Below are 70,842 nucleotides of genomic sequence, written 5' to 3'. Positions count from 1 at the left end.
GCCCAAGGGGAACGGTAGGGGACGGAGGGCGGGGTTTTGTGAGGCCGAAATGGTTTAGTCTTTTCTGTATTATCGGGACTCTGGGACTTCCGTATTATCAGTACTTGGCCGTGTTCCTTGGGATTTATCCCCCACTAACCACCTATTTAGACACGAGTTGTTCACCTATAACGTAAAGTCAGGTGCAAACGTAACTTTCAGAAACCCCCTTCCACCTACATTGTACCCTCACCGCAAACAGCTCCCATAGAAACTAGTAGCCACATCCCGTGTGTCCTAAAACTTTGGTCCGAAAACGAACTTGGTCGTAAAACGAACTTTGTCCTGTTCGTTTCCCACGGAAGTATTAAATGGGAAGATGTAATAGCTTGGAAGTTTTGGCGGACCCCAAAATCACAGACTATGGAGTTGGATCAGGGACTAAGAGACTGGGAAATACACATACTATGTACATTTCTCCCTCTGGACTTTTCCGCACTATACTGCCTGCACCAGCCACATCTGTAAGATGTGTTTGTTAAGAGACAGTTAAATAGAGCAGGAAACGTAGGCACTCAACTCATTCTCCTTCCCAGCTCCACTGTCTACAAGACTCCCCACCAGTCCTGAGGAATTCATTGGATAAAGGAGAAATGCTTAGGAAATATCACAGCAAAGGACTGTTTGTAAATTTTATTATATGATTCTCCCCAGTTGGTGCTCATAGCGGAACCGAGTTGAGGCTGGAACTTCAGACTAGCTGCACCCTCAACATAGACCTGAAGGCAATAAACCTCAGTGCCATCCTCACAATTTTTGCCATACCAAAGTATCACTTGAACTATTATTACTTAAAATGTACCAAAGTTAAATAAAAGTTACAAATCAAACTTCATATAATCCTTTAGTAAATTTAAAATCAGTATCACCTGACTACAAACAGAAAGTAACTTTAAAAGTCAATACAATGGGGGCGCCTGGGTGGCTCAGTCGTTAAGCGTCTGCCTTCCGCTCAGGTCATGATCCAAGGGTCCTGGGATCAGCCCCGCATCAGGCTCCCTGCTCTGTGGGAGGCCTGCTTCTCCCTCTCCCCCTCCCCCTGCTTGTGTTCCCTCTCTCGCTGTGTCTCTCTCTGTCAAATGAATAAATAAAAATCTTTAAAAAAAAATTTTTTTTTAAAATAAAAGTCAATACAATGAAAATGAAATATATTATCAAATTCTACCGAAGTAATATCATTGTCAAAGATGCTGAACCTGGGGCCTGCCCTCTCTTTCTTAAAAAAGATAAATTAACAAGTTTTATTTTATTATTTTTTTAAGATTTTATTTATTTATTTTACAGAGAAAGACACAGCGAGAGAGGGAACACAAACGGGGAGTGGGAGAGGGAGAAGCAGACTCCCTGCCGAGCAGGGAGCCCGATGCAGGACTCGATCCCGGGACTCCAGGATCATAACCTGAGCCAAAGGCAGTCGCTTAACCAACTGAGCCACCCAGGCGCCCTAAATTAACAAGTTTTAGAGAGGTAATAAGGCATAAGTCTTTGAAACTGAAGCCTTCTCTTGATACAGAGGATTAAAAATAATTTTTATATTTTCAATGTTATTTAATGCTATGTCTCTCTACTACCTAAAGTTGTTTCTCATACCACAGGTAGCATATGTCCCACCCTTTGGTACATATTAAATGTACTAGATCAACACTGGTGGCATACATAACGTACAAATCCTCACTCTGGCAACTTACTGGATTTGATTTTAGACACTTACTTTCTCCATGTTTCAATTCCTTTATATGAAAAATGGGAATAATCTCTACCCCTTAGTGTTGTGGAAGAGATTAATACAGATACAAAGGGCTTGGCCCATGGGGTGCCTGGGTGGCTCAGTCATTAAGCATCTGCCTTACAGCTCGGGTCATGATCCCAGGTTCCTGGGATTGAGCCCCGCATTGGGCTCCCTGCTTGGCGGGAGGCCTGCTTTTCCCTCTCTCACTCCCCCTGCTTGTGTTCCCTCTCTCGCTGTGTCTCTCTCTGTCAAATAAATAAATAAAATCTTAAAAAAAAAAAAAAAGTGTGGGGCCTTGGCCCATAATAGGCATTCAGTTAATGTCTCCTCCATCTCCTTCCAAGTCCTAAAACTTTCTTTTCCTTCTCTAAATTCCTCTAACCCTTCTGAGGTAGCCAGTCTCTAAAATGGCCACCAGTGATTTGTCCCTCCTGGTCTTTATATGCTTGTGAAGTCCTCTGCCACACTGAATCAAGGTTGGTCTGTGTGACCGATAGAATATGGCAGAAGTGATGATACATCACTTCTTTTTTTTTTTTTTTTAAGATTTTATTTATTTCACAGAGAGAGCACAAGCTGGGGGAGGAGCAGAGTGAGAGGGAGAAGCAGGCTCCCCAATGAGCAGGGAGCCCGATGTGGGATTCGATCCCAGAACCCCAGCATCATGACCTGAGCCAAAGGCAGACACTTAACCAGCTGAGCCACCCAGGCACCCCTGATATGTTGCTTCTGATGCTAAATCATAAAAGATACTGTGGCTTCTGCTTTCCTCTCTCTCCTGGATCACTGGCTCTGGGGGAAGCCAGCTGCCATTTCATGAGAGGCCCATGTGGTAAAGAACTGAAGCTGCTGGCCAGTAGCCAAGGGGGAGGGAAAATACCTCCATTTAAACTCATCACAAAATTGAGAGGGGATAAATTATAGAGGACGAGGACCTAAGGCTCTGAAACCGAGAAGGAGGTAAGGCAGGATTTAAGGACCCCAGATACAAAGTGGCAAGATGAGGAAACTGACTTAAAGGGTGGGGACATCACCTGCAGACCTACAGCAGCAGTTTGACCGCAGTTCATAAGCAGAATTTGGGCTATCTGGCTTACCAGCCTCAGGTTCCCAATGGAGCCAAGCCACTTGGATCCCCTTGCATGTAAAGAGACCACAGAACCAGCCCCATGGGGAAAACCAAGCCACACTGTGAGTGAAATATTATAGGATGAGTAAGCAAGTTCTCTTTGGCACCTTTTACCTCCTTATCAACTCCAGCATCTCAGGTGGGTAAGAGAGTAGAACAGCCTTATAACTAGTCTCCTCTTATCAACTCACCCCACGTTACCCCATGACCAAGACTCTGTTTCCAATCTTGTCAGAACCTGGACTGGTTGCCACACCCATCCAGTCTAAAATTTTTCCAGGAGTTGCCCAAAAAATTCACTCATTCTTTCAACACATACTGTGTTGTGCACCAACTATGTGCCAACTATTGTTTAGACATTAGGTATACAATGACGATAAAAGAAAAAAAAAAAATATATATATAGAACATATAGTGTAGACAGGAAACAGCTTGTGCATATATGCAAATTGACTGTGAAAGAAGATAACAGATTCTACGCAAAGATGATATTAAAAATATTTAACAGGGTACACAGCATAAGCACCTACCCATCAAAACAGGTCTCAATATAATCTGAATGAAGACTGTCTGTGAACAGTTCTTCTGCCTGTCCTGGTAAGAAATCATAGTACTGCTAGTTCTGTGAAGGAAGTATACCTGTAGACCTTAACTTTGATTAGGGAAGTGAAGCAAGTGACATTTGAGCTGAGGCAAAAAGATGAGGAGTCAGCCAGGCCAAAGAAAGAGAGGCAGGGAGAACATTTCAGGAGAGGGGATAGTAAGGGGATAGTACGTATGAAGGCCCTAAGGCCCTGCTCCCTCAGGCTAGCCCATCAAGAACCACAAGGTAACAGGGAATGCCTCCATGTCTCTTATCTTTGTTTCATCTTCTCCCTCCCAGATCCCTTGACAGGAAATGGGCACCTATGGTACCTGCCTTCACATCTCATAGCTTGCCCAAGAGAGAGGGGCTGAATCTCTTCCTTTAGTTTTAGTTTTTAAAATTCCAGGATAGGACTCTGATAGGTTGGGTATCTACCCTTGTGGTAGGGAGATAAGTGTTGGGCAGGATATAAATAGCCCCACTAGAAACACATGATTAGTATGGGGAAGGAACAGGTTTATCAAAGAAAGGGAGTTTGTTCCCCAAGAAAGGAAAATGTAGACAGATAAAACAAAAGAGGTCCACTACATAAAGGAGAGAAGATGGCTGCTTGAGCTGAAATGGTGGCAGCAGAAATGGCAGTGTGCAGGTTCAAAATATATTTTGGAGACTCGGTGAGAAAGGAAGATACTATTTATTCCTGAGTTCATTCATTTCTTCATCAAATATTAACTGTACGTCTATTATGTGCGAGACACTTCTAGGCACTGAGTATTCAGTGATGAAACAGTGATAGATGTGGTCTCTGACCTCAGGAAGTTAACATTTTAGTGGAGGAGACTGACAATTCATAAGTAAACTGAACAATATAAAATTACAGCTTGCACTAAGTGCTAAGAGAAACAAAGGTTCAAGGATAAAGATTAATGGGAGAGAGCCAATTCTGTAGTGACATTTAAACTGAGGCCTGGAGCCAGTTGCAGGAAAAGTAGAAGAGGGTTCCAGCAGTATGGTTGAATCCCTATCATTCTTTACATCCCTTCCTATCAAGGAAAAGCAGTGCAGCTTTAGGAAATTCTCCCCCTTCACCCTGTATTCTAAGGGTGGTCCAGAATGGCTAAGTCAATCAAAGTAAACTCATCCCTCTTAATATTGATTGGCTCAGGAGCCCAGACCTAAGCCATTGTTTGCATAGTATTCACCTAGTGATTGTTATTGATTCAGGAGTTAGCATGTGACCTAACTTGGCCTGACCAGACCAAAGGGAAGGGGTTTTGTTCCATTGTGAGGGGATGCACAGTGTTGTCTCACTGACTTGAACAAAGAGGTAAAGAACCCCTACCGCTCCTGGCATCTATGACCTAGGAGGGCCAGCTTTAGGTTGAAGCAAAATGAGTGGTAGAAGGAATCTTGGTTCTTGATGATGCTCTTGAGCCACTGGATATATCAACTGTAACATCTGTTCTACCTCTGAGCTTCCTGCTATGAGAACCATATTTTTTTGTGTAAGCTGTCTTGAGTCAGATTTCTTTTTTTTTTTTTTTTTTTAAGATTTTTTTTTATTATTTATTTATCTCAGAGAGAATGGGAGACAGAGAGCACGAGAGGGGAAGGGTCAGAGGGAGAAGCAGACCCCCCGCTGACCGGGGAGCCGATGTGGGACTCGATCCCGGGACTCCAGGATCATGACCTGAGCCGAAGGCAGTTGCTTAACCAACTGAGCCACCCAGGCGCCCTTGAGTCAGATTTCTGTTACTTCAGCCAAATACATTTTAATCAATACACAAGCAACAGAAACAGCATATGCTAAGGCCCTGAGGTGGGGAAAGCTTGAATAATTAGATGCATATAAGGGGTCACATAAGGAAACGATCCAATCAGATTATCTTAAAGTGCAACCAGCCTTCCCCATGCATACCAAGCTTCTAGTCAGCTTTTCAGTGCCTTCCTTGTAGAGATGAGTGGATACCCAAGGATCATCAAGCATTGGAGAAAGCACTCAATATAAAATTAGGACAAAACAAAACAGAAAATAAGGTCTCCAAGGATACAGAAACAATTATAGGAACAAAAGAAAATAGGAGGGACTATAATTAGTATCCTTAAAGATGAAGCGGATATTGAATAAAAACAGGGGAGCTATAAAAAACAAACATTCAGAGAATAATAAAGAGCTTTTAGAAATTAAAACTATGATAGCTGAAAGAAAAAAATCAATAGAAGAGTTGGCAGGTAAAAGTTGAAAAAATATTACAGAGATAGTGGTGGATAGTAGAAGAGGAAAAAATATGAAAATTAAAGAATCCATTCAGGAGGTCCAACATCTGAATTATATGAATTTCAGAATGAGAGGAAAGTAAAAGAAAAATGAAGGGGACCCACTGAGTGCCCAGCACAGGGAATGAGAACAGATCTACACCACCACATATCAGAGCGCTGGAGTCAAAAAGAAGATCCTAAAGGCTTCCAAGACACAACATAGAACACATAGAAAGGATGAAGAATCAGAATGTCTTCAGACTTGTCAGCAGCAATACAGGAAGTCAGAAGACTATGGAGCAATGTCACCAAATATTTGAAGAAAAATAACCTAGATTTTTTCACCCAAGCAAGCTATCAATTAAGTATGAGAATAGAACAAAGACATACAGAGTCTAAAAAGACAACCTACCATGCACCTTCTTCTACAAGATATTGAAGGTGTACTACCAAAATGAGGAGTAAACCAAGAAAAAAAAAAATCATAGGATCCAGGAAAAAGAGTATCCAACACAGGAGATAAGTAAAAGGAATCCTCAGACTTCTGGTGAAGGGAGATCCCAGGATAATAGCTTTGCAGCAGCCTTAGAGAGCAACCATTTCAGATTAGAACAGGAGGATGAAAGGCTCTGGAGGCATATATCTTAGGGAAAAAAAATGGAAACTGAAAAAACTGATAAATTATCTGATTGTATTTGAATATATTGAGAGATTTCTACTTCTAGAAGACAGTATGAAAATAAATTGATAATAAGTACATAAGCAACTAAGTAAAAAAACCGAACAGATAATTTGGGGAGAAGCATACAAGAAAGGAAATGTAAACAGTACACTAACTGTCACAGCTGGTAAATAACATTTACACACTCAAAATATAAACATTCAATATTGATCTTACTAAAATAACACTACATTAGGAGGATGGAGAGAGAAAGTATGTGCACATTTATGAGAAGGATGAGAGAGCTAAGTCCTCCTTTTGAAAATAGAGGTCAGGGGCGCCTGGGTGGCTCAGTCGTTAAGCGTCTGCCTTCGGCTCAGGTCATGATCCCAGGGTCCTGGGATCGAGCCCCGCATCGGGCTCCCTGCTCAGTGGGAAGCCTGTTTCTCCCTCTCCCTCCCCCCCTGCTTGTGATCCTGCTCTCACTGTGTCTCTCTCTGTCAAATAAATAAATAAAACCTTAAAAAAATTAAAAAAAAAAAGAAAATAGAAGTCAGTGGCTAATATCAGAAAGTTAAAAATCCAGAAACAACATGATATTTAAAAAAGGCAACAAATGCCAGAAGAAGCGGCTAAAGGAGTTGTAGTCTGCTTTAAGCAGTGGGAAACCAAGTGGGATAATAGTTCTATTTTTCATTATGTTTTGTATAGAACTTGTATGTTCATGTATAACTTCCATAAAAACAAATAAATACTAAGTTAAAAATCCAACCACGGTTTCAAATGAAATAGTTTAGAAGGAGAGAGTAGAATGAGAGGGAGTCTAGGTACTGATTTCTTAGGAACTCTTCATTTACATGTCACTAGCTTTCAGAGAAGCATCTCCCTCACCTCTAGTCCCTACTCCCAGTGGGAAATACATCTGGGTTGAGAGAAGAAAGTGTTGACAGGGAAAAAATAAAAAAGAAGAAGAAGAAGAGGAAGAACTGGGAGCATATCCATAGACTAGGATACACAGGAAAGGGGATGAATCCATAAAAAGCATGGCTAAGTTTATCCCCATAGCGGGAGGTGGCTTTGCATTGGAAGCATGTTCTAACTTCTGGGAGACCCAGGGCTAGCTGAGGTCTCCATTCTTGAAAAGCTACTAAATATGGACCAGAAAATGGCTGAGGAGGGGAACTAAGGTACTTTTCACTTTCACCTTGAGCTTGTGATTTGGGTGATAATGTCTCAGTCCTGAATACTGGTATTCCTGAATGGCTTCTTGCCTCCACTGAATACCTCCTTTCCGTCTGACCTACCTTTATTAACATCTTATAAGCACCTCCTCCAGATACCTCTACTTCTCCCTTGGTTCAGCTGAATTGCATTTGCCCTATTCATACATAAATTCTATTTCTTCTTCTCTGCTTTGAGAGACACCAGGGGGATAAGCAAGTTTCCCTGATAGTCTACAGCCCCTTCGCAATTCAATTTTCTACTCTGCTTCCCATTCCCTCTAGCCTACTCCTTGCTTACTAAAACTCTCAACTACTGCATAGTTCTGTCAACCATCCCTACTGTAGCAGTCAATTTATCTATTCCCTTCAAGTGTCCCCTTTGTAGTTCTCCCTCAGCACTTTGGGCAGAAGTTCAAAGGCAAGGAGCTAATATATAACAGAGTCTAGGCTACTCTCTGCTACCCTGCTGGAAAATATGTTGGCCCTCCTCCTGCTAGACTAAGACAGGGTTTCAAGGTCTTGTGATGGGGTCATCTATTAAAGTATACCCTCAATACAGCAAAACCAGTACCCTGGGAGAACATATGATTCTCAGTAAACTGAGCCCTCTTAGTGCAGAGTGACACCTCAGAGCCAGAGGGCTATAGGGCCAGCAGACTTTGGTAAGAAGGAGAGAAACACACCTGTGTCCACTGGACAGGATTCCCAAGTCCAAAGCATGTGGTGGTGAGAAGAGTGGGGGATGGGAAGGATGGAAGGATGAGAAGACCTAAAACAATAATTGTAGAAACAGGAGCACATGAACATTTAGAAAATGTCTTCTCACCCCTCTTCCATATACCTTGATGCAGAACCTGTCCTGATGTAGAAGAATATAGTCTGCTGAGGTGACATGACTTTATAAGTATGGAAAAAAACACAGGCTCTAGAGACAGCTGACCTGAGTTCAAATCCCAGCCAGACCACTCACTGGGATTCTTAAGTGCCATGGACTCCTTTGGCAGTTTAGTAAAGACCATAGATGGCTTCTCAGAATAATGTTTTTAAGTACATTTTTAAAAATACACCCATGATATTGTATACCCATTTTCATGGCAGCATTAATTCACAACAGCCAAAAGGTGGAAGTAACCAAAGTGTCATTGACAGATGAATGGACAAGGAAAATGTGGTATATACATAAAATAGAATCTTATTCTGCCTTAAAAAAGAAAGAAATTCTGATACATGCTACAACATGGATAAACCCTAAGGACATTATTCTAAGTGAAGTAAGTCAGTCACAAAAAGATACATACTGTCTGATTCCACTTGTGAGGTATCTAGAGTAGTCAAATCCATAGAATCAGAAAAGGGTTGTTGCCAGTGATTAGGAGGAGGGGAAAATGGGGAGTTGTTGTTCAGTAGGTTTAGAGTTTCAGTTTTGCAAGATGAAAAGAGTTCTAGAGATTGGTTGTATGTACTAAACACTACTAAATTGTACACTAAAAAATGATGATGTTAATTTAGCTATGTGTATTTTACCACAATTAAAACATTTTTTTCATTTAAAAAAAGTACATGGGATCACCCTTGCACACCCAATGCAGCTGTGCATCCTGGCCAGGCCAGGTGCCAACCCTGCCTACCCCTGTGGGCAGAGGGGATTATGCTTCTGGGCTCCACATGACATCTCCTACAAAAGTTCACTCCCTCAAGACTGGGAGAGGTAGCTGATTTGCCTAATATACAGAAAAAGTCAGTCAAAATGAGACAGGAATATGTTCCAAATGAAAGAACAAGACAAAACATCAGAAAAAGACACTGTGACACAGAGATAAGCAATCTACCTGATAGAGTTCACAGTGGTGACCATAAAGATGCTCACTGAACTTGGGAAAAGAATGGATGAACACAGTGAGATCCTCAACAAAGAGATAGAAAATATAAGAAATTTCCAAACAGGGACACCTAGCTGGCTCAGTAGTAGAAAATGTGAGTTGATCTCAAAGTCATGAGTGTGAGCCCAACATTGGGCATAGAGCTTACTTAAAAAGAAAAAAAAAAAAGGTTATGTCAATTATATCTCAATAAAACTGAAAAAAATATTTAAAAGTTTCAAACAAGTTACAGAGCTGAAGAAAACAATAATTGAACTAAAAAGTATACTAGAGGAGTTCAAAGCAGACTGGATAAAGCTGAAGACTGGTCAGTGAGCTAGAATACAAAGCAATAGAACTCACCCAGACAGATTAGCAAAAAGAAAAAAGCATTTTTATTTTTTATTTTTTAAAAAAGATTTTACTTATTTATTTGACAGCGAGAAAGGGAACACAAGCAACGGGAGTGGGAGAGGGAGAAGCAGGCTCCCCGCTGAGCAGGGAACCTGAGGTGGGGCTCGATCCCAGGATCCTGGGATCATGACCTGAGCCGAAGGAAGACGTGCAATGACTGAGCCACCCAGGTGCTCCGAAAAAAGAATTTTTAAAAATTAAGGTAACTTAGACCAAGTGGGATTTATTCCTGGGCTGCAAGTTTGGTTCAACATCTGCAAATCAATCAGTGTGATACAATACATTAATAAAAGAAAGAACAAGAACCATATGACCCTCTCAATAGATGCAGAAAAAGCATTTGACAAAGTACAGCATTCTTTCTTTTTTTTTTTTTAAGATTTTTATTTATTTATTTGACAGAGAGAGAGACAGCGAGAGAGGGAACACAAGCAAGGGGAGTGGGAGAGGGAGAAGCAGGCTTCCCGCCGAGCAGGGAGCCCAATGTGGGGCTCGAACCCAGGACCCTGGGATCATGACCTGAGCCGAAGGCAGACGCTTAACAACTGAGCCACCCAGGCGCCCCAGTACAGCATTCTTTCTTGATTAAAACTCTTCAGAGTGTAGGGATAGAGGGTACATACATCAATATTATAAAAGCCATCTATGAAAAACCCACAGTGAATATCATTCTCAATAGGGAAAAACAGAGCTTTCCCCCTAAGGTCAGGAACACAGCAGGGATGTCCACTATCACCACTGCTATTCAACATTGTACTAGAAGTCCTAGCCACAGCAATCAGACAACAAAAAGAAATAAAAGGCATCCAAATCGGCAAGGAAGAAGTCAAACTCTCACTCTTTGCAGATGCTATGATACTTTATATGGAAAACCCAAAAAACTCCACCCCAAAACTGCTAGAATTCATACAGGAATTCGGTAAAGTTACATTTCTATACACCAACAACAAGACAGAAGAAAGAGAAATTAAGGAGTCGATCCCATTTACAGTTGCACCCAAAACCATAACATACCTAGGAATAAATCTAACCAAAGAGGCAAAGAATCTGTACTCAGAAAACTAAAAAATACTCATGAAAGAAATTGAGGAAGACACAAAGAAATGGAAAAACGTTCCATGCTCATGGATTGGAAGACCAAATATTGTGAAGATGTCAATGCTACCTAGAGCAATCTACACATTCAATGCAATCCCCATCAAAATACCATCCACTTTTTTCAAAGAAATGGAACAAATAATCCTAAAATTTGTATGGAACCAGAAAAGACCCCGCATAGCCAGAGGAATGTTGAAAAAGAAAAGCAAAGCTGGCGGCATCACAATTCCGGACTTCCAGCTCTATTACAAAGCTGTCATCATCAAGACAGCATGGTACTGGCACAAAAACAGACACATAGATCAATGGAATAGAATAAAGAGCCCAGAAATGGACCCTCAACTCTATGGTCAACTCATCTTTGACAAAGCAGGAAAGAATGTCCAATGGAACAAAGACAGTCTCTTCAACAAATGGTGTTGGGAAAATTGGATAGCCACATGCAGAAGAATGAAACTGGACCATTTCCTTACACCACACACAAAAATAGACTCCAAATGGTTGAAAGACCTAAATGTGAGACAGGAGTCCATCCAAATCCTAAAGGAGAACACAGGCAGCAACCTCTTTGACCTCAGCCGAAGCAACTTCTTCCTAGAAACATCGCCAAAGGCAAGGGAAGCAAGGGCAAAAATGAACTATTGGGACTTCATCAAGATAAAAAGCTTTTGCACAGCAAAAGAAACAGTCAACAAAACCAAAAGACAGCTGACAGAATGGGAGAAGATATTTGCAAATGACATATCAGATTAAGGGGTAGTATCCAAAATCTATAAAGAACTTATCAAACTCAACACCCAAAGAACAAATGATCCAATCAAGAAATGGGCAGAAGACATGAACAGACATTTTTCCAAAGAAGACATCCAAATGGCCAACAGACACATGAAAAAGTGCTCAACATCGCTCAGCATCAGGGAAATCCAAATCAAAACCTCAGTGAGATACCACCTCACACTAGTCAGAATGGCTAAAATTAACAAGTCAGGAAATGACAGATGTTGGCGAGGATGTGGAGAAAGGGGAACCCTCCTACACTATTGGTGGGAATGCAAGCTGGTGCAGCCACTCTGGAAAACAATATGGAGGTTCCTCAAAAAGTTGACAATAGAGCTACCATATGACCCAGCGATTGCACTACTGGGTATTTACCCCAAAAATTCAAATGTAGTGATCCAAAGGGGTACATGCATGCCAATGTTTATAGCAGCAATGTCCACAATAGCCAAACTATGGAAAGAGCCAAGATGTCCATCAACAGATGAGTGGATAAAGAAGATATATATATATTATGCAGCCATCAAAAAGAACAAAATCTTGCCATTTGCAATGACGTGGATGGAACTAGAGGGTATTATGCTAAGCAAAATAAGTCAATCAGAGAAAGACATGTATCATATGATCTCACTGATATGAGGAATTCTTAATCTCAGGAAACAAACTGAGGGTTGCTGGAGGGGTAGGGGTGGGAGGGATGGGGTGGCTGGGTGATAGACATTGGGGAGAGTATGTGCTATGGTGAGCACTGTGAATTGTGTAAGACTGATGAATCACAGACCTGTACCTCTGAAACAAATAATACATTATATGTTAAAAAAAAAAAAAAAAGATAGTAGGAAGGGAAAAATGAAGGGGGGGAACCATGAGAGACTATGGACTCTGAGAAACAAACTGAGGGTTCTAGAGAGGACGGGGAGTGGGGGGAATGGGTTAGCCTGGTGATGGCTATTAAAGAGGGCATGTATTGAATGGAGCATTGGGTGTTATACGCAAACTATGAATCATGGAACACTACATCAAAAACTAATGATGTGGGTCACCTGAGTGGCTCAGTCGTTAAGCATCTGCCTTCAGCTCAGGTCATGATCCCAGGATCCTGGGATCAAGCCCCGCATCGGGCTCCCTGCTCCACGGGAAGCCTGCTTCTCCCTCTCCCACTGCCCCTGCTTGTGTTCCCTCTCTCGCTGTCTCTCTCTCTTTCAAATAAATAAATAAAATCTTTTTAAAAAAACTAATGATGTATGGTGATTAACATAATAAAATAAAATTTTTTTAAAAATTAAGGTAATTTAAAGAACCTTTCAGGCAACATCAAGCAGAATAACATTTGCATAATATGGGTCCCAGAAGAAAAAGAGAAAGTTAAAGAGCCAATAAGCTTATATGAAAAGGTAATGGCTGAAAATTTACCTAATCTGGTGGAGGAAACAGAGATACGGATCCAGGAAACCAGAGAGTCCCAGAGACAAACCCAAAGATACCCACACCAAGATATATTATAATTAAATGGCAAAAGTTAGAATCCTAAAAGCAGCAAGAGAAAAACAACTTATTACATACAAAGGAAACTCCATACAGCTATCAGCAGATTTTTCAGTAGAAACTTGGCAAGCCAGAAGAGAATAACATGAGATACTCAAAACACAGCAAGGATAAAACTTCCAACCAAGAATTCTCTACCTTGCAAGGTTATCATTCAGAACTGAAGGAGAAATTAAGAGTTCACCAATAAGCAAAAGCTAAAGGAATTCATCACCACTAAACTAGTCTTACAAAGAATGTTAAAGGGACTTCTTTAAACTGGAAAGAAATGGCACTAATCAATAACAAAGACAATATGCATAAGTAAAAATCCCTGGAAAAAGTAGATATATAGTAAATATAGTGTATCAATCACTTATTTAGCAAGCATGATGTTTAAAAGACAAAAACAGTGCCTGGGTGGTGCAGTTGGTTAAGGGTCCAACTCTTGGTTTTGGCTCAGGTTGTGGTCTCAAACTTGTGAGATTGAGCCCCATGTTGGGCTCCACACTCAGTGGAGAGTCTGCTTAAGACTCTCTCCTGGGGCACCTGGGTGGCTCAGTTGGTTAAGCATCTGCCTTCACCTCAGGTCATGATCCTAAGTCATGGGATCAAGCCCCGCATCAGGTTCCCTGCTCAGCAGGGAGCCTGCTTCTCCCTCTCCCTCTCTCTGTTGCTCCCCTGGCTTATGCATTCTCTCTGTCAAGTAAATAAATAAAATCTTAAAAAAAATTTAAGTGGCTGAGGGCCACCTGGGTGGAATAGTCAGTTAGGTGTCTGACTTTTGATTTCAGCTCAGGTTGTGATCTTGGAGTCATGAGATTGAGCCCATGTCAGGCTCCACACTCTGGTGCAGAGTCTGCACTGGATTCTCTCTCTGCTCCTCCCCCCTTCTCCAAAATAAATAAATCTTAAAAAATATTAAAGTGACTGAATGGATAAAAAACAAAACCCAACTGCACACTGTATAAAAGAGACTCACTTCAGAAGTAAGGACACAGACTGAAAGTGAAGAGATGGAGAAAGATATCCCATGTAAATGGAAGTTAAAAAAAAATAAAAGGGTAGCAACACTCACAGCAGACAAAATAGACTTTATTTTTATTTATTTTTATTTTTTTAAGGTTTTATTTATTTATTTGAGAGAGAGAGAAGGAGAGAGAGCATGAGAGGGAGGAGGGTCGGAGGGAGAAGCAGACTCCCTGCTGTGCAGGGAGCCCAATGCGGGACTCGATCCGGGACTCCAGGATCATGACCTGAACCAAAGGCAGTTGCCTAACCAACTGAGCCACCCAGGCGCCCCCAAAATAGACTTTATTTTTTTTTAAAGATTTTATTTATTTATTTTGACAGAGAGAGACAGCAAGAGAGGGAACACAAGCAGGGGGAGTGGAGAGAGAGAAGCAGGCTTCCCGCCGAGCAGGGAGCCTGATGTGGGGCTCGATCCCAGGACGCTGGGATCATGACCTGAGCTGAAGGCAGACGCTTAACAACTGAGCCACCCAGGTGCCCCCCAAATAGACTTTAAAACAAAGACTGCAATCATAGACAAAGAAGTACATTACATAATGATAAAGGGGTCAATCCAACAAGAAGACATAACATTTATAAATGTATATGCACCCAACATAGAAGCATCAAGATATAGAGAGTAAATATTTAATGGATCTAAAGGGAGAAATTGACAACAATACAATAATGGTAAGGGACTTTATCACCCCACTTACATCAATGGATAGATTATCCAAGCATAAAATTAATAAGAAAACATTGGCCTTGGGTGCCTGGGTGGCTCACTTGTTACGCATCTGCCTTCAGCTCAGGTCATGGTCCCAAAGTCCTGGGATTGAGCCCCGCATCAGGCTTCCTGCTTAGCAGGAAGCCTGCTTCTCCCTCTCCCACTCCCCCTGTTTTTGTTCCCTCTCTCGCTGTCTCTGTCAAATAAATAAAATCTTTAAAAAAAGAAATAGTTATTTTAAAAAAAGAAAGAAAACATTGGCATTAAGCAACACACTAGACCAGATGGATTTAATAGATATATACACAATATTCCATCCAAAAGCAACAGAATAAGCATTCTTCTCACATGGAACATTCTCTAGGATGTTAGGGCCACAAAATTCATGTTAGGCCACAAAATTCAAGAAGACTGAAATCATATCAACCATCTTCTCCGACTACAATGGTATGAAACTAGAAATCAATTACCAGAAGAAAACTGGAAAAACCATTAAAGTGTGGATATTAAACAACAGGCTAATGGGGGTGCTTCGTTGGCTCAGTTAGTTGGTAATGCATGCGACTCTTGATCTCGAGGTTGTGGGTTCAAGCCCCACATTGGGTGTAGAGATTACTTAAAAGTAAAATCTTTAACAAACAATAAACACCATGCTAATGAACAACCAATGGGTCATCAGAAAATCAAAGAAGAAATTTAAAAATACCTAGAGACAAATGAAAATAGAAATACAACACACCAAAATTTTTGGGAGATGCAGCAAAATAGTTCTAAGAGGGAAGATCATAGCAATATAGCCTTACTTCGAGAAACAAGAAAAATATCACCTTTAACTTTACACCTAAAGGAGACAGAAAAAGAACAAAAGAAGCCCAAAGTCAGTAGAAAGAAGGAAATACTGAAGATCAGAGTGGAAATAAATGGAGAATAAAAAAAAGGAAAAGAGGGGCATCTGGGTGGCTCAGCCAGTTGAGCATCTGACTCTTGATTTCGGCTTGGGTCATGATCTCGGGGTCATGGGATTGAGCCCCATGTCAGGATCTGAGCTGAGCATGGAGCCTGCTTGGTATTCTCTCTCTCCCTCTCCTTTTGCCCCTTCCCCACTTCTCCCTCTCTCTCTCAAAGAAAAAAAACAAAAAAACCAAAAAATTTAAAAATAAAAATACCACTGGGCGCCTGGGTGGCCCAGTTGGTTGAGCGACTGCCTTCGGCTCAGGTCATGATCCTGGAGTCCCTGGATTGAATCCCGCATCGGGCTCCTGTTCGGCGGGGAGCCTGCTTCTCCCTCTGACCCTCCCCCCTCTCATGTGCTCTCTCTCTCTCTCATACTCTCTGTCTCAAATAAATAAATAAAATCTTTAAAAAAATAAATAAATAAAAATACCACTAAAGGTAACTATAAAAAAGAAAAAAGAAAAGATCAATGAAACTAAGAGCTGGAAAGATGAACAAAATTGACAGATCTCTAGCTAGACTAATGAAGAAAAAAAAAGAGAGCTCTAATAAAATTAGAAATTAAAGAGAGGTTACAACTGACAGAAATACAAAGGATCATATGAACAATTATATGCCAACAAATTGAACAATATAGAAGAAATGAATAAATTCCTAGAAACATATACTTTTCCAAAAGTAAGTGTTCGAATAAGTGACTTCAGTAAATAGAAATAGAAATAGAAAGTCTGAATAGACTAGTAAGGAGAATGAATCCGTAATCAAAAACCTCCCAACAAATGAAAGTCCAGGACCAGATGGCTTCACTGGTGAATTCTACCAAACATTTAAGAAAAAGTTAATACTTATCCTTTTCCAACTCCTCCAAAAAAATCAAAGAGGAAGGAACATTTCCAAACTCATTTTATGAGGGCAGCATCACCCCAGTAACAAAACCAGACAAGCCACCCCACACAATGTGCACACGCATACACACACATATTACAGGCTATTATCACTGATGAACATAGATGCAAAAATTCTCAACAAAATTTAGCAAACTGAATTCAACAATGGATTAAAATAATAATATACTGTGTTCAAGTGGAATTTATTCCAGGGATGCAAAGATAGTTCAGCATCCACAAATCAACATAATATACCACATTAATAAAATGAAGGATAAAAATCATATGACCATCTCTATAGATGCAGAAAAGGCATTTGAAAAACTTCAACATCCATTTTTAATGGTTTAGAGGGAAACCATCAACAAAGATGGTTTAGAGGGAACATACCTAAACATAATAAAGGCAATATATGACAAGCCCACAGTAAACATCATACTCAACGGTGGAAAGCTGAAAGCTTTTGCTCTAAGAACAGGAATAAGACAAGGATGTCCACTCTTGCCACTTTTATCCAACAGAGTATTGGAAGTCCTAGACACAGGAATTAGGCAAGAAAAAGAAATAAAAGGCATTCAAATTAGAAAGGAAGAAGTAAAACTATGACTACTTGCAGATTACATGATACTTTATATAAAAAACTCAAAAGATTCTACCAAGAAAGTGTTAGAATATTCTAAGTGACTTCAGTAAACAGGATACAAAATTAACATACAGTAATCCATAGTGTTTCTATATACTAATAGTGAATTATCAGAAAGAAATTAAGAAAACAATCTGATTTATAATTGCATTCAAAAAAATAAAATACGGATATAAATTTAACCAAAGAGATGAAAGACCTATACACTGAAAACTTTAAGACACTGATGAAAGAAATGGAAGAAGATACAAATAAATGGAAAGATACTCTGTGCTCATGGATTGGAAGAATTATATTGTTAGAATGTCCACACTACCCAAACTATAGATTCAATGCAATCCCATCAAAATTCCAGTGGTGTTTTTCACAGAACAAATTTAGAAATAATTCTAAAATGTGCATGGAACCACAAAAGATCCCAAATAGCCAAAGCAATCTTAAGAAAGAATAACAAAGCTGGGGGTATCAGCTCTCTGATTTTAAACTACAAAGCTATGGTTATCAAAACAGTATGATACTGACACAAAAACAGACACACAGATCAAGGCAACAGAATTGAGAGCGCTGTATTAAACCCACATATAGGGGCACCTGGCTGGCTCAGTAGGTGGAGCGTCTGCCTTCGGCTCAGGCCATGATCCCAGGGTCCTGGGATCGAGCCCCGCATTGGGCTCCCTGCTCCACGGGAAGCCTGCTTCTCCCTCTCCCACTCCCTCTGCTTGTGTTCCCTCTCTCAGTGTCTCTCTCTCTGTCAAATAAATAAAATCTTAAAAAAAAATAAACCCACGTATACATGGACAATTAAGTCATGACAAGGGAGCCAAAAACATACTATGATGAAAGGTATTGGAAAAACTGGATCACTATCTTACACCATACACAAAAACTAACAAAATGGATTAAAAACTTGAATGTTATACCTGAACATAAAATTCCTAAAAAAAAACACATAGGCAGTAAGCAACTTGACTTTGGTTCCAGCGGTAATTTTGTGGATCAGATTTAAAAGGCAGGGGAAACCAACACAAAAATAAAGATTACTTCAAACTAAAATGCTTCTGCACATTGAAAGAAACATCATCGAAATGGAAAGGCAACCGACTGAATGGGAGATTTCTGCAAGTCATGTATCAGACCAGGGATTAATATCCAAGATATATAAAGAACTCAAACAACTCAAAAGCACAACAACAATAAAAAACAAACAACCTGATTTAAAAATGAGCAGAGGATCTGAATAGACATTTAGTATATCCACAGATACGTGCAACCATCATCACTGTCAATTTTAGAACATTTTCATTACAGTGGTCAATTCTTTTTTTTTTTTAAGATTTATTTATTTATTCGAGAGAGAGAGAGAGTACATGAGAGGGGGGAGGGTTAGAGGGAGAAGCAGGCTCCTCGCCGAGCAGGGAGCCCGATGCGGGACTCGATCTAGGGACTCCAAGATCATGACCTGAGCCGAAGGCAGTCGCTTAACCAACTGAGCCACCCAGGCGCCCCAGACATTGGTCAATTCTTAATCTTCATTTTACTTGGCCTATTGACTGCAGGTGACATATTTGATCAATTGCTGTCTCCTTGAAACATTGTTTTCACTCGGTTTTCAGGACTGCACACTCTCTTGGTGTTCCTCCTTCCCCACTGGCCATTTCCTTTCAGTTGGCTTTGCTTTTCTCCCCCCTGACTTCCTTCTAGAGATTGGAGTGCCCCAGGGTGTAACCCTTTAAGTTCTTCTTTATCTTCCTGGGTGATCTCATCTAGTCTCATAGCCTTAAATACCCTCTATATGTTTAGTCCTATCAAGTCTACATCTCTAGCCCAGACATCTTTCACCATCTCTAAGTTTGTGTACAGAACTGCCAGCTCCACATCCCCGTGTGGATTCTAATAGACAACTCAACATGTTCAGAACTAACCCTGTTCCACCTGCAGTCTTCCCTACCTCAGCTGATGACAATTTCATCCCTCTTGTTGTTCTGGCCAAAAATGGTAGAGTCATCCTTGATGCCATTTCTCTCTCACATACCACATTCAATCCATCAGCAAATTCTGTCGGCTCTACCCTCAAAATATTCAGAACCTTATCCCTTCTCCCACCTCATCTCTTACTGCCTGGTACAAGCCGCCACCATTTCCAGCTCGAATTATTGCAATAGCCTACTAACAGGTCATACTGCTTTTATCCTTGTCCCTCTACAATCTACACTTAACGCAGCAACTAGAGTGTTCCTTTGAAAATAGAGGTGATTTCATATTACTCTGCCCAAAACCTTGCAGTGACTCCCCATTTCACTCAAAGTAAAAGCCCAAGTCCTTATAATGGCCCACAAGGCCCTCCAGCACCTGATCTGCCCCTGCTCCATTACCTTCTTGACTTCATCTCTTACTACTCTTCCCCTTACTCACTTTGATCCAGTTATGCCCCTCAACTTTTTCCTTAAACACTCCAGACACACTTCTGACTCAGAGTTTGCAGTGGCTAGTCCCTCTACCTAGAAAGCATTTCCTCCAGCGGTATGACTTGGCCAATTGCCTCACCTCATTTTGGGCATTGCTCAAATTTCATCTTCTCCATAAGGCTTTCTCTTATCATCTTACTTACTATACAGTCAACCCTCTCCATCCTCCTCTACTTCCTCCTCCTCCACTTCCAAACCCACTTACCTTGCTCTATTTTTTCTTCTAGCTATAGCACTTATTACCTTTTAACATACACTATATATATATATATTTTAAGATTTTATTTGAGAGAGAGAGAGTGAGCACAAGCCAGGGGGAGAGGCAGAGGGAAAGGGAGAAGCAGATTCCCTGCTGAGCAGGGACCCGGACATGGGGTTTGATCCAGGAACCCGGTGATCATGACTTGAGCTGAAGGCAGGCGCCCAAACCACTGAGCCACCCAGGCACCCCAACATACACTATATTTCTTAGGTTTGTTTATAGTGTCTCCTTCACCTCTAGAATATAAGCTCTCTAGGGGGTGCATGGGTGGCTCAGTCAGTTAATTGACTGACTCTTGATCTCAACTCAGGTCTTTCTCAGGGTCATGAGTTCAAGCCCCTCACTGGGCTCCACGCTGGGCATGGAGCCTACTTAAAAAAAAAAAAAAAAAAAAAAGAATGTGCTCTCTCCAAAGCAAGAAATCTGTTCATTGATGTATCCCGAGGATATAATACAATGTCTGGTGCAGAGTAAGTGCTCAATAAATAACTGCTGAATGAATGAATGAATGAATGAATGAATGAAAAATGTGGGTGATCATACCTACTCTAAAGTTATTTTAGGGATTAAATAACATGCAAAGATTTTGACACACAATAGACATCCAACATACGTTAGATTCCTACCTCCTTGCCCCAAATATCTTTCCCATTTGCTTCCCCTTATAGCACTGCTCCTTCCCTCTTCTCTGAAAATTTTCACCATTCTAGGCTCTCCTTTGAGTTTAAATCCAGGAAAATCCTACAGAAGTCCACAGATGTCATCTGAGAAGAAAAGGAACCCTGGGAGACCAGCTTTACCTACTGCCACACTGTTGTTCAAATTAACAAATGGTCACCCACAGAAGCAGAAAGCCCTAAGGAGATGGACAGGTAAATGTTTTTGTTGTTGGAGTTGGAGATTTACTGCACTGACTTTTAAAATTACCCTTATTGAGGTCTAATTTACAGACATTAAAATATACACATTTTAGGTGTACTATCTGATGAGTTTTGACAAATGTATAGGTGATTTGATTTGGAGTGGAGGGCATTAAGGTCACCTGGAATTAAGTAGGTGCAGGGATTTAGCAGAGGGATCCTAGCTAGGAAAGAGAACTTCCGGGCTCTTGGAAAACATGCCCAAACAGGGACAAGTGGAGACACCAGGGCCGACCTGAAATTCCTGCGGTCTCAGTGCACCAGAATCGGAACCTCCAGAACATCTCACAACTTCGTGGCACCTCTTGGCCCTCGGGCCAGCTCCCTTTCACACCAGTCTCACCTGTATAGGCCAGGAGCAGTGACCTGGGACTAAGTCCTCCCTTTGCCCTGCAACTCTCCTGCCACCACCCACACCCCCCATCCCCGCCTACCGGTGGGGGTGGGAGGGGTCGGCTCCAGCCAGCGACAGCCAAGTTTCACCGCTGCCCCGACACCCACCTGGCCTGATTTTCTCTCCAGCCTCAGTTAGAAATCGTCTTCGGGTCCGCAGCAGTACTGCAGGCGGGAAAAAGCGAAAGCGCTGCACCAGGTGTTGGCGTCAGAAATATCCCTTCGGGTCAGCTATCCTCCGGTCCCTGGGGGTGCTCTTGGCCTCTGAGGCGCGGTCTGCTGAGCCAGCCCAGCAACCAGGCCCTCTCCCCCCCCCTCTGCGTCTAAAAGCCTCTAGAGATTGCAGGTTCAGCTTCACTTAGAGACGGCAACTCCGAGTTCAGGTTGGCTGGGGAAACTGAGGCAAAAGTGGGGAGGGGTAAAGTTGGCCGCAGACTTTCCCCCTGTAACTTTGATAGCCCCTTCCGAAAGCCCAAAGCGGTGCGTGCCCATCCAAGAAACCCGTGGGGTGGGTCCGAGCAAAAGTCTAGGGGAAAGCGAAGCACCGCTCACGCGGCTGGGAAAACTCAGGGGTGGTGCTGGCTGGGGGTGGGGCCGGGGGTGGGGCCCGACGGAGGGCGGGGCCGACCTGGGCTACCAAGAGTGCCAGCCTAGCCCTGCACAGCAGAGGTGGTGGTGGTGGCCCTTGCCTGTGGCTCTTGTTCGGCTTGCGCCTCGACCTCGCAGCCATGGAGGGACCCCAGGAGCTTCTGAGTGGGAAGCTCCAGTTCTGCCTCACCCCCGCTGCTGGGACCAGATTCCTGCTGTTCAGGCTGAACGACGCGGTGCTGCGGGCGCTGCAAGAGTGTCGGCGGCAACAGGTGCGGCCGACCCCGGGACCCGTCTTCCCTAGCCTCTACCCCTCGGGATCTCGGGCCTCAGCCGGTAACCCTGGCAAAGGGACCTGGGGATGGGAAGAGGCATCCGCAGGCTCCGACCTTCCCATCTCCAAGTGAAGCCGGCGAGGCAGGTACCCCCTGAGCACCCGAGCCGGATGGTGGGAATGCCACTTCACCTGCATTCAGCTCACATCTGCTCTCCCCGCAGGTTCGGCTGGTGATCGCTTTCCAAGGCAACCGAGGCGTAAGTACCGGCCTAGAGTGTGTGAAAAAGGCGGGGTGCGGGGAGAACAGAAGTGGGCTCCGGGAAAGTGCAGTCAGGGCGGAAGGCTGAGAGCAGTCACGGTCTGAGGAAGTTCCGAGAACTGAACCCCCAAATGGGGCGGAGGGGGCTGCTAGGGTTGTGGTCCCAGGAGACTTCGGTTAAGGCGACTGTGCCGTCTCAGCCTCCTGGGGAACTCAAGCCCAGCTGCACCTGGTGTACTAACGAGCCCCGTGGGACCCATCTCCAGTCTTACGTTGGCTCAGGGAAGAACGGCAATGGGAGGGAGGGGCTGACTTCACGGGACTTACGGTTCTCCTTTTGCCCTCAGTATCTGAGGTTCCCAGGCCCTGGCTGGTCCTGCCTCTTCTCCTTCATAGTGTCCCAGTGTGGCCAGGAGGGCTCTGGAGGTGGCTTGGACCTTATGTGCCAACGCTTAAGCAGGTAAGGGGGAACAGGTAGCAGGCAAAAAGCGTTTGTAGAAAGTTGGGGAGGCTGATTTCAGAGGTGCTTAAAAGTTCTCCATCCTCCTGGGATTTTTCCACCACACCTTTCCAGATCTGGGCCTAACCACCTCCACTGCCTGGGCCCACTCAGGGAGCGCCTCACTATTTGGGCAGCCATGGATTCCATCCCAGCCCCATCTACAGTTCAGAGACATAATCTGACTGACAGTGCCAGAGATCCTGAGAGTTGGCAGAACACAGGAGACTATTCTGAAGAAGACACAGTTTCACAGCCACAGATGGCACTAAAAGAGGTGAGGCCAGAAACTGTAGGTAGCTGGAATAAGGTGGGGCAAAGCCTGAAGCCCAGGGAGCCAAGTGCCCCTGCCACTTTCCCTGCCAGGTGCCAGATCCACTGGCAAGCAGCCAAGGACAGTCACTCCCAGGATCCTCAAGGGAACACATGACACAGTGGGAAGTGAGGTACTTGGGACAGGGTGGGACTAAGCTGGGAATCCCTGGTATCGTCTTCTTTTCTAATCTCTACCCTAAAGGCTCTAATAAGAGATCTTGGTCTTCATCTCTCCCATTCCCTCTTCAAATATCCCAGAAACCAGACCTATCTTCCAAACAGAGAACCTGACCAGGCACTGCCTTCCTCTGCTAGCCAGAAACATTTGGACAAGGTAAGTTGTAATAGCAAGGGTTTTTCAGAAATCTTTGTCCAGTCAGGCTAAAATTTTAAAATTAGGAGCCTTCATTGTGATGCTCCCAGAGCTCATTCTATGAAATTAGTTTTCAAGAGTCAGGCAGACTAGGCTTTCTGGGTTACTGTTTATGTGACATTTTTCCCAACAGAAGCGTCCAGCACCTACAACCACTCTAGGACTAAAAGAAAAGAGACTCAGAACTCTGCCTTTAGCTCCAAGTCCCCTACAAGGGCTGCCCAGTCAGGACCTACAAGAGGCAGAAGATTGGGAACAAGAAGATAAGGATGAAGACATGGGCCCCAGGCTGGAACACAGTCCCTCAGTTCAAGCAGGTGAGTTAATGAGAAAAGGGCTAAACTGCCCTAGTGGAAAAAAGACCTATATAATCAGTTTTGTGTCATCTTGCTTCCCTCCCAGATTCTGAATCCCCAAGCCCTGAAGAGGTACCAGATTACCTCCTGTGAGTCTCCTGCTACTTCCAATTTTATCAAACTTTGTGCATATGAGATATTAAGATAAACTTCCTGGGAGCCTGAAGCTTTCAGGGCAATGAAATTGAAGGTGGCAACTCTCTGCTCCTGGCAGGCAATACAGGGCCATCCGCAGTGCAGAGCAGCAACATGCTTATGAGCAGGACTTTGAGACAGATTATACTGAATACCGCATCCTACATGCTCGTGTTGGGGCTGCAAGCCAAAGGTTCATAGAGCTGGGAGCTGAGATCAAGAGAGTTCAGCGAGGAACTCCAGAATACAAGGTAAGGAATGGACTCAAGATGGCTTTCTAGCTTTACTGGCCATAAATTCCCTAATTGCCCTTAAGACTGTACAGTGACCCAAGTGACAAGTCAGTTTTGAGAGAAAAGTTAACCTCTATCATTTAGTACAATGAGATGGGAAATTACTTCTCTACTTTAAGAAAACTGGAGCTTTTTTCTCAAGGCTAAAGTTGGTGCTAGCATTTTCTTTGTTTCAGGTGCTGGAAAAAAAAATAGTCCAGGAATATAGGAAGTTCAGGAAGGTAAGACAGGGTCTGGGAATGGTAGCAAAAAGGCGATCCTTTTGTTTTTTTGACATGGATGCTTTTCCTCTGCAGCGGTACCCAGGTTATAGGGAAGAAAAGCGTCGCTGTGAATACCTGCATCAGAAATTGTCCCATATTAAAGGTCTCATCCTGGAGTTTGAGGAAAAGAACAGGGGCAGCTGAAGCTGTCAGAGGGCTCTTTACCCTCTCTCTGCTCAGTGAGATATGAAGGAACAAAGAAGCTATGAACTACATAGAGTGCAACTGTCTGCTCTTATTGCTGAGTCCATGGTGGCAAGTACGAGAGTTGAACTTTTAGATTCTTTAAGGTCTGACTTTCATTGTTGCCATATTTTACTTCTTAGGGTTTGGGCACAGTGCCAACACTCCACAGCTGTGCCCAGGAGAATAGGAAGAGTAGTAGAATCTTGGCTTCTTCATCTTTAGTTCAGCCAAGTCATTTTCAAATCCTGAGAAATGACACCATTTCCAGGACAAGATACCTTGAGAACATTAGAATTTAGCCTGGTAGCCTCCCTAAAGAAACAGTAATGAGAACTTTTGGTAACAGAGCTAAAATAACTTGTAATACACCTAGATATAATGGGAAAGGGCTTGGTTGTTCCCCTTGTACTGAAAGTGAATTCTTTTACAAACATGGCTGAAAAATGAAACTTTGCTTCTGTGTCCTCTGTACAAGTTTATATGCTTTCCTTAACTCCAAGGCAATGGTTCTACCCATGAATGTCTATCGGAACCACTTCTTGGGTGCTCTAAAGAATTAGATCCCCAGATCCCAGCCCAGGTCTTATGAATTAGAACCTTCAAGGTTATGGTTAGGCATCTTTACTTTTTCAAAGCACTAAGGATGATCCTAATATATATTTTGCTATTAAGGCTCTATCAAATCCATCTTATAATTGACAGCTAGGGATTACAATAGAAATAAAGTTCTCTTTTTCAAAACATAGAGGTTGAGGATCACCTACAATTAGGGCTCCTATCTGGAATTATCCAGTACTGAAAACTTTTAACTGCAGATAGGATTTGGATTTACCCACAAAAAGAGGGAAATTCATTTGAACAAAAGATCATATTAATCCTATCCTTTTTGTTCCTCATTGTTGCAGAAGAAAAGTGGATGCTGCATTCACAACCAGGAATGATACTGTCTTTCCCAGTTCCACTGGAGAGGGAAATTAATGGGCCACACCCTGGGCTTTGGGGGGAGAGAACTGCACCCAGCAGTGTCAGCAATTCCTGAAACAACTTGGATGGAACCCCAACCTGATGCCACACCCATCCAGGGCATTTTTGGGCAGAGACTAGCCTTTGGGAAGTATAAACATGCTCAGCTGCATGGCAAGGGTAAATAGTAACCCATCCCTAGGGTATGGGCAGGGCCAGAAACGGAGCCCAAAAAGAAAGGTCCCTCACCTGCTCTAATCATCAGGCTAGGGGCCTGAGCCCTAACATGTAAGGATAGAAAAGTGATGAAATTTGGAAAGGATTTACAGGTAATAACTATGGATCCAGTTAGTTGGTCTACAGCAGCACTGACCAATATGGTAGCCACTAGCTCTATGTGTGACTATTTAAATCATGTAAAATGTAGTTCTCAGCCATATTTTAAATGCTCAGTAGCTACATGTATTAGACAATGAAAGTTATAGAATTTTCCCAACATGGCAGAAAGTTCTATTGGACAGTGCTGATCTAGAAAACCTTGGTTCCCCATCTCTTAGAAAAAAGACGGTTTAAAGGGGGCTCATTTATTGTCACTGTTCCAAATGTACAAAAAAAATTAGAAAATAACCCCCGATTCAATCCCCCCACCCCCACAACATTCCCCCCAACACAAATAGTTTGTCCCAAAACCACAAACATCAACTGGTCCTGGTATTTCCATAAACAGTGCAGCTAAGAAACAGTTTAGAGAAAATTTAACGGGATTCAGATTATATCCATTCTGTTCTCTCTGCCCTGAGAGTAATAATCCCATACGGGTCCCAGTCCTCCCCAATGGTCTTCCCATCTCTGGTGGACGAGTCCTTTCACAAAGTGGCATTTCTCGCTGCTGCCCTAGAGATCCTCCTGTGCCTTCTTCTTCCTCTTGGTTTTTTCTTCTTGAATTATAGGGGGATTTGTTGCCTCTCGTTGTAGATAGCTAATAAAATCACTTAATTCACGGCCACCCTGAAAACAGAAAGATCACTCTGAAAATTTAACCTTTTAAAGAACCATGGATTTTTTTTCCCCAATAGGAAGACTTTTGAGTTTGTAAAAGCACATTAACAACAACATATATTGACCATGAAATTGAAAGTTTCCAGTTAAATAAAACCCAAAGAACTGGATATGTGTGTGTATGTGTGTATTTGTGGGGAGATGAGACAACGCACTTACTTCATATTTCTTTGGATTTAGCTTCTTGTTGGCTGGAGAGAAGTAGATGGTAGGAAAACTGGGTTAAAAAAAAAAAAAAAACGTTAACTCATTCCAGGTGCCGGAATAACTCCAACATACTCTTCCCCAAAAACTGTTTCTGGGAATAACTTCTCATGATTTCTATTTCTATTCTTTCCTTTTTTTTTGAAAGATTTTATTTATTTATTTGACAGAGGGAGAGAGAACACAAGCATGGGGAGCAGCAGGTAGAGGGAGAAGCAGGCTCCCCGCTGAGCAAGGAGCCCGATGTAGGGCTCGATCCCTGAACCCTGGGATCATGACCTGAGCTGAAGGCAGATGCTTAACCAACTGAGCCACCCAGGCACCCGAGGGAGATGAGCATGCGTGTATGCATGCAAGCAGGGGTGGAGGGGCAGAGGGAGAAGGAAAGAATCTTAAGCAGGTTCCATGCCCAGTGCAGAGCTGACCTGGGGCTTAATCTCACGACCCTGAGATCAAGACCTAACCGAAATCAAGAGTTGGATGCTCACTGGGTGTTATACACAAACAATGAATCATGGAACACTACATCAAAAACTTATGATGTAATGTATGGTGATTAACATAATAAAATAAAATTTAAAAAAAATAGAGTAAAAGGAAAAAAAAGTTGGGACGCTTAAGCAACTGAGGCACCCAGGCGCCCCTCGTGATCTCTCTCTCCTTTTTAAAAATTTATTTGAGAGAGAGAGAGAGAGCATGACGAGGGGGCGGGGGGGCACAGAGGAGCAGAGGGAAAGAATCTCAAGCAGCGTGGAGCCCTATGCGGGGCTCAATCTCACAACCCTGAGATCATGACCTGAGCTGAAATCAAGAGTTGGATGCTCAACCAACTGAGCCACCCAGGCACCCCAATTTCTATTTCTGACCAGATACTATTCTCTATCAGTGGCTAGGTTACATCCTATCAAAACTCGGTAATATGAGAGCTCACAAAATCTGTGGCAGTCATGTGGGCCCATGCAGCAGAACTCCAAGCCAGAAGGCATCAGTAAGTTCTGTGCTCAACTGCAATGAGGGATCCACTCCCTAAACCATGCCCAATAAATGGTTTATAAGCTTATTTTTTTCCCCTATCAATTACTTAGACACTTTTATTAGCTTTTAATCTACTTACCCTCTGACTTCATATGGAGAAGGCACATCATTGGCTGTGGCATCCATCTTGGCTATGATAATATTTGGGTCTTTTCTGAGCTGTTAATAAAAAGGTTAGATCTTTAAACTTTCATTTTTTGGTGACAGAGGGACACTTAGTCAAATCAGCACTTAAAATAACCTCATTTTTAAACACCTCAATAATTCTGCTCAGATAGGAAGAATAGTGAGACTTGTACATTATACCTAGCTTTCTTTGTACAGTATTTCTTCTCTCTCTTGGTTTCTCCATAGTAAGACTCTATTTACAGCCACCTTCAAAATTACCTGGCCTAAATAAGACAGTACAAGGGCTAAGTCAAGAGAAACATAATGGAGTCATATAAGCCATTACCAAAATTCAGAAGCCTGGATACCTTAACTACAATCTAGATTTGAGTCTTTGGAGTGGAAAGTCAGAACAGGTGTCTGAGGCACTGCACAGGCTAGAGACACTAGGGGGGCAGTCAGGAGAAAGTAAACAGCTGAAAAGAAATCTACCAGTATTAGGTATTGAATTAATTAGGATAACTAATTTAGCCAATGCTGAATATGTGTGTCAACTTCCCAACTCAAATTTTATCCTCAGAATATAGTTCAGACTTACCTTCTCTCCCAGTTCTTTATACTTAGGCTCCAGATTCTTACAGTGACCACACCAAGGAGCATAAAATTCAATCAGTACATCTTTATTTTCATCATTCACTATTTCATCAAAATTCTCTGCTACCACTACCTGGAATACACCAAAGATCCTCTAGTTGGTAAGGCAAGGTGAAGAATAAAATTTACATGCTATATTTGTTTCTGGACCCAAACCGTCTCAAATTTGATGTATTGTCACTGAAAATATGTCATTGAAACCCAAATCACATTTACAGATTGTATTAAAGATGTTCTGGTCATTTTCCGGAAACCAACTCATTCCCATGTCTGTCACCTGTCAAACTTTGTTCAGGAAGCCATAGGAAGTAAGTACTACCCAACCCTTCCCTATCTCAAAGCGACAATTCTGAAACTATTCTTAGAGGTTAGCTTGCTCTATCCCGAAGAGTAACTTAGTTCTAATATAAATACCATCCAAAATTCTAAGATTTTATACTGAGCATTATAAGCTCTGCCAATGCTTATTTTATGACACAGGGAGGTGAGGACAAACAAAAACAAAAACATGATAGCCAACAAGGTCTCACTTAGACCCAGCATTTTTTGGAATAAAGAAATGAGGAGAGTCAATTATATCTCAATAAAACTAAGAGCGCAGGGGGAGAGCAGGGGGAGACGAAGACAGGCAGCTGCTTAGAGCCCTGATGAGGCTGTGAACTCCTCACCTTTACTGGCCCATCATTGCTCTCTGGGATGGGCTCAGACTTCAGATACCTCTTCAGGTTGCCATCAAAGTAATCTTGCAGGAATCTTTCAAGAGCCTTGCCATCACGTCTGCAATTAGAAAGACAAGGGTCAGGCTTGTTAATCTTCCACTGAGAGGATTAAAAGTCATTTCTTAGAATAGTTTCTACATATTCTAGCTTCAGTTTCAAGGTTAGAAATTGGAAGCTAAAAACAGGAGCAGCTTATCTCTCAATATGCAGATCTACTGACTGAACAAAAACCACCTCCTTATATTTCTAGTGTGTTCTTTGTGGATTAGAAAGATCAGAGAAGGAAGAAAACATTGGTATTCTGGAAATTCACTTCTGCAAAAGAACCAGGTCTTCGTTGCTCTGGAGAATACCGCCTATTTATGGTATCTTGTTTTACTGATTTGCTCACAATGAAGATTTTCTCTGGTTTTGGTCTCCCAACGTCTCAGAAGGTGAAAAGTCATATACTCTTCCAGGGTTTTAAGACCTTTCCATTCCCTGAGTTTACCTTAGGTCAGGGTAGTATTCCAAGAAGAAAAGACATTCTACAGGGATGGGAGGGGGTTGCACTGGTCTGAAATTACATCAATCACAAAGAGACTGTCCAATGTTCTCTATCTACTATTTCTAATGGCAGGGTGGAAACAATCATGTAAGTATTCCAAGCCGCTATCCTTTTGTTAGTTTTCAGAATTTATTAAGGATTGTTATCCTTAAATACCTATAGTTAAATTAATTGACAAAAATGACAATCATAGGTCTTAGCTAGAAGACCTATCTTCACATTCTAATGTTCTTTATAAATCCTTCGTAGTGTAAAAGGTTTTAAGTTTCTTTGCAGAATCAAATCCCAAACCCCCGTTAACTTGTAACTCACGAGAACTCCTCTTGCATGACAAACTTCTCTCCTTTTGCAGTTCTGATAGCAACAACAGGAACCTCTCCAGCAGTGCTTTCCAAGCCAAAATCAGAAAGTTCGTGGCTAAAGGTTTTGCGGCTAGCTACAGCAAAGCTGAGTTTGTTTCCAGCATCTAGGAATTTCTTTGCTACCATCATCACTCTGAGAAACAAAATATTTATGCCAAGATTTACACCATAGTGGTAAAACACTTCTAAAAATTAAGTTAAATTACTATTAATAGAATTAAATTACTTCAAATGGTTTTTGGGAGTCAACTGTTCCCATTCTTATTGGCTCTCACATCATACACTGTAACAGGATAATTAGAAGAAACTGTTTACACACTGGGTAAACTTATTTACTAAGGGGAAAAATGATCCTTATTACCTGTTTCTCCAATAGTTGGAACCTTTAGCATTCTTTTCATAGTCCACATCATAGTAAGCCACAAGTAAGTCCTTGCCCTGTATCAAATCTTTATTGTCTTCTGTCATGTGAGGGCAGATCCCAAAACTGAAATAAATAATCCATTATCAAACTGTCAGGTTTAGCTATGTTATGGAACTATCACAAAGTAACTGATAGCACATATAAAGGAAAGAAACTTTCAATGTAAAGAGTAAGTACTGAGCAATATACCTTCTAAGGAGTCCTAGGGTCCACACATTACTGTTTTAATATAAAACTTCACTATTACCGTTCAATCCCTTAAATAAGGCTATTTAATCCAAAACATGGATCTGCTTAATAACTGAGGTAAGGAAACTACAATGAAGCCAAGAAATCCCAAACAAGATATAAAAAGGTACTCACATGTTTTCTTGGATAAATTTTTTAATCTTGCCACTAGTCATTTTCTGTTCTATATATGCCACAGTCTTGTCCTCAAACTTGTTCATTAAATGTGAAGGACGAAACAAGGTGATACCCCTTCAAAAAAAAAAAAAAAAAACTATTAGTAGGTAGGCAGCAGCAGAATGATCTTCCATCTTTTATTTAAAGCTCAGATATCTCTTGCTGTCATTTTTACTGTCACCATTTAACCACATAAGGACTCTTTCCTGGGACTGAGGGCTTGGCAACATGACCTCATCAAAGCTAAGGTGCTAACCACCTTAATCTCAGGTGCAATAATGGGGTATGAAGGTTTAATAAACCCTGCACTGGAAAGTTAGGAGACTTTGGTTCTAATTGTAACCCCATTAATTTTAAAGACCTTGTGCTAGGTATCAACTGAATCCTCTTGGGCTTCAGCTTTTTCTGCAGTACAAAAGGGGATTTAAGGGGGTTAGAGGATTAATTTCCAAACCTTTAGAAACAGTAACAGAACTCAACTTACCCCCAAATCCCAGGATGTACAATAAAGTAGAGCTTACTCTTATTGGAATGTCCTTGCCTGGCTCTCCCCTTGAAAATTCAACTCTCCCACATAGTAAAAGAATTACTTCAGTAGAGAAAATATCTTTAAGATTTCTTCCAGCTATAAAATTCTATAGGTAGGTATACAATTATAGATAATGTTTGAGTTTATTAGAAATTCCTTTGTTCTATATTTCTCTTATCCCAACAAACGGAGTTTACCAATTTTTCTCTTGCTCGTACTATTTTGCCCCTCTATCTAAGCCAGGCTCTCCTCACTCCATTGAACACTTGAAGCAAATTCCTTCTTTCTTTCTTTTTTTTTTTTTAAGATTTTATTTATTTATTTGACACAAACAGAGAGAGTGGAATCACAAGTAGGCAGAGGGAGAGGGAGAAGCTCGATCCCAGGACCTTGAGATCATGACCTGAGCCGAAGGCAGACGCTTAACTGACTGAGCCACCCAGGCGCCCCGCAAATTCCTTCTTTAATTTTTAGCCTTGTTCAGCTAAAACTGAGCCCCAGTTTGGTTCTGAGTCACGGGTTTATATCAAGTGCCAGCTTTCTCAGAAAATACCACTGTTCTAACTACTAATCTCTCACCTCTAAGTTCTCCTTCATTCATTCCTCCTCCCCACACTGCACATACACCCACATACAATTTTTTTTAGAGAGAGAGACAGCACAAGCAGGAGGGGCAGAGGGAGAGAGAGAATCTTAAGCAGGCTCCATGCCCAGCGTGGAGCACGATATGGGGCTTGATCTCATGACCCTGAGATCATGACCTGAGCTGAAATCAAGAGTCAGACACTCAACCAACTGAGCCACCCAGGTGCCCCCACCTACATATAATTTTATCACTTGTTTTTATCTAGGCTTCAGCCCTTTTAGTCCTCACATCCCTCTCTCACTCTTCCAGTATTAACCATTGACTTCATGTCAATCAAAACACAGGCATTTTAGGGGTATCTGGGGGGCTCAGTCAGTTATGCATCCGACTCTTGATTTTGGCTCAGGTCATGATCTCAGGGTGGTGAGATTGAGCCCTGCATCCGGCCCCGCCTCAGCGGGGAGTCTGCTGAGAATTCTTTCTCCCTCTCCCTCTGCTCTTCCCCTCTAAAAAAACAAAAACACAGGCATTTTATAGAACACAGGGAAATTACATAGCAAAAGGGAACTTAATACAAACATGCTGGGCAAGCAAAAATGTGAACAGGGCTAATATTGCGGGGGTTTTTTTTAGCGTAGTTACCAACTTCAGAGCAGTTATTCTCAAAAAGATAGAAATCCAGCAGTTTCAAATATAATCTTTAATGATGTTGTGGCCTTGGTGTACACATGATGACTTTAAGACACCCTTCACGTAAGGTGTTCTCAATAAGACTTCTAATCAGAAGCTGATAGGCCACTTTAAAGGCAGCCACAATGAACACATCTAAGGTTAACAGACTGATCTGTGATGTGCTTAATGAGCCAGAGGGGGTTCCACAACGGTTCACAGACCTGGTGTGTCTTAATGTAAAAGGCAGTCAAACCTACAACTTTGCATCTGGACTTTCTAGTTTCAAATCCTAGCTCTGCCACTTAACCGGCTGTGAAGCTAGGCAAATTACTTAACCTCTCTTGAGTGCTTTCTCCTCTATGAAATAATAACAGATCTGTCTCACCAGTTGTTAAGAGGATTAAATAAGTCAATAGTAAATGGCACATAGTAAACACTACATATTTTGTTAAATATAAATCAATAGCACTAGCCCTTGCACACTCTTCTTCTTTATATGCTCACCCTGAGTGATCTCATCTAGTCTCATGGTTTCAATAATTATTTACAGGTGCTTGACCTATAAAGGTTTCTCTCTAGTTTAGAACTTTCCCCGAATTCTAACCTCATTTATCCAGTTGTCTATTGGGTCTTCACTGGGACATCTCACAAACTTTACACTCACTAGGCCAAAATGAACTCATTATCAATCCCTTCAAATTTGTTTCTCTTCACCTTTTTCCCAGCTTGATAATGATTGTTGGTGGCCCAGTCATCCAAGTTATAGAAACCTATATTCATTCTAGATCTTCCTCTTTTCACACATGGCTAGGGACCAAATCCTATTGTTTACATTTTTGTATACTCTCTCCTTTTCCATGCCCCTAAATGCTGCCTTAATTTAGTCTCTCAGTGGTCACCCTTAGTTTGGACTCTTACTGCCTTGCCATTCCTCCCCTTTCAAACCATCATCACATGGGTACCAGCAACTTTTCTTCTGAAACACAAAAATCACATTACTCTCCCGCTCAAAGTCTTTCAATGACTCTCACGTGTGTAAAAGAGAAAATCAAAATTCTTTTGTATGCACTTAAAATCTTCTATAATTTGGTCTCTGCTTACCTTTCCCTATCACCTCATTTATAAACAATACTCCAGTAGTACTACAGGTCTCAACATTCCTAAAAGTTGTTCCACATCTTGGGGCCTTCACTTCCGCCGCTCTATCTGGAATGTTCCCTTGTTCCTTCTCTCCCTCCCTCCCTTTCTTTCTCTCTTTCAAGATTTTTATTTATTTACTTGTCAGAGAGAGAGCGCACAAGCGGGGGAAGCGGCAGGCAGAGGGAGGGAAACAGGCTCCTGCTGAGCAAGGAGCCCAATGCGGGACTTGATCCCAGGACCCCGGGATCATGACCTGAGCCCAAGGCAGACGTGTAACCAACTGAGCCACCAAGGCATCCCAGGAATAAAGTTTTTTTTATTTTTATTTTTTTTTTTAAAGATTTTATTTATTCATTTGATAGAGAGAGAGCAGGAGGGCACAAGCAGGGGGAGTGGCAGAAGGAGTGGGAGAAGCAGGTCCCTGGCCGAGCAGGGAGCCTGACTCGGGGCTTGATCCCAAGCTGAAGGCAGACACCTAACCAACTGAGCCACCCAGGCGCCCAATAATGTTTTTTTTAAAGTAGGCTCCAGCCTAGCATGAAGCCCCACATGAGGACTGAACTAACGACCCTGAGATCAAGACCTGACCGGAGATCAAGAGCCAGATGATTATGGCTCTTGAGCCACCCAGGCGCCCCTATCTGGAATAATTTTTATCCCAACTGAAATAACCTGCCTGGAAAAATTTATCTTTCAAGACACACCTCAAGAATCACGTCCTCTTATGAAGTTTCTTCTGATACTACTCCCGACCCCGAAGGAAAAAAAATCACTCCCTGTTCTTCCGGCACACCCTGCATACATTTCTATTTTAACACCTATAATGCTCACTTAACACTTATATTTTTAAATATATTCGCTGTCTCCCCCTACTAGAGGCACCTCAAAGGTAGCAATAGTTCCTAGCACTTAGCTTAATAAATCTTTCAGAAGAACTAGGCATAAAAATCACCAGTTCATACAATTAGTACTTGGTCCAGAAATTTACAAGGGTATTCAATTCAGTCACTTACTCTCCATCATCATCATATTTGTTCACCAGAGACTCCACATTGGTGTGTGCAAATCGGTAGTTATCCCTCAAGTTGCTGGCTGCTTTTAGAAACTCAGAGTGAGCTTCACTAAATAAATCTTTGAAAAAACCTATACAAAAAATGTCAAACACAAGGAAGAAACAGTAAGTGCTGAAACATAATTAAACTTTCAAATTCTTCTATTTTCATTTTTTTAAAAGATTTTTTAAAATTTATTTGTCAGAGAGAGAACATAAGCAGGGGGAGCAGCAGGGCAGAGGGAGAAACAGGCTCCCCACCAAGCAAGGAGCTGGATACGGGACTTGATCCCAGGATCCTGGGATCATGACCCGAGCCGAAGGCAGACATTTAACCAACTGAGCCACCCAGGCGTCCCATAAAATTCTTCTATTTTCAAAGCCTTCATTCTATTCACAGGTAAGCAAAGTGAGACAGGTAACAGGACTGGGTCTGCTTTACCATGACTACCTAGGATATTTGACAAAATACTTAGGAGGAGAATTTTCCCTCTACCCTTAAAAAAAAAAAATTTGTCCCAGGGAGCCAAGGGAGAGGATTTGTCAGAGTTCAAGCCTTTTCTAGTTTTTCACAATTAGATTTGGGCAAACTGCTTAACTTCTTAGAGTTTCAGGGGACTATTTTAGGTGTCAGAAGGATCAAATAAGACCGTTTGCCAAAATAAACCATCAATTACTTTACTGTATTTTTTGACTTGTCGTCAGAACTTCAAGTCTAGAAAAGTGACTGAAACCTAAGTGTTTATTAAATGTCTGCTTATAGTTAACTCCTTGAAAATATACAGAATCAGTAAAATTCAGACAATAAGAAGTGGCTTTTAGTCAAATTTAAATTACAAACCATCTTCTACTGTCAGAAAGTCAGTTTTATTATATTATGAGACTAAGAGAAGCACAAACACAGATTATATGTTTAAATTTATTTTTTAAGTCAACTACCTACATTACATTTAAAACAAAAGAAAGAACACTTAAGATGTAGAATGTATTTAACTGCAAGTTATTTTAAGGATAAAATGAAATACTGTAACACCCAAGAAAGCAAAGTACACAAATCCTAGTAATTTGATCTCAAGAACTAAATCTGCTACTACTGTGAAAACAGTAGACACAGAGGTTTATTATTTACTAGTATCCTCCTACCTTAAAACCTTATTTTCAGTCTTAACTACCCTATTGAGTTAAATCTCTGAGTTTGAGATGCAATAGAAAAAGCTGAAGATATTTCTATTTTGGGTCTTTAACTGAAATTTCATCTTTATTTGTAAGAACACAAAGCCATTCCAATAAAACCAGTTTTTTCCACATTATAGTAATGCTGACCTAAATCTAGGAGTTGTCTTTTCAACTGTCCCCAAGGCTTCCTAAACTGGTTTAACTTTCTTGTTTACTCAGATACAGAGGGTTTTTGAAACCAAATTGATGATTTTGTTGTATATCAAATATTTGCTACTTACCCACCACAGAAGCATCTTTATCACTAATGAACTTCTCAAATTCTTCCTCAGTCCTGAGAGGAACTGAAGCTGGTCCTGCCTGCTTCTTCAGGTGGCTGACAATTCCATCTTAAAAGATAAAATGAAAGATTATAGCAACACAAATTTCTAATTTTTGAGAAGGCAATCATTCACATAATTCAAAATTCAAAAGGTTCAAAAGGGAGGCATTTGGTTGGCTCAGTCGGCGGAGCATGTCCCTCTTCAATCTCGGGGTTGTAAGTTGGAGCCCCATGTTGGGTGTGGAGATTATTTATTTATTTATTTATTTTTATTTTATTATTTTTTTTTTTTTTAAAGATTTTATTTATTTATTTGACAGAGAGAGACACAGCGAGAGAGGGAACACAAGCAGGGGGAGTGGGAGAGGGAGAAGCAAGCTTCCCGCTGAGCAGGGAGCCCGATGCGGGGCTCGATCCCAGGACTCCGGGATCATGACCTGAGCCGAAGGCAGACGCTTAACGACTGAGCCACCCAGGCGCCCCTGTGGAGATTATTTAAAAATATAACCCTTAAAACAGACATATTATGCATAAACAAGCAATTCCGTATTTATTCTTTTCTTCCCAAATGGCAGCATACAACTATGCTATTCTGTATTTTGTTTTTGTCATTTAATAGAGTTTAGAGAGAGTTTACGCCAATGTACATAAAGAGCTATCTCAGTCTTTTTTATACCTGCACAATGTTTCACTGTATGAATGTACCATAACTTACTCAATCAGATACATATGACAGACATTTCTTAACAATTTCTTGCTGTTATAAATAATTCTGCAATAAACAACCTTGTACTAATGTCATTTTGCACATGATTGAGTAGATCTGTAGGGTAAATTCCTAGAAGTGGATTCACTGGGTCAAAGAATACATGTATTTATAATTGTCAAACTACCTCCCCAAAGAGACTGTACTTATTCATAACCCTACCAGGGATTTATTAAAGTGTTTATAACAGTACAAATTAATAATGCCTTTGTTCAAGTTATTCTCTCTGCCTAGAACACTCTCCCCAGATATCCTCCTGGCTCCCTTCCCTAACTCCTTTAGGTCTTTACTCAAATGTCACCTTCTCAAAGAAGCTCTCCCTGACCATCCCATTGTAAACTAAAACCTATTCACCTCCAACGCTCCTGAATTCCCTTCCCCAGCTTTATCTTTCTCTGTAGCACTTTTCACCCACCTAATTAATACTCTATCCTTATTATTTTCATCTATCTCTTCCCATGACAAAGTAAATTCCAAATGCATAAGGATTTTTGTCTGTTTTGCTCAGTGATATATATCTAGCTCTAGAATAATACTTACTAGCTCGTAAGTTTGAGAAACATCCATTTTACAAATAAATTAAGTAAGCAAATCCCGTATTCTCAAGGAGCACAAAGAGTCACTTGTAGCCTTACATTTTAAAGGCAGAAAATGCATGAACTTGGATAGCTAGTACAAGGTTTTAACTATATATAGGTCAAGTTATGCCATGTACAGGATCCACCTACATCACACTTTCCTACTGAGGTGAAATGGGCTAGATAAGTAGAACAATTTAGAAACACAAAAAATCATCTTATCCCTTAAACTTCTGGGGTCCACTAAAACCATTCAAAGGCTCAAAATGCCCACAGTTCAGACAAAGGCAATGCGCCCCCTCCATTCTATCTCTTGCACCCTCTTTCTCTTCTAAGTACTCTACTGATTTGTTAACTGGCCAAGACAGAGTATTATTTAACTCTTTCAACATGATTGAGTCTATTCTGCATTTTTTCTAATGTTTCTTCCTTCTCTCTCCCGTCATGGACATTTTTTCCTTTTAAATATTTTCCTCAATTCCTCACATAGGAGGGGTTGCATCAACAGATTAATTGAAATTGAATATGATTTGTTTAGTCTCTAAGGGAATTATTATTACTATATCATGATATAAATTATAAAGAACTTTAACCTGTAGCTATGATGAGAAGTGTTACTTTTCTCCGTAAATATTTAAAATTCTGTGGAAGGTATAAAGGGAGTGCAGAGCAACCAATTTAAGCCGGAGGGCAAAGAGCATAGTTTGCACAGAAGTACATAAACGAAATAATACATTCTAAGTAGCCAAACATCTGACCTCCTAGTCAGATACTAAGAAATTCTTAAATTTAAGAAATCTATTGTTACAGCCCAAGTGACAGTATCTGACCAGTAGCAGTCTAATTGGGTTCACCTACAATTTAGTTAAGGCATGCTCAAGTTCAGAAAAACATTTCAATAATTCGAACCGCTAATTCCATCCTAAATTGAACAAATAAAATCTGAATGGTAACATGGGGTTCTTCATTAATACTTTTAAGCTCATGAAATTTTTTTTTCCTTCTGTGCTTAGACATACCAAATTTTAAGTGTTGGCTAAATGACCTCAGTGGAGTCAAAGTATTTTTTCATGCATTCAACAAAGAGTTACTGAGTATCTACTGCATGTGAAGAGTCTAGGTGCTGGAGACAGAGTAGTAAATAAAGTAAACAAGGTCTCTGCTTTCTTAGAGCTTACAGTTTAAGTAAATCTCCAAATAATAAACAAAATCTCCAAATAAACAATTACAAAATGATATAATAACCAAAACTATGTAGAGAATTAAGAGGATGAGGTGGTTAAGAAAATGACTGGGTGGCTACTTTAGGTCTGGTGGCCTGGGTAAGCCTCTGGGAGGTAAAATTTAAGCCATGATCTGAATGACAAAAAGGAGCAAGCCATGAAAACATAGGGGAAGATCATTTCGGGCTGGGAATATAACCAGGGCAAAGGTCCTAAGGTGAAACAATCTTAAGATGATACAAGAGTTAGGTAGTGGCCATGTTATGCAGAGCTTTGTATAGGAGTAACAATCATGCAGATTGAAAAAATTCCACCTCCCTAAAATACCTAACTGAACCCCTTTTCTCTTAGCTTTCCATCATGAAAAGGTAAATAAAATGTGTGTCACTACTTGAAAGACTCGGCAAAACTGTCCAAAATATTTTTTCTCATCAATTACAGGCCCTAGAGGATCCAGTCCCCATTTGCCTCTCAAACTTCATCTGTCGGGGTGGGCCTGGGTGGCTCAGTAGGTGGAGCGTCTGCCTTCAGCTCAGGCCATGATCCCAGGGTCCTGGGATCGAGCCCCACATTGGGCTCCCTGCTCAATGGGGAGCCTGCTTCTCCCTCTCCCGCTCCCCCTGCTTGTGTTCCCTCTCTCGCTGTGTCTCTGTCAGATAAATAAATAAAATCTTTAAAAAAAAAAAAAAGCTTCATCTACCATCCATGCTAATTATACTCCAGCCACATGGTCTTTCTATCCCTCGAACTCATCAAGCTCAGTTATACCTTAAGGCCTCTTTGTATACCTCAGAGTCTTTCCCCTCTGCTTGGAAGGCTCTGGCCCAGATCTTCTCAAGGCTAGCTCATGCCTATCATTCACGTCTCAGCTCAAAGGTTACAGCCCTGCTAACTCCGATGATGTGGTACTCTCAAACCCAGTCACTAGCACATAAATGGTTTTATTTTTCTCCTTTAATGCTCTTACCACTAACTGAATTTATCTTATATATGAAATTAAATAATTTTAACTGTGATAAGATATACATAAAATTTATTATCATAACTATTTTTAAGCATACAGTTCTGTGGCATTAAGTACATTCACACTATTGCATAGCCACTCTCCAGGACTGTTTCCATCTTGCAAAACTGAAACTCTACTCATTAAAAAAACTCCCCATTTTCTCCACCCTGTAGTCCCTAGGAATCACCATTGTACTTTGTCTCTATGAATTTTACTACACTAGGAAACTACATACAAATATATCTTCAAGACCCTGCTCGTAATTCTTTGAGGTATATGTCCAGAAGGAGAATCGCTAGATTGTTTGGTAATTCTTTTTTTTTTAATTTTCAGGAACTTCCATACCGTTTTCCATAGCAGCGATACCATTTTACATTTACACCACCAGTGCAAAATGGTTCCAATTTTTCTGCATCCTTGTCGACCCTTGTTATTTTCTGTTGTGTGTGTTGTTTTGGGATGTAGTTATCTACATATACTTTTAAACTTGGTTGTTGTCTTCTTCTCTTCATCTCCCAGAATGTAAGCACATAAGAGTAGGAAACTTGTCTGTTTTATCAATAAATACAGAGCACCTAGTATATCTAAAATATCTGGCACAGAGTCTAAGTACTCAATAAATATGTCAATTGAAAAAAATGCCTAGTAGACCTTACAACTCAAGTTCATGTATTTTCTACATTACTTACATAATCTGTTTATTTAGAGAAGTCTTTTGTTAGATACTAAATAGACTTCTTAGATGAAGAATTTTTTTCTTAAGATTTTGTTTATTTGACAGAGAGAGATGAAGAGAGGACAAGCAGGGGGAGCAGCAGGCAGAGGGAGAGGGAGAGGGAGAGGGAGAAGCAGACTCTCCGCTGAGCAGAGAGCCTGATGCAGGGCTTGATCCCAGGACCCTGGAATCATGACCTGAGCCAAAGGCAGACGCCCAACGGACTGAGCCACCCAGGCGCCCCTTAGATGAGGAATTTTTAAGATTACAAGTAGGTTGTTTAGAAAAATGTCATGTTCCCACTACAAAAACAGGGTACTTAACAAGTAAGTTTCCAAAATGTAATCCAGGATCCTTACCGGCAGTCCTAGGCCCATCGTAAGCACCAGCTTCTTCACCATCTCTAAATATTTTCAGGGTTGGATATCCACTGACTCCATACTTATTACAAGTGTTTGTGTTGGCAGTACAATCAACCTAAAGATTAAAATACACGAACCATCTATTATCCAGATGTTTGTTGCAGGCTCCTCCTATATTCCCAAAATATTAAAGACTACTCAAATCATAAGAGGATCAAGCAATTCTTTGCACACATGCCACAGAACATATATTTTAAGCAGACTGGTGCTGGGCTAGTTATATACAATCACCTAAAGAACTGGTTAAAATTTAGATTGCTGGACCTCCTACAAAATGCACAAATGACTATTTAAATTCTTCCCTCAAAGTCTCTATTATTTAAAGCAGTGGTCTCCACCTTCTTTCTGCCTTAGAATATGTGAGGGGGACGCCTGGGTGACTCAGGCAGTTAAGCGTCTGCCTTTGGCTCAGGTCATGATCCCAGGGTCTGGGGATTGAGTCCCACATTGGGCTCCCTGCTGTGGGGAGCCTGCTGATCTCTCTCTCCCTCTGCCTGCCACTCCCCCTGCTTGTGCTCTCTCTCTCTCTCAAATAAATAAAATCTTAAAAAAAAAGTGGGGGGGCACCTGGGTGGCTCAGTCGTTAAGCGTCTGCCTTCAGCTCAGGTCATGATCGCAGGGTCCTGGGATTGAGCCCCACATCGGGCTCCCTGCTCCTCAGGAAGCCTGCTTCTCCCACTCCCCCTGCTTGTGTTCCCTCTCTGTGTCTCTCTCTGTCCAATAAATAAATAAAATCTTAAAAAAAAAATATGTGAGGGATAAATCGCTTAAATTACTAACAGTATCTTTCTTACTTTGATAATGATTATTATAAAGGGGATGGATGGATGGAGGTACATATCCTTTAGGTGGGGTGGAGTATAATTTGATTTGGCAAATCATCTAGAGTTATTAGCAAAGTACCAATACTTGAATATGCTCCCTGAGATAATTTGAATATGAACTAAACTATAACAAGGTAGTTCTAGAGAGACTTGCTATCAGGAAGAAGGAAAACAATTCCTATCTAGCCACTTACTCTAAAGTCAGCAGTGCTATAGGCACTTTGCATATGTTATTTCATTTACTCTTCACAAGATTCTGAGGTATGGCCCCAATGCTTTAACATAAACTGAGGTGTAGAAAAGTAATGTGTCCAGAGAAACACAGGCTATAGCTACACAAGGCAGGAATTAAATCATGACTGAACTTTCTTTTTCCCCCAAGGCAAACAGCCAGAGAAACATCAGGATTAAAAGCAGTTTCCAAAAACAGTCCTATATATGTATGAACTATTTATTTGAGGCTGACCAAGATGTGTCCTTTTATTTTTTTTAAAGATTTATTTATCTGAGAGAGAGCAAGCGCGTGAGCACATGGGTGAGGGGAAGGGCAGAGGAAGAGGGTGAGAATCTTAAGCAGGCTCCACACTCAGCACGGAGCCCAAAGTGGGGCTCAATCTCGTGACCCTGAGCCGAAATCAAGTCGGCCGCCTAACCGACTGAGCCACCCAGGTGCCCAAAGATGTGAGCTTTTATACTGCAGCAACTATGAGTTTACTATAGAATAATGGCAAAATTCTAGAAGCATTACTGATTTTTTTTTTTTTTAAAGATTTTATTTATTTGAGAGAGAGTGAGAGCTAGAGAGAGCACACACAGAGGTAGAGGGAGAGAGAGAAGCAGGCTCCCCGCTGAGCAGGAAGCCCAACTACTGGGACTTGATCCCAGGACCCTGGGATCATGACCAGAGCCAAAGGCAGACGCTTAACCGACTGAGCCACCCAGGCATGCCACAGAAGCATTACTATGATTGTAAGAGCAAATACTAAGTTTATAGTTGACCAGCTAGCTACATACTTACAACATCCTGTCATTTTCCTATTCCCATCACTATGAATATCATAAGGAAGTTTAGGGAACTCATTTATTCAACAATTTTCCTCTGACCTTGACTACTATATTTTTATTTTCCATATTTGCCCCTTAATTCTATTTACCATATATTTTACCTCTTTCTTATTCCAGTAATTCCCTTAGTTTTACTACTTTTAATCTTTAGAAACCATAATTAATACAATAGTCAGTTGTGTATTTGCCCAGAAACTAGCGTTCTCTTCTTAGTACCGTAAGAGTAGAGAAAATGAATGTTAATTTTAAAAACTACTATTTAAAATACCCCATTTTCGGGCGCCTGGGTGGCTCAGTTGGTTAAGTGACTGCCTTCGGCTCAGGTCATGATCCTGGAGTCCCTGGATCGAGTCCCGCATCGGGCTCCCTGCTCGGCAGGGAGTCTGCTTTGCCCTCTGACCCTATCCCCTCTCATGTGTTCTCTCTCATTCTCTCTCTCTCAAATAAATAAATAAAATCTTTAAAAAAAAACAAAAAAAACCCCCATTTTCTTCTTTCCTTTTTTTTAATTTAAATTTTAGTTAGTTAACATACAGCGCAATATTGGTTACTGGAGGGGTGCCTGGGTGGCTCGGTTGAGGGGTCCAATTCCTGCTTTCTGCTCAGGTCATGATCTCAGGGTTGGGAGATCCAGCCTGGTGTCAGGCTCCTCGTCAGGGTCCGGGCTTAGCGGAGTCGGCTTGAGATTCTCTCCTTCTCCCTCTGCCCCTCCCCCCACTCATGCACACACTCTCTAAACAAATAAAATCTTTAAAAAAAATTGGTTTCTGGAGAAGTCAATGATTTGTCACTTACGTACAACACCCAGTGCTCCTCACAAGTGCCCTCCTTAATGCCCATCACCCATCTGGGCCACCCCCCACCCACCTCCCTCCATCAACCTTCAGTTTGTTCTCTACCCTTAAGAGTCACTTAGGGCTTGTTTCCCTCTCTCCTTTTTTTTCATTTCCCCCTTGGCATGTGTTCATCAGTGAGATCATATGGAAAATACCCCATTTTCTTTAATGAAGAATCTGCCTAGACTCACCTTTGCTAATGGGACTATTCCTTTTAATCTGGTTGCTGCGGCTTCATACTCAGGGGCAAGCCTCTTGCAGTGTCCACACCTATATAAATACATTAAAAAAAAAAAAGCCAAATTCTCAGTTTAATCCTTCAAGATTGTTAACCATGTTTCTCTAGGACGAACCTCAAACTGTAATACAACTTTTGAACTAGTAGCTGCTTCCAAAAGCAAAAACATCACCTGAACAACATCCATTACTGATAAAGTAACCAGAGCTCTCAAGGGCAAAGGTATTATCCCTAACCTGAGGCTGATGCTAGGACTAGCATAGTTCAGAGGAGCCACCATTTTCTCAGTTAAAAGTATAACTGAACCTTGAAAACTATAGTCAGAATTATACCCCACATTAAAGAGGGAAAGGGCTCAAGCCTTCGGACTAATTAATGAGGACAAAATGAAGAGCAAGATAGCAGCAATCCCATTTCTGGTAGCACTTCCCAAAAGGCACATTTTTAAGAAACCACACTGTGATTCTTAAAAATATAGTGATTGAAACCTTCTAAGGTTCCAAGTATGACATTAAATCTTTAAAAATCACCAAGGGCGCCTGGGTGGCTCAGATGGTTAAGCATCTGCCTTCGGCTCAGGTCATGATCCCAGCGTCCTGGGATCGAGTCCTGCATCGGGCTCCCTGCTCCTTGGGAGCCTGCTTCTCCCTCTGCCTCTCTCTCTCTGTCTCTCATGAATAAATAAAAATTAAAAAAAAAAAAATCACCAAGAACTTTTTCTCCATTCCTTCAATAGGAATCTCTTTGTCCAAAAACCCAGTTTGAGGGGGTAGGCGAAGGAGGCCCAAAAGGCACTCATTTGCTAGATACTTTAGCAGCTGTTAGAGCCTTTTTTTCTTCTCAGCTGAGTTTCAACACAGCATTAGAATGACATATTTAAGACAGCAAGCCCTATTTTTACAGCTACATAGTTCATCTGGCTGTAAGAACTGATGAGGATAAAACATTGTCAGTTAGAGTATTTTCCGAGAAGGCCATCAGAAACATCTGCTCCTAGCCTGGGAAGTCCTGAGAGTCCCACAGGCACACTGTATATGCGATGCGGGGAGAGGGGAGATACTCCTCCTTATCCATGTATATGTAGCTAGCACCAGCTATACGTCATCTCTTCAAAATCCAATGGGTTGCAGAGGGACCACTTGGAGAAGGTAAAGTAGTCCTGTAACCTCCCCACAGATAGCAAAAATAGAATTAGAAAACAGAAAGAAACATGGAAGAAACTTGACCTTATATATTTCATAGCCAACAGTCTCAAAATTTATTTTATTAAGTGAGGGACAAATAACTTGGAAACATTTTGCCCCTAAAACGTGTTTAAAACAAAGGACTACAAGAACTTATATTCTTTAAGGTCTTTAGTAGGAGTTCTATTCAAAAAGAATCATTAGAAAGCTTAAATGAAGGAATGGTGATATAAAAAAGACTGTAATATTAGATGTTAGTTAGTGTCACATACATATTTACTAGAAGTATAAAAGGATCAAATGATAAACACCAAATTCAGGATGGGGGTGTACATAAGACGGGGAAGGGATGTATAGGCTTCAACTGTACTGCCTTTAATTTTTAGACCAGGTGGTGAATAAATGGTATTCCCTATACTGTATTTCATGGATGCGCATTTTACCATATCTGAAATTGGCATGTGCCCTGCAATCATGTCATAGTTTCAACGGTAGGATTTCCTTCTTTGTGAGACATAAAACAAGGATTCCCCTCCCAATCCGCGGCATCTTACATGTATATGGAATATGGTATTATTCATTACATCCTCTATATTCCTTAGATTGCAAAATAAATTAAAAACTCGTGTACTTGGGTTGCAACAAAAACACACAAATCCTAACTGATTTAATAAGATAACAAATTTATCTGAGAAATTCAGGCTTTGGGGAACATAAGGGCTCAAAGATTAAAAAAAAAAAAAAGTTAAAGGGAGTAAGAATTGGATCTGGGCCTTTAAGAATTTAAGGCTTCAGCCAGGACCTGTCCTGGGGTATTTTAGATAAGGGGAATAGTAGAGCAAAGGTAAAATTACTAGTGAAAATGATACATTCGGAGAACTATGGAGGGCTTTGTTTATTGTTATTAAGAGATAATAAACATTTTATGTGTATTGAGACTACTCCGGTCAGCAATATATGTAACAGGAAGGGGGAAAGGAGAGATAAAAATAGAAGCCACCTAGAAGATAATATATTTCACATGGCAGATAATGAAAGCTTGGACCAGAGTGACAGCAATGAGAATAAAAAAGAAACAAGACAGATTTCTGTTGAATACCTAATTATCAAGAAGGCTGAGGCAACAGATTTAAGAAGTTTCACCTCAACCATCTCAAAATATTTGAAGTGAAAAAAATAGTATAAAATAATTAGACCAGACCAGTCGGTGTCAACCCAGATGCATATAAAAAATACCCATGGAGGGAACCAAGGGTGTAAGGGAGATATGTGTATAACTATCGAGGCTGGGACTGAAAACCACTGCTTTTTTTTTAAAGATTTATTTATTTGACAGAGAGAGACACAGGGAGAGAGGGAACACAAGCAGGGGGAGTGGGAGAGGGAGAAGCAGGCTTCCTGCTGAGCAGGGAGCCCGATGCGGGGCCTGATCCCAGGACCCTGGGATCATGACCTGAGCTGAAGGCAGATGCTCAACGACTGAGCCACCCAGGCGCCCCTGAAAACCACTGCCTTAACTGTTTGCTGCATCCATAAAGTCATCAAATGCCCAAAGGAAGGACCTGTTCAACGAGTTCCAGAGAGACTAGAAGAGACTGCCTTCTTCAGATTCACCAGGAATGGAACTCAGGTGGAATTTGAAGAGGAACATCAAGATTAACCACTACTTCTTTCACCCAGTCCTAGATAGTATTAAAAGAACAATTCCATCACTTTCAGGGATGGAACCTAGCAGTAATAGTGAATCCCAACACACATTCAATCAACAATCATTACTTTGTGACGAAAGTCTCTGACAGAAAAACTGATGTAGTCCTTTCCCTATAGGAACACCAGTCTGGCAGGGGTGACAGACAATATTAGGTCCCAACTGAGAGGCGGGAGCAACCAGTTTGTCCAAGGAGCTAAATCTTGTTGAAAAGATCAATTTGGGGTCGGAGGATACATCAGAAATTCCAAGTAAAGGAATTAGCATGTATAAAAGAAATATTTCATTTTACACTATCCACATATTTTTTTAAAGATTTTATTTATTTATTCGACAGAGACACAGCAAGAGAGGGAACACAAGCAGGGGAAGTGCGAGAGGGAGAAGCAGGCTTCCCACAGAACAGGGAGCTCGATGTGGGGCTCAATCCCAGGAGCCTGGGATCATGACCCCAGCCGAAGGCAGACGCCTAAGGACTGAGCCACCCAGGCGCCCCCACACATTTTTTTTCTATATGTACTCCAAAAACACTGTATATCAAGAATCATTTAATACTACTGTCCTAGAGGGTAGAGCACAAATCTACAACATAAGTAGATGTTGAGGATTTAAAACTTACTTAACGTTGATCAATAAATTTTCAGATACTATCACATTTAAACAGTGTTATTTATTTCCCCAGAGAAATTCATATACTCCCATTCTTACAAATTACACAGATAAAACTTCATAATGGAAATATGAGTCTACAAAGTCAAATGCAAAGAAATTTTTCACTTTCACTATAAAACGAAAGTGCAAAAAATACCCTAAAACAAATGAGATGAAGAACTTGCCCAAAATAGGTCAATTTACTTTCAATTGGATTAACTGTTCCTATCTAGCTTGTGAGCCAGTTCTGATCTGTACAAAGGATTACAGCAGTCAGAAAACATTTCTAGCTGAAGTATTAATAAATAAAAATAGTTGAATGTGAAGAAATAAGGACATTATCAACAGGAGACTTCCTTGATTCCAAATCAGTCACTCAGAAAACTGATCCTGCTTGCCGGCATTGTGGAGGATTACCTTACCTTCTAGACCAATTAAAAGCAGACACCACAGCAGGGATCCACCCAATTTTGGGGATAGTTTAGTGCATGACGGGATATGCAGTTTTTAGGGAAGCACATGCAACAATTTAAGGTAGACCCCTGCAGTCACAGAAGCATCACCCAGTTTTGATACAACCCCATCCAGCCACTCTAAATACAGTTACACCCCTTCAAAGTTAACAGCAAGGTTATATGATTGGGAAGAGTAGTTTCTAAGATGGAATGTGACTTCTGCAGATGTATAACGAAAGACCACCTGTGATGTGTAATCAGTACTACCAGTTGGCCACAGGAATGCCTGCACATAAAATCTGTCACAAGATGAAAACAAAATTTGTTGCCTCTAACACATCTTTCTGGTTCAGGTGGTCTTCATTACCAGACTTCTTCTAGTATTACCCCCAGCACGGTGGCTGAACCCTTGCTGAGTAAAGACCAGAGTTAGAAGCAAGTAAAAGTTATACACCAACTTTGTTTTACTGATACTTTTGAATACAAATCATTTTTAATTAAAGGTATTGTGGCAGGAGGAAAAAAATTAAGTACTGTAATCAGCATGAATATATTGAACCATCCCAAGCCTGAAAATAATCATGGCTCTCTGCGGTAAGGATTTGGGAGTTAAAAAAAAAAAACAAAACAAAACATTCAGGTCTACTCAGTCAGAAATCCTATTTGCTCTCTCCCCCATACCCCCAACTTTTTGAGTTAGTTATATCCTAAGGAACTCACACCCTTGTTCAGTTATATCACCCTGAAGTGGACTATTTCTCCCCACACTGATTACTTTCTCAGTGGAGTCTTTTTGGGCATTCTTCCTAATTAAAACCGACACTTTAGACAGATTTCTGACGGCATTTCTCTTTTCACCTGCTCTTTTTGACGGGATTCTGCCGGTGCTGAAATGGGATCAGCTTAATGGAGAAAGTGTGCACCATGCGATGGAATAAAATAATTGCCGGCCTCAAGAAAGCATTTATGACCATTCTGCAGCCACTGAGTGACCTTGGCTAGAAACCAATGGCTGCGGAGCGTGGGGCAAGAAGAAAGGAAGTACTCTGAGGGCCCAGGGCATCTCCTCTCTGCACTTGGTGAAATGTTCGCTTCCGATATAAAGCCTTGGGATGCCTCGTTTGTAGGATGGACAGCATTAACATTGACTCAGCCAGAAACTGTAAAGATACCGTTTGTCGGATGGAGAGCATTAACACTGACTCAGCCAGTAAAGATACCAATCTAAGCGGGGTAGGGGGTGGTTAAACCCTCTGCAAATAGGAAATGCCGCAAGAGCAACGAGGTAAGGATGTGCCCCTACGTGAGCGGGGCCTGCGGGTTTTCTTCCCGGGTCTCGCTCCCAGGCAATCAGCACCGACTTCTCCGCTCTTGCCGAGGCAGCTCGGCTCACCGGGGGTGGGAAATTGGCCGGCTGCAGCCGGGCCTGCTGATATGGTGGAGGGCGCCCGCGCTGCGTAGGCCCAACCGTTCCCGCGCCTTCGCCCCCGGCCCAGCCGTCCCTCCCCCCCGCCCTCCCGCGCCCCGGCTTAATGGCCTCACCAAGGGGCGAAGAACTCGACGAGCATGAGGCCCGCAGAGCCTGTATCGGAGATGCGACTCTCGAAGTTGTCGTCAGTGAGTTCCAGCACGTCGGAGGCAGAGGCGAGACCAGCCGCGGCGAAAAGCAGCGCCACGCCGGGGAACAGCGCTCGGCAGCGGGGGCGCATGGCTACGAGGTGAGGCTAGGGGCGGCCGGGAGGGTCGGGGGTTCGGCGGGGATGCGGAGGCCGGCCACAACCACCCACCCTGTGCCTGCGCTCGCGCGTCTGGCCCAGGCGGACCTGCAGCCGGAGGTCCCAACCCCCCAGCCCGGCTCGGGCCGCAGTGTGGCAGCCGCCGATTGGCTGCGAGGCGCCTGCGTCGGGCGGGCGGGACCAGCTGGTAACCGCCGAGTGGCCGGAGAGCAGGGCGGGGCCGAGGCGGCGGGCGCCGGGGAGAGCCGGGCTGGGAGGGGTCCTGGACCGGGGGCTGGGGCCGGGGTGGGCCCGCCGGCGAGCCGGAAGCCAGGGAGCAAGTGTGGTGGAGTGGGGCGGGGCCGAGCTAGAAATGGGACGCCGCGGAGCTGGGAGCCGACCCTGAGCTCATCTTTCGTAGGGAGAGCTGAGTTCTGGGGGCGCCAGAGCCGGAGGCGGAGACGTGAAGTCAGGGCTGAGTGGGCGGAAGAGAGCCTCGGCTGAGGTGAGGCCCAGAAGCGGGAATTGAGAGGTGGAGCCTGCACCCGAGGGACAGAGTTGGGATGGGACACGTTTTCCAAATGTCAGGCTGCTGCAATTAGTCCAATTCCTCTTGGTTTGTCTTTTGGAGGCAGCCCTAAGTCCTCCCACTGCCCCTCCTCATTGCACTGCCCAATTAGCTCAGGTCCAGGTGCTGCTCCGATTTCCTCTTTGTCCAGCCCCGGGACTCCTGCCCTGTGGCTGCTACTTTGAATTAGAAACGCTGTCACACAAGTGAAGGTGCCTGGCCACTTAGTCTACTGCGCAGTGTCTCTTACGACTCTTAGCTCCTTTTGTTTCAAAAAACTTTGAGTCTTGGTACAATGTGTTTGACTTCCTTAAGGGCAAAGAGGGTGGGAGAAGGGGAAATAAACCTCTAATCTTTGGTGCCTCTCCAAGAATGAAATGATAACTTGGTTTTTCCATTATTTTAACAGACATGGCCACCAATCACCCAAGAGGACACGTGCAACTGCCCCGAGCTGATGCCATTCGTTCACGTCTCATTGATACTTTCTCTCTCATCGAGCATCTGCAAGGCTTGAGCCAAGCTGTGCCACGACACACTCTCCGAGAGATAGTTGGTCAGCAGCCTGTTTCTTAACTAGCATAAATTTAAGACTCCTCACCACACCCGCCAAAGAGTAGAAAGCAGAGAGACTATTTTAAGGGTGAAAAATTCAGGGAAGATTGGCTTGGTTGCTAGTTTGTAAATGATATCAAACTTGATAAATCAAAATAAAGCTCTTTGAACCCAGGAGATAGAACCCATGCCCCTCACTTTTAGGCTTAGGATAACTACTAGCCCTGGCTGACTTGGAAGTTTCTACGAAAGACACTGAAAACTTTGAGGATTGAACCTGCGGCCTTTATTCTTAGGCATGGACAGTGTTGGTCATAAGTGATATATTAGCTCTTATTCCAAACTAATGTTAACTGCTGTGAGGAAGAACAAGGCAAGCCTCTGCACTAGGGGACCCATTATGTAACCAGTATCCCTGCCCTGGTCCTGCCTGTTCTTCCTATCCCCCAGAGATTTCTCTTTATATTTATCCACTGTCCCCTTTTAATTTTTGGTGTAGATCCTTCCGGTCAGAAGAAGGTTATGTTGGGAGATCAACACCAGCTTGTGCGCTTCTCCATAAAGCCTCGACATGTAGAACGAATTACACATGGCCGGAGGCTGATGAGCAGGCTTCGAGTGCGCTGCAGTCAGAGGCCACCTCTTTCCTTGTGGGCTGGATGGGTCCTTGAGTGTATCCTTTCGTGCCCCTCATTTTTATCCCATGCCTTTACTGTCTCTCTTGCCTCATCATCTGCCTGAAGACTTATTTTCCCATTTCCAAACTCCATTTTCTTCTGATCCTCACTGGTTCTATTCTTGCCCTTATTATTTCACCTGTATTAGAAAGAATTCCACTCCGTATGTTTCCTTAAGAGAAAACAGGTCCTCTCTTCACAAACTTCATCATCTTTCTCATCTTTTTGAATACAATTGTACTGATGGTTGAAATAGGTGAGAACTGACATTGAATGGAAGAGGAAGTGGCTATGGGTCATTTTTCCTATAAATTGATCATTTTTTTATTTTTGACTGTTACTTGAATTGTGATAGGGACAATTATATTAAGTCCCCCATAGTAAGATTTGTGCAACTGCTAAGACATGGAAATATATGGAGGGCTCTCAAGAGAGTGGTAGATATAAAGTAGTCTAGACACTTATAGTGTAATAGACTCATGGGAAACCAAAGATGTAAAGACCAGTTATATTTCTTTTTTTTTTTTTAATATTTTATTTATTTATTTGAGACAGAGAGAATGAGAGAGAGAGCACATGAGAGAGGGGAGGGTCAAAGGAAGAAGCAGACTCCCTGCCGAGCAGGGAGCCCGATGCGGGACTCGATCCAGGGACTCCAGGATCATGACCTGAGCCGAAGGCAGTCGCTTAACCAACTGAGCCACCCAAGGCGCCCCAAGACCAGTTATATTTCTTGTGTCAGTTTAGTTTAATAGTTGTTTAAATTAGCCTTTTGTATTAGAGATATTGGTGCCTATTGGTGAGTGATGCAACACTTACATTTTTTACAAGTATGTTAAATATTGAGTACAAATAAGAAAGCTCACAAAGTATATAAAGCTAGATACAACTAAAATATTAGATGAGCCAAAAAATGACTTAAAGAGTAAATGATTCTAAAATCAGTCCTAAATTATATGAAATGTATTAAAAGCAAAAAAATCTGGAAAATCAATGAGCTCATTTGATTATCATCTCAAACAAACTGCTCCGAAATGATGAAAAGGACTTCCTTGTTTCATCCTCATTGTTTCGGGGAATTTTCCTACTTTATAATAGTCTTTTAATGCAATCAGGTCAAAGATATTTAAATATACAACAATTCTTGATATCACTAACCCACTACAGTATACTATATACTTTGAGGTATTTATTTTTTTTTTTAGAGAGAGAGAAAGAGAGTGTGCACACATGTATAGACGGGAGAGGCAGAGGGAGAGGAAGAGAGAGAAAATCTTAAGTAGGCTCCACACCCAGCGTGGAGCCCAACTTGCAGCTCAGTGCAGGGCTTGATCTCACAACCCTGAGATCATGACCTGATCGAGAGTCAGATGCTTAACCTGCTGAGGTACCCAGGTACCCCTATGCCTTGAAGTATTTTATTTTCTCCCCATTGTGGTGAGGATTTTGAGCTAAGTCACCCACATTTCCTATTTCTTGTATGATAACTGGCATGTATTTGCCTTGTGGTGTTAAGGGTATAGTCTTAAGCCTTGGAATAAAGTAAACAGCAATAAATATACAGGATTTCCTGGATCTAATGGACAAATCAAAATAGAATAGCACTAACCATTCTAGTTGGTAAAACAGTTGAATATGAAACATGATCACTGTGCCACAGAATAGGTGGATTGCTTGAATGGAAATTATCTGGCAAGTTCAGCAAAATTGTATCTTATTAAGTACACTCTCATGGTAGAAAGGCAGGAGGGATTTTGCAAAGGCAAAGAATTTGTGACTAACAGATTTCTTTGAACAGACTAACTCGTGATAAATATTAAGACTGTTTAGGCTTTTAAAAAAACAATTTTCCAGATCATAGAGAATGTTGTTACAGATAGGGAAAAAAATAGTAATTAACAAACAGTTCTCTAGATCAAAGCTCCCTAATTTTTTTTTTTTTTCTTTTAAAGAGTGTACACATACCCGGTGGCGGGGTGGTGGGGGTGGGGGGGTTGCCGGCCGGCAGAGGGAGAGAGGAGAGAGAATCTTAAGCAGGCTCCAAGCCCAGCCCAGGGCCTGACACGGGGCTCCTTCTCATGACCCTGAGATCATAACCTGAGCCGAAATCAAGAGTCAGACGTTTAACCAACTGAGCCACCCAGGCGCCCCATCCCCGATCTTTTTGGTCTTGTGATTTTGTTTCCCAGTAATACAGCTATAAACTTGAAAACCTCCTTAGGAGTTTAATCATTCCATTAGTTTTATATGGTATAAAGAAGCAAGTTGAAGTAGAAGTAATATTTTAGACTAGCATATTATTAAATATTTTATTTTAACGTGTATAATATAATTTTTAGCACATTTTTACTTTTGCCATTTTGTAAGTGATTCATGCTGTTTTTAAAGTAAATATATGATTTGCTCATAAATGAATTTTTAAAGGCCGTTAATATATTGTTTGGCTCAGGGATCAAATATATTTATTTTATGTATTATATGTTTTTTAATTTAAGTTTTTGTTCTTTTTTAAAAATTGAGATATAATTGACATATAACATTAATTTCAGGTTTACAACATTATGTAGTATATGTTAAGTACATATTATATATTAAGGTGTAGGTGGAAATTTAATTACGTGTTAGGGTATAAAAAAGAAAAAAATCTACTTTCACAATGATATCGGTAATTCTACTTTTCATTTTAAACATCAATTTGGCTTATTTTTATAATTTTCACATTTTGTTTCCAAATGATGAGAGGGAGAAAAGAAAGAAGATTTGACTCATTTGCAATCCATTTTCTGAAAATAACACATTGCAAGTGTGAATAGTCCTTAGATTCCAACAACAAAAAAAATCATGTATAACATCATTATAATTTTTTACATTGATTTTGAGGTTCTAGAGATATCTTGATGTGCTATATATGAATAATTCTGCAAGTTTATCTCAAGATGAACTTCATCAGATTCTATAAATTGCATTCATCTGATCAAAAACTTTATATAGCATTGGTGTTCCTTACTTCATTGTGGATAAAATGAGCCAAATCTTCTTTTTTTTCTCTCTCATCATTTGTTTAAAAAAATATATGATTTGTGCACAAATGAATTTTTAAATGACATTATATGTGTTTGGTATGGGGATCAAATATATTTTATGTATTATATGTTTTTATTTTTTTATTTTTTGTAGTATATATTTTTAAATTTAATATTATGGATATAACCAGCCAAAAAACAGTTACAATTTCAAACTGTTTAAGTGTCAAAATTGACAGCAGTTTGTGTTGTTCAGAGTGATTGAATATGTTCTTCTAATCTCCATTAACTGCCAAGGATATCAGTCATAGTGCATTTGGAGGCTCTCAGATTGTTCTGTTTCAAAGGGAAACTATTAAATTATTATTTAGCTTTTAAGCCTATTTTGATTTCAGTTTTTTTTTCCTACAGCATGGTATACATCCATTAAATGCATAAAAGAAATGAAGAGGGTTGAAAGATGAAGGCAATAAGTTGAGGAATAGCAATTAGCAGATAATAGGATTTCAGGGAGAATGTATAGGATTTAATTTGCTTTGCAGGACTAAATCAGTTTTAGAGAAGAATGGGAAATTTTTTAAAACTAACAAATAAAGAACCAAATAATTTTTTTAAAAAGATTTTATTTAATTATTTGCCAGAGAGAGAGAAAGAGAGCACAAGCAGGGAGAGTGGCAGGCAGGAGAGGGAGAAACAGGCTCCCCGCTGAGCAGGGAGCCTGATGTGGGACTCCATCCCAGGACCCTGAGATCATGACCTGAGCCTAAGGCAGATGCTTAACTCACTGAGCCACGCAGGCATCCCAAGAACCAAATAATTTCTTATTATAACTCAGTATGTTTCATGAATCTGGCTTCTTGTTCCTACTTCCCTTATCAAGCACTTTACATATCATGGCCCTACATTTTCATTCTATTCTTAAGGCCCATTGCTTCTTCTTCTTTTTTTTTTTGTAGCAGACAGCATTGGTGGTAGTAAAGAGAGCAATCCCTTGGTGACTGTGTGACCCCAGAGTGGGAAGGCAGTGACCTCCAGCTGTTAGACACATTGATACCAGCAGGAGATGAGTTGTAGCTATTTTTCATGGTCAATTCTTTCTTTTTTTTTTTAATTTTTATTTATTTGACAGAGAGACAGCAAGAGAAGGAACACAAGCAGGGGGAGAGGGAGAGGAAGAAGCAGGCTTCCCGCGGAGCAGGGAGCCTGATGCGGGGCACGATCCCAGGACCCTGGGATCATGACCTGAGCTGAAGGCAGACACTTGAGGACTGAGCCACCCAGGCTCATGTCTCTCTGTCAAATAAATAAAAATTAAAAAAAAAAGAAAGAATTGACCATGAAAAATAGCTACAACTCATTTCCTGCTGGTATCAATGTGTCTAACAGCTGCAAGTCACTGCCTTCCCGCTCTGGGGTCACACAGTCACCAAGGGATTGCTCTTTACTACCACCAATGCTGTCTGCTACAAAAAAAAAAAGAAGATGGTCAATTCTGTCCTCCCCTGTATTTCACAGGTTGAAAAAAATATCAATGTTAAGAAAAGAAACAAAGAAAAATGGAATAGCAGTGGGCACAACTGTGGTTTATAATAGTTTCTGATAATTCTTTATCATTCAACTTCCCAATTCCTTAACCTTTATTCATCCTTCGCTCTACTCTCACAGAATTGCTTGAATCCTCAAACACCAAATTGTGGTCACTCAAGCTGACTCTGGAGGTGGCAGCTTGGTTCATCTTGCTTATTTTCATCTTGGAGATCCTTCTAATGTGGATATCCAGCTTTTTCCTCTTCTGGAAGAATGCCTGGAATGTCTTTGACTTTGTTGTCACCGTATCGGTAAGGATAGATATCCTGAGGATTAGTTTAGTGGGTTGAGGAATGAGCCTAGGTGAATCAAAATGACAGGAAATTTAATTAGATCACAAGAAGAACATTATTTTGATTTTTTTTTCTAAAACTGAAGTCAGTCATTTCAGGAGTTGTTGGTATTAGGAGCAAGACAGAATCTAACCACAACATTAGCCCCAACAAGAACATCTGCCAGTTACTAAGCACTTACTAAGTGCCAGGCACTGTTCTAAGCGTTTTACGAGTATTTTCTCATTTGAGCTCCACAACAACCCAATGAGATAAGTACTGTGCTTATCCCCTTTTTATGTTGGAGCAAACTGAAGTGCAGAGTTTAAGTAATTTAGTAGAGGAAGGCTCAATTGGAAACAGTCCTCAGAGAATGCTGTTCAAGAGATAATGCCCAATGAACTATGAAGAAGATGAGATAAAGAAAGGGGTAATTGTGCAAGGGTACTTTGGGTACATTTTACTCATAATCTATGTGTTTCCCACAGTCCCTGCTTCCTGAGGTTGTGGTGCTGGTAGGGGTAACAGGCCAGTCTGTGTGGCTCCAGTTGCTGAGGATCTGCCGGGTGCTAAGATCTCTCAAACTCTTTGCACGATTCCGTCAAATTCGAGTCATTATTTTGGCCCTGGTGAGGGCTCTCAAGGTGATTTGACTGTTGCAGCTAAACTAACTGGGCAGGGTGGATAAACATTGGAATTTAACATAAAACAAGTCTGGGTGGGTCAAAGAGGTCAACAAGGGACCCTATGATTGGATGAGAAAGGGCTGGGGAAAGCTGCTGTGGTCTAGAGATAACTGGACTCGGGAGTGGAAGTGAGGGTTTTGGTGGGTGATTGCCAGGGTGGGCTTGACTCTGCTGTAGGTGGAATCAGCCTAGTCTGGCCCAGCTCTGACTCGAGGTCATGGCCTCTAGAGCATGACCTTCCTCTTGATGTTGCTGCTCATCTTCTTCTACATTTTTGCTGTGACTGGTGTCTACTTCTTTGAGGATTTCACCCGTTCAACTCGCCAGGACCTGAAGTACCACATGTTCTTCTCGTAGGCAGGACTGGGGGAATCGTGGGTGGGGGGAGAGGGTTTGGGCAAGAAACTGGGAAGCTAGTCCAAAGTAAGTAATACAGAAAGTATAGTCTATTGTGAGAAACTGGAATAGAACACAATAGGGAGAAAATAAGAGAAAGCAAAGGAATAGTGAGTAGTATTAGCTCTGATTTTGAGGATAGGGTGGCTAGTTCCAGGTTTGCTCTGGGTTTTGAAATTTAAACATCCCCTCCTCAACCATCTTTAGATAGCAGTATACTCCAGTGATTAAGCTCTGGTTTCTATGCCTCAGTTACCTCTTTTGAAAAATGGAAATAATAGTTGCACTACCTCATAAGAGTGTAGGAATTAGAGTAATGCATTTTTGCACTTAGCACAGATTTGGACACAGTGTAAGTGATCAACACATGCTACTATGACTCTCAAACAGGTCACTGGTTCTACCCCAAAGTCTAGGTGTGGGGGTTACACACCGAACAGAAGATTGGAATCCAATCTTGTCAGCACCTCTTAGGTCTCAGACTAACAGACTAACAGGTAGCTTTGTAAGAGTATTGAGTTAGGAGAGTCCTAAATATTTGTGTGCATGTGTAACCCCCTGTTCGGTGAAGTCCATAGAACAGTGAAGAATGAACTTACAAAAAAAGATATGCAGTTGGTGATTCATTCAATTATTAAAAATTCAGCCAGTACCTATTTATTGAGCACTTACTATGTTCCAGGCACTAATGGAATAGTGAGAGATATTCATGGCTTATTCATGATAAAGGAAAACCTAATAAAACAACTGCAAACTGAAGAAAGCTTAGCTAAAAAATTGATAGAAAGAAGCCAAAGTCAGAGCAAACTACAAAGAAATGTTCTTATGTTGTTTTAAGAGTAAAACAATATGTTTCTGATTTAGATCTCTGTTCTGTCTGTACCCACACGTCCTTTTTCTCTAGGGACCTGCTGAATTCCCTAGTGACAGTGTTCATCCTCTTCACCATGGACCATTGGTACGCACTGCTTCAGGATACCTGGAAGGTGCCCGAAGTCAGCCGTGCCTTCAGCAGCATCTATGTCATCCTTTGGTTGTTACTTGGTTCCATTATCTTTCGAAACATTATAGTAGCTATGATGGGTAAGCACAGAAGAGGGAAAACTTGGTTGTGAGGGGTAGTGGGGAAGAAATTAGGGTGAAAGTTAGGATTGGTAGATTATGTATAGAGAGAACCTGAGGTAGCAAGAAGTCTTGGGGCCTGGAATGGATATTTCACTTGGTTTCGCCCCACCCAAGCCCTCTCCCCAGGTCTATTTACCACCATATCCCAACTCCTAATGGCCCTTCGGGGCAGTTACTAATTTCCAGAATATCAGGAATGAGCTGAATGAGGAGATGACACATCTGGAGGTTCAGCATAAAGCCGACATATTCAAGCGGCAGATTATCCAGAGGTCTGCTGCCCCATTTTCAAACTCAAGTTTAGTTCTGAAGGGTATCCCAACCTCATTCCCTTTTTCTACTCCTTAGCCTTGACCCCGTTTTTCCCTTCCTTTCCACAGAAGATTTGCCCCAGGTTTAGAATTCTCCAGCTCTAGGGGTGCCTGGGTGGCTCAGTTGGTTGGGCGTCTGCCTTAGGCTCAGGTCATGATCCCAGGGTCCTGGAATTGAGTCCCACATCGGGCTCCTGCTAAGCGGGGAGCCCACTTCTCCCTTTCTCTCTGTCTGCAGCTTCCTCTGCTTGTGCTCTCTCTCTCTCTCCATCAAATAAATAAAATCTTTTTAAAAAAAGAGAGAGAATTCGCCAGCTCTAGAATATTGCCTGATTCTTTATCCGTTGTTGGGACTTTCCCACTCTTTTTCACCTTCTTACTACAATGTGTTCTCCTTAGTTTTCTTCATTTTATGATCTGAATTCTTTTTTCCTTACCACGCTCCTGCATCAGTATAACTCTCTTCACTCTTCTGTGTTTTTTGCTTTACAGGAGACAAAACCTGTCCCCTGAAGCAATGAGGTCAAGCCTAAGCAAAGTGGATGCCAGGTTAGGAGTGTAAATGTGAACCGGGATAGACAAACGTGAACGAGGAGAGGGTGGAAAACTAAAGATGAAGATTGACTTTGAGAGATAATCCATTTATTCAATAACTATTTATTGTAGTAGGTTGAGTGGTGGCCCCCCAAAAGAAATATCCATGTCCTAACCCCCTGGAACCTGTGAACATGACTTTATTTGGTAAAAGGGTATTTGCAGATGCAATTAAGTTAAGGATCTTGAGATGCAATCACCCTGGATTATCCAGGTAAGCCCTAAATGCAGTGACAAAGGCCCTTATAAAAGGCAGAAGAGAAGACCTAGACCTTGAAGAGGAGAAGATGTGAAGATGGACATAGAAATTGGAGAATTGGAGTGATGCAACTGGAAGCCAATGAATGCTAGGCAACTGCCAGAAGCTAGAGGAAGCAAGGAACCTTCTCCCCTAGAGCTTCCAGAGGGAGTATGGCCCTGCTGACACCTTGATTTCAGACTTCTGTCTTCCAGAATTGTGAGAGAATAAGTTTCTGTTATTTTAAGCTACCAAGTTTTTGGTAATTTATTACAGCAGCCATAGGAAATTGATACAAGTACCTTCTTTTTTTTTTTTTTAATTTTTTTTTATTCTTATGTTAATCCCCATACATTACATCATTAGTTTTAGATGTAGTGTTCCATGATTCATTGTTTGTGCATAACACCCAGTGCTCCATGCAGAATGTGCCCTTCTCAATACCCATCACCAGGTTAACCCATCCTCCCACCCCCCTCCCCTCTAGAACCCTCAGTTTGTTTCCCAGAGTCCATCGTCTCTCATGGTTCGTCTACCCCTCCGATTTCTCCCCCTTCATTCTTCCCCTCCCACTACCTTCTTCTTCTTCTTCTTTTTTTTTTTTCTTAACATATATTGCATTATTTGTTTCAGAGGTACAGATCTGAGATTCAACAGTCTTGCACAATTCACAGAGCTTACCAGAGCACATATCCTCCCCAGTGTCTATCACCCAGTCACCCCATCCCTCCCACCCCACCCCCCACTCCAGCAACCCTCAGTTTGTTTCCTGCGATTAAGAATTCCTCATATCAGTGAGGTCATATGATACATGTCTTTCTCTGTTTGACTTATTTCGCTCAACATAATACCCTCCAGTTCCATCCACGTCGTTGCAAATGGCAAGATCTCATTCCTTTTGATGGCTGCATAATATTCCATTGTATATATATACCACATCTTCTTTATCCATTCATCTGTCGATGGACATCTTGGCTCTTTCCACAGTTTGGCTATTGTGGACATTGCTGCTATAAACATCGGGGTGCACGTACCCTTTCGGATCCCTACTTTTGTATCTTTGGGGTAAATACCCAGTAGATACAAGTACCTTCTATGAGACAGATGTTATTCTAGACCCTGAGTATTCAGCACTGGACAAGTGAGCAGAAGGAGAAACAAGAAACTCATTCATCCATTCAAGAAATAATTATTTTTGGGGCACCTGGCTGGCTCAGTCAGTAGAATGTGTGACTCTTGATCTTGGGGTCATGAGTTCAAACCCCACATTGAGCATGGAGCCTACTTAAAAAAATAATTATTATTATTTATATAAACTTTTTTTTATTAAGTAAACTCTACACCCAACATGGGGCTTGAACTCATTATCCCAAGTTCGAGTCACATGCTCTACTGACTGAGCCAGTCAGGCGCCCCAAGAAATAAATATTGAATACTCATTAGGTGCTTGGACTGTGTCAGTGAACAAAATAGGCAATAATGCCTGTTCTCATGGAGATTACATACCGGCAAGGGGAAAGAGCAATAAACAATGAATATATAAAATGAGTAAATTAATATATTAGAATATGATAAGCATTATGAAAAAATAAAAAATAGAATAGGTGAAAAGGGATTGTAATATAGGGTGGGGATTGCAGATGGGTTATAATTTTATTTTATTTTATTTATTTATTTTTTTTTAAGATTTTATTTATTTATTTGAGACAGAGAGAATGAGAGACAGAGAGCATGAGAGGGAGGAGGGTCAGAGGGAGAAGCAGACTCCCCGCCGAGCAGGGAGCCCGATGCGGGACTCGATCCCGGGACTCCAGGATCATGACCTGAGCCGAAGGCAGTCGCCCAACCAACTGAGCCACCCAGGCGCCCAGATGGGTTATAATTTTAAACAAGGTAGTCAGGATGGCCTCATTGAAAAGGTAACATTTGAACAAAGACTTAGAGGAGGGGAGGGGATTACTGTGTGGCTATCTATGGGAAGAGTGTCATAGGCAGAGGGAACAGCTGATGTGCTTGAAAAACATCAAAGAAACCACTGTGACTAGAGCAGGGTGACCAGTGGGGGAGAGTGATAGAAGATGAGGTCAGAGAGATAATGGGGACCTCATCCTTTAGGGCTATGAGGGCCATTATAGAGACTTAGGCTTTCACTCTGAGTGAAATGGAGAGCAGCAGAGTAGAGCAGTGACATGAAGTGACTTACACTGAAGAAGGATTTCTCTGGTTGCGGTGTTGATGCACTGTAGAAGAACAAGGGAAGAAGCAGAGAGACGAGTTAGAAGGCTAAAGCTATCCAGGCAAGAGGTGATGATGGCTCAGACAACAGTGGTACCAGTGAGAAAAGATGTATTTTTAAGGTAGAATCAATAGGATTTCTTGGTTGATTGGATGGAGTAAAAGAGAAGAGTTGAGAATGACTCCAAAGTTTTGGCCAGAGTAGCTGGAAGGATGGATTAGCTGAGATGGGGAAGGCTGGGAGTGGAAGAGGTTTGATGGGCAAAGAGTTCAGTTTGGGTTGAATTTGAGATGTCTATTAGACATTCAGCTGGTGATGATATGTGAATAAAAGTTGTATATCCAAGTCTGGATTGAGGAGTGAAATCTGGACTAGAGGTTTAAATTTGCATTTGGAAGACATTTAAACTCAGGAGAAGAGATCACCAAAGGAATGACTGTAGATGGGGAAGATAAAAAGGTAAGAGCTGAGCCTCAGGGTCCCTCAAGATATAGAACTGAGGGGGCAAACTATAGTTGTGGTGTAACAGGCATAGAGCTATGGAGCGAGGAGCTAAAACTTAGCAAAGTAAGGTGGAGTGTGGAATGCAGGGCCTGAGTAAAATGGAACACAGAAGCTATGTGGTGAGGGGCACTAACAGGGATATACCACACAGGATCGTTGAAGTTGGAAGTGCTTAAAAGCTCAAATTTTGGGAGCAGTTTGGCCCTCATGACCTTAAGTCCCAACTTCAGGGGATGGCAAGGGCCAGGGCCGGCATAATGAAAGAACTAGCCGTATCTCATAAATGTATTTGAAGGAATAAAATATCTCCTTTCACTTATAGAGATGCCAGCCAACAAAGAGAATCTTTGGACTTATCAAAAGCTTTTGAAGAAGAGTCTAAACACAGTGCTGATGAAGAGGGTTCAAGAACATCTGCACCGAAAATAAAAGATTCCTTGTCAAAAATGAAAAAGTCCTCATCTTCCTCCTCCTCCTCTTCCTCCTCATCTTCATCTTCCTCCTATTCCTCTTCTTCTGAGTCCAGATATTTAGACTCCATTGGTAAGCAGAGTTTCTTTCATTTGAATTCAGACTCCTCCAGGAGACATCCCAATCTTAATAGGAGCTCTCCCACTATATCTACTTCCCAGTTTTCTCCACCAGTCTGATTTTCTGGTCTTAATTGCTTGCTTTGTGCTTTCTTTCATTTCCCCTGTACTTCTGCTTCACTGTGGGTAAGTGTGGCCATGGCTGTCTTTGCTTACTGTAAAAAGTTGTCTCTCGGTGATGTTCCCTTTCCCCTCCCTGATTCCTGTTTACTCTTGCATCCCTGCTTTTCCTACCCACATGATAGGATCTATTAGCTCTTATCCAACTTCCACAGATCTAGACATGTTTTTAAGAAGCATTCCTCCCTCCAGGTCAGTTGGACTGGGAGACTCATGTGCACCAGAATCTGCCTGGGCTAATGGAAATGGATCAGGATGACCGTGTCGTTTGGCCTAGAGATTCACTCTTCCGATATTTTGAATTGCTAGAAAAACTTCAGTATAACTTAGAGGAGCGTAAGCGGTTGCAGCAGTTTGCAGGTATGGATTCAGGGCAGTCATGGGGACCAGGGGTTAAGTACATTGGAGTAACATATTGGACTAGCATATATAACTGGGGAGAAGGAGGAGAGTGTCCACTATTTGGGCATTTCAGCTTCTGAATTTCCACCTCGCACTTAAAAAGGCAATTCTTTGGTTTGGTATGTCACATTCTTATGTCCTGATTTCTTATAATCTAGAGAGAAACTGACAGCTTGCTTCTCCAGTAGGGAAAACCTAAATCCTATGAGGTCCGAACTTGTTTCCCAAGAGGAACTAGTGTCCACTTGCAGGTGTTGGGTGTTAGTATAAGGTGGGCCCTTCTCGGTTTGTGCAGTGCTCTCCTTTTGGACCTGTTTCTGCTCTCTGAAGGGCATACTTCAGACCTGAGCAGTAGGGCCTTACTCTCAACTTGGATAGCAACGGGGATCAGACAGAGAGCAGAGAGCTCACAAGTGCCCACTGCTTCCAGGCCCCAAAAGAGGTTTATGAATTGTAGGCTTTTCTTCCTTTCAGACCCTTCTAGTGTCAGCCTAGACAGAAGTATGTACATTATTTAAATAGTAGAGTTAATTTAAGTGGAAAACTACTTGCTCAAAATTATTTCCCCTAAATTGCTCCTTTGAAATTTCACCACTGAGAGATGAATTGACGTTAATAAATTCTCCCTCTAAAAATACAAAAACTGGAAAAGTTAGGGGCCATTTTTTATAATTTAATAGGGATTAGTGTTGTCTTTCTCATACCTAATTGTCAGCTTAATGTAAAAATAACAATGAGGGAAGAGGAATGTGTGTGTGGCAGGCACAGGAGGGCAATCAGAGGAATTTGTAACAGTGAAACATGAAATTTAGAGCAGGATGTCACAGACAGGCTTTGCCTGCTTCATAATGTTGCCTAAGGTTAATCCTGTTCTTTCCAGTTGTCCTCAGTCCTGCCTTCCCACTTGTTCTCTGGGTAGAAACAGGGTGAAAGAGAGGAAAAGGAGCAAGGTAGCTTCTTTAATCTGGGTTAATTCATCTATGGCAGAGAGTACTGCCTCATAGGGCTTAATGAAAGTAAAGGTTCATAAAGATTTGTGTGGGAGCCTAGAACCCAGAAAAGCAGAGTCTTTAAACATTTGTATGTCCTGAATATTCTTAGCTTTGTAGCCTCACAGCCCCGTCTCTTTACAGTGCAGGCACTGATGAACTTTGAAGACAAAGAAAGCTGACAATAGATGGCTTCGATTTCTTTGGCAAAAATTAATGAAAGGAATAGTTGGAAATGGAAAACTCAAAGTATAAATGTCTAATAAATACTGTTGATAATTACTTAGTGGTCTGTTTCTGAGACATAGGGAATACGGAAATGTTTAAAGTCAGGCTGAAAAAATTAGTTCAGGTGCCATTGGGGCCCATGGTCTTTGCCTTTCTACTCTTTCTACAGCTCCTGAATCTCACTTCTTTCTTGACTTTGTCATTGTAACCCCCACCCTTCCTGCAACCTTTACTTCCTGGTAGAGTCCTAATTTTACCGTCTCCCTCCCTGATGGGTACAGGCCTCTGGGGGTGGGAGGGTAAAGAGATCCCAGGAGCTGTACGGTAAATAATTGAGAACTATTGTTTCCATTGCCTATTCTATGAACACTGCTTCTCCTATCCACCATTAACTTTCATCAAACATCAGGGCGCCTGGGTGGTTCAATTGGTTAAGCCTCTGACTCTTGATTTCTCTTCAGGTCATGATCTTAGGGTCGTGGTATCAAGGCCCTTATCGGGCTCAGCACTCAGCGCAGAGTCTCCTTGTCCCTCTCCCTCTGCTCCTCCCTGCCACTCACATGTGCTCTTTCACTCTCTCACTCTCTCTCTCTCTCTCTCTCGAATAAATAAATAAGTAAAATCTAAAAAAAAAGCTCTTTAATCAAACATCATTTGATTAAAGGGTCCATTTAGGGGGCGCCTGGGTGACTCGGTTCAGCATCTGGCTCTTGATTTGAGCATCCACTTTCAGCTCAGGTCATGATCTCATGCGTCATGGGATCCAGCCCTAGGTTGGGCTCCTCACTCAGCGGCAGAAGATTCTCTCCCTCTGCTTGTCCCCCCTACTCACTCACAAGTGAGCTCTCTCTCTCTCTCTCAAATCTTTATTTATTTGAGAGAGAGAGAGACCATGGGGAGGCGGGGAGACAGAGGGAGAGGGAGGGCAGACTCCCTGCTGATTAGGGAGCAGGACCCTGGGATCATGACCTAAGCTGAAGGGAGATGCTTAACTGACTGAGCCACCCAGGCGCCCCTAAATAAATAAATCTTTTTTTAAAAAAAGGTCCCTTTATTCCATTTCCTTGCCATTGCTCCAGGCGGCGATTCCACTATGTAGGAATGTTCAAATCAGTAACTGTCCCATAGATTTTTAGTGTTAGAAGAGAGACCTCAGAGTTCATTTATCTCCCATCAAATCAGGAACACCTTTTAGAAATCACTGAAAGGGGGTACCCAACTGAGACTTAACGTTTCTAGTTACTGGGGATTTATTATCTAGAAGGGATCCCATTCCACTGTTGGATGACTCAAGTCTTTACAAATACTTGTTACTAAACATTCTGTCATTTATTGAGTGTTTAACATGCACGAGGAGATATATATATTCATACATAAAAAACACTGAGCTGGGGGCGACTGACCGACTGAAGTAAAAATTGTCTAAAACCAAAAACCAACGTTATGTTACAAGGAAAAGCATTTGTTATTCCCCATAAAATGAGAAACAAAAATGTTTTAAAATAAATGTCGATATATAATATGTATTAAAAATCCTATCGTGGGTGCCTGGGTGGCTCAGTCATTAAACGTCTGCCTTTGGTTGGGGGTCATGATGCCGGGGTCCTGGGATCGAGTCCCGCGTTGGGCTCCCTGCTCCTCAGAAACAGGGAGCCTGTTTCTCCCTCTGCCTCTGTCTGCCGCTCCCCTCTGCTTGTGTCTCTCTGTCAAACAAATAAATAAAATCGTTAAAAAAAAAATCCTATCATAAGAAATAGGGTATGACTATATGGAAAGAAGAGAGGGGTGGGTAAAACAGGTGAAGGGGAGAGGTGGGGGGAAAGATGGCGGAGGAGTAGGGGACCCTATTCCAACCAGTCCCCGGAATTGAGCTGGATATCCACCAGACCACTCTGAGCGCCCACGAAACCAGCCTGGGATGTAAGAGGATCTGGATCTCTACAAACAGAATATCGCAGGCGGTTGCTTTCGAGGCTAATAAAACAATTTCTAAGACTTAAAAAAAAAAACAGGTGAAGGGGATTAAGAGTTTGTTTATTGTGATTAGCACTGAGTAATGTATAGATTGTTAAATCATTATATTGTACACCTGGAGCTAATAATAACAATTGAACTAAAAAAATCTAAATAGCAATAAAAAAACCAACAAAAATTTATTTGGAAATTAAAACTAGAGGGGCGCCTGGGTGGTTCAGTCAGTTAAGCATCTGACTCTCAATTTCGGTGGCTCAGGTCATGATCTCAGGGTCCTAAGATTTAGCCCTGCGTAGGGCTCCATACTCAGCACAGAGTCCATTTGAGATCGCTCTCCCCTCTGCGCCTCCCCCTGCTCTCTTCCTCTCTCTCCTTCAAATAAATAAATAATTTAGAAAAACTAGAAATACTATTTTTAGATGATTGTATACCTAGAAACCCCAAAAGAATCAAGAATTAGAGATAACAAAGGATTTCCGTTAAATACAAACAGAAGAGGGTTGGAGAAAGAAACCTGGAAAACAGGAACATTTAAGGGATAGAAGGAGGAAGAGGAGTCCAAAAGAAGCCTGAGAGGGAAGAGCTGAAGAGACAGAGGATAATCATTGTAGAGTAATGTTCTTGGAGCCAAGAGAAAGGAATGGTCCAGTCAGATCTGGATTGGAGCATCCATTGAGCCTGGTAATCAGAATTCAATAAACCTAGTAAGACAGAGTAAGGAAATACTATTTAATAAATCTTACATATGATATTCACAAAGTAGATGCTCATTGAGCAGCATCTTTGAGTAGCTTTGCTCAGAGTGAATCTGAGGACCAGCAGAATTGGCTTCATCTGGAAACTTGTTGGAAGTGCAGGATCACAGCTCCCATCCTCAGGGTCCTATTGAATCAAGTGTTACATATGCACGTTAAAGTTTCCAAAGCACTTCTTTATAGGTATTTAACAACATCCCCTCTTGGCTTTCTATAGCTGACTTTTTCAAATGAATGATCTATGCAGGCTGTTTCATTTTTTAACTCCTTAATGAAAATGATCTGGTTTCAATTCTACCGGAATGGAAGTTTATTCAACAAATATTTGTTGAGTTCCTATGTTCCAGACACTGTTCTAGACATTAGGATACATCAATGAATGAACAGGACAGAAATCCCTGCCCATCCTAACTAGTTCCTCATAAGATCACCAGGTAATAAATGATAAGTTCCATGAAGACTGATTTTACCTCCTCCCATTTTCCCCCAAATTATCCTTCTAGCAGCCCAGAGCCATGTGATAATAGCTGTACAAAACCAAAAACAAGCAAAACCTTTTTTGTCTAAAGACAAATATTCCCAGGTTGAAAAACCAAGCTTCACTGGTAATGAAGCCATTATTCTTCTCATTCCTTTTATCCCTGCCCTGAGTATCCCTGCTATAGGAATACCCAACTAGGGGCGCCTGGGTGGCTCAGTTGGTTAAGCGACTGCCTTCAGCTCAGGTCATGATCCCAGGGTCCTAAGATCGAGTCCCACATTGGGTTCCCGGCTCAGTGGGGAGCCTGCTTCTCCCTCTGACCCTCTCCCCTCTCATGCTGTTTCTCTCCTGCTCACTCTCTAATAAATAAATAAATAAATAATCTTTAAAAAAAAAAAAAAGGAATACCCCACTATTCCAAAGGAAGAGATTGAAGCTCTATGCCAGATAATAATGAGCATTCTTCAGGAACATTTTGCAAGTGACATTACGACTTAGATATTGTTGTGATATAACAAAATTAAAATTTTTTTCACATATGGTTTGTATTGAGCTTTTATTTTAGAGCATAGTTTCCCCCTTTGATCTCCAGTTATTACTTACATCTTCAAATACCATACTGGAACTCAAACTAATGTGTTGCCACTTGGAAACAGAAAAATTAATATTTGTTTTATTATAACATAAGGTATATAAAAAATAATTCAAGAAGGAAAGAAAAAAACTTATAACAACAGTACAGCTTCTACCTACTGTATTACTGTAATAACTAACTTTTATTTTTTTAAAGTTCAACATGGATTATTTGTTATGAATCTACATTCGTTTTGCTTTATTATAATTTATCTATATATTGTAATTGTGTCTTAAATTTAATATGAAAGTTTTAAATTTTTAAAAAATGTATTTATTATACTTTCAAAGGTTTAAAACCTCAGAGAATCAGTAGGTCTCAATCCACCTCATTTCTTGAGACTTTGTACTACACTAGTTGGCCTAATGTTTACAAAGGGATTCATTTCTTTTTTCAACAAAAGTTTTCATGTTCTTTATGTCCCAGCCATGATGTTCAGTTTTGAGGATAGAAAAACTGTTCAGGGGGGCGCCTGGGTGGCTCAGTCATTAAGCGTCTGCCTTCGGCTCAGGTCATGATCCCAGGGTCCTGGGATCGAGCCCCGCATCGGGCTCCCTGCTCCGCGGGAAGCCTGCTTCTCCCTCTCCCACTCCCCCTGCTTGTGTTCCCTCTCTTGCTGTGTTTCTCTCTCTGTCAAATAAATAAATAAAATCTTAAAAAAAAAGAAAAGAAAAGAAAAACTGTTCAGTGTATGAATGCAAGCCTTTTTAAAGGCCACTTTTGGAGAGATTTCTGTTCTTTACTATGACAAGTAGAAATTTCACAATGTTTTACATTTGTATTTTTCCTATTTAGGTGACTTAGGGTGGGATGAAAATGTTTAACTTTTTTTTTTTTTTCCAGAGAGAACACATGCATGAGCTGGAGGGGAGAGGCAAAGGGAGAGGGAGAGTGAGAATCTTAAGCAGGTTCCACACTCAGTGCAAAGCCCAACACAGGGCTTGATCTCACAACCCTGAGATCATAACCTGAGCCGAAATCAGGAGTCAGACGTTTAACTGACTGAGCCACCTGGGCGCCCCAAACATTTTTACCTTTTTATTTTAAAGTAATTTGAGGCTCACAGAAGAGATGCAAAGGTAGTTCCTAGGTACCTGTCACCCAGCTTTCTCTAGTATTAACATCTTACATAACCAAGATATAATAATCAAAATTAATAAATTAACATTGGTAATATGCTATTAATTTAGGTATAGGCTTTACTAGGATTTTGTCAGTTTTTCCACTAATGTCCTTTTTCTGTTCTAGGTTCCAGACCAAGATTCGATATTGCATTTAGTTGTCATGTCTCCTTAATCTCCTCTGCTTGTAATAGTTTCCTTAGTCTCCTTGTCTTTCAAGACCTTGGTATATTTGAGGAGTTCTGGTCAGGTATTTTACAGAATAGGTTCACCTGATGTTTTCTCATTATCATATTGAGGTAATGGACTTTTAGAAGAATACCAGTGAGG

General features: G+C 41.5%; 3 protein-coding genes across 3 annotated transcripts; 2 read left to right on the top strand and 1 right to left on the bottom strand.

The window, feature by feature from the left end:
- The first annotated feature begins 22,221 nt into the window (after positions 1-22,221).
- Positions 22,222-25,498, top strand: ELL3 (elongation factor for RNA polymerase II 3). The gene is made up of 11 exons (XM_044917787.1): positions 22,222-22,420; positions 22,647-22,682; positions 23,032-23,144; positions 23,259-23,475; positions 23,550-23,629; positions 23,757-23,832; positions 24,005-24,188; positions 24,274-24,316; positions 24,442-24,613; positions 24,832-24,876; positions 24,952-25,498. The coding sequence occupies exons 1-11, from the start codon at positions 22,289-22,291 to the stop codon at positions 25,060-25,062; spliced, it is 1,209 nt and encodes a 402-aa protein (XP_044773722.1). The 5' UTR covers positions 22,222-22,288; the 3' UTR covers positions 25,063-25,498.
- Positions 25,498-50,608, bottom strand: PDIA3 (protein disulfide isomerase family A member 3). Its single transcript, XM_021695310.2, has 13 exons — positions 50,274-50,608; positions 44,687-44,765; positions 41,708-41,825; positions 37,020-37,127; positions 35,525-35,654; positions 31,543-31,659; positions 31,117-31,242; positions 30,706-30,888; positions 29,796-29,904; positions 29,072-29,200; positions 28,445-28,524; positions 27,286-27,343; positions 25,498-27,075 (listed from the first exon to the last, which is right to left on the bottom strand). The coding sequence occupies exons 1-13, from the start codon at positions 50,438-50,440 to the stop codon at positions 26,962-26,964; spliced, it is 1,518 nt and encodes a 505-aa protein (XP_021550985.1). The 5' UTR covers positions 50,441-50,608; the 3' UTR covers positions 25,498-26,961.
- Positions 50,609-50,821: 213 nt separating this feature from the next.
- CATSPER2 (cation channel sperm associated 2) lies at positions 50,822-65,501 on the top strand. Its single transcript, XM_021695746.1, has 13 exons — positions 50,822-50,951; positions 51,424-51,570; positions 52,069-52,242; positions 52,434-52,502; positions 56,935-57,107; positions 57,617-57,772; positions 58,043-58,167; positions 59,115-59,293; positions 59,508-59,607; positions 60,139-60,195; positions 63,541-63,761; positions 64,121-64,288; positions 65,464-65,501. Exons 2-13 carry the CDS (start codon positions 51,426-51,428, stop codon positions 65,499-65,501), a joined length of 1,605 nt encoding a protein of 534 aa, XP_021551421.1. The 5' UTR covers positions 50,822-50,951; positions 51,424-51,425.
- The last annotated feature ends 5,341 nt before the right edge of the window (positions 65,502-70,842 follow it).

Source organism: Neomonachus schauinslandi, chromosome 9 (genome assembly GCF_002201575.2).
Source record: "Neomonachus schauinslandi chromosome 9, ASM220157v2, whole genome shotgun sequence".
NCBI classification, from domain to species: domain Eukaryota; kingdom Metazoa; phylum Chordata; class Mammalia; order Carnivora; family Phocidae; genus Neomonachus; species Neomonachus schauinslandi.
The sequence above is the reverse complement of the archived record's forward strand: the minus strand, read 5'-3'. Positions and strand labels throughout refer to the sequence as shown.

What these genes read in the sequence shown, in the direction of transcription:
- ELL3 (XM_044917787.1), top strand. Translation starts at nt 22,289, where the DNA reads ATGGAGGGACCCCAGGAGCTTCTGAGTGGGAAGCTCCAGTTCTGCCTC. An exon ending in ATGTGCCAACGCTTAAGCAG is followed by an intron (nt 23,145 to 23,258) that starts GTAAGGGGGAAC and finishes ACACCTTTCCAG; the next exon opens with ATCTGGGCCTAACCACCTCC. An exon ending in CAGTCCCTCAGTTCAAGCAG is followed by an intron (nt 24,189 to 24,273) that starts GTGAGTTAATGA and finishes CTTCCCTCCCAG; the next exon opens with ATTCTGAATCCCCAAGCCCT.
- PDIA3 (XM_021695310.2), bottom strand. Translation starts at nt 50,440, where the DNA reads ATGCGCCCCCGCTGCCGAGCGCTGTTCCCCGGCGTGGCGCTGCTTTTC. An exon ending in GTCGAGTTCTTCGCCCCTTG is followed by an intron (nt 44,766 to 50,273) that starts GTGAGGCCATTA and finishes GTATTTATATAG; the next exon opens with GTGTGGACACTGCAAGAGGC. An exon ending in GAATAGTCCCATTAGCAAAG is followed by an intron (nt 41,826 to 44,686) that starts GTGAGTCTAGGC and finishes TTTAATCTTTAG; the next exon opens with GTTGATTGTACTGCCAACAC.
- CATSPER2 (XM_021695746.1), top strand. Translation starts at nt 51,426, where the DNA reads ATGGCCACCAATCACCCAAGAGGACACGTGCAACTGCCCCGAGCTGAT. An exon ending in AAGTACCACATGTTCTTCTC is followed by an intron (nt 58,168 to 59,114) that starts GTAGGCAGGACT and finishes CTTTTTCTCTAG; the next exon opens with GGACCTGCTGAATTCCCTAG. An exon ending in CTAAGCAAAGTGGATGCCAG is followed by an intron (nt 60,196 to 63,540) that starts GTTAGGAGTGTA and finishes TTTCACTTATAG; the next exon opens with AGATGCCAGCCAACAAAGAG.